This window comes from Coptis chinensis, chromosome 2 (genome assembly GCF_015680905.1).
Source record: "Coptis chinensis isolate HL-2020 chromosome 2, ASM1568090v1, whole genome shotgun sequence".
Classification (NCBI taxonomy): Eukaryota; Viridiplantae; Streptophyta; class Magnoliopsida; order Ranunculales; family Ranunculaceae; genus Coptis; species Coptis chinensis.
Window position 1 is genome coordinate 95,868,426 of NC_141457.1, and position 65,926 is coordinate 95,934,351.

Here is a 65,926-nt window from a genome sequence, read left to right on the forward strand (position 1 = left end):
TCCGGTTCGTCGTAGTCTGGAGAACGCTTGCTCGAGGTGAGTGAGGTGGTCGGCTGCTTTTTTGCTTTTGACAACCATATCGTCAATGTAGATCTCCATGGTATCGCCTAACATGTCCTGGAACATGTTAGTTACTAGCCGCTGATAGGTCGCTCCTGCGTTCTTTAGTCCGAACGGGAGAACGTTGTAACAATAAATTCCTTGCTTTCGATAAATGATGTCTTCTCGATCTTCTTCACTAGTGGTATCTGATTGTACCCACTTATGCGGCGTCCATGAATGATAGCAGCTCGTGCCCACAAGTCTGGTCGACTAGTTGGTCGATTCTTGGTAGGGGGAAGCTGTCTTTTGGAGTTTCTTGATTGACGTTGGTGAAGTCGACGCACAAACGGACTGTGCCATTCTTTTTCGGGACTGCCACTATGTTGGCGACCCACTCTGGGTAGTCGACCTTTCGGATGAAACCTACTTGTTTGAGCTTATCCACCTCGTCGTTGATCGCTTTTTGAAAGCGTAAGGACAATCTTCGAGGACGCTGTCGAACTGGTTTGGCACCATGGTTGATGTTTAAACGATGGCATGCAACACTAGGGTCTATACCAGGTACATCGATATACGACCAAGCGAACACATCTTTATTCATGGATAGAAAGTTTACAAGTTGAGCCTTAAGTGTGGGGTCGAGGTTGGCTCCCACATAGACGAGTTTAGGGTCGTCTTCGGTTCCGAGGTTCACTTGCTGTTTGTCTTGAGTCGGTTAGCTTGGCGTGGCGCTAAAAAAGCTCTCTCAGGGTTGTTCTTTGTCGACTCTGTCTTTGGTGTCTTTGGCTGGCCGGATTAGTCGATTGAACTGGGGCGCCCTCGTGGTTATGACAACGGTCGGACATGACGACATTGTTAGGCGTGACCACGTAAACTGGTAGTTCCCCCATCATCCCTCCGGAGGGAGGGGAGGTGGTGGTATCACGAGACTCTGCTTGTTCGTGATGCTTTTCCATGGGGCGACCTCCATTATTTGAACTGTTGGTTCGCCCGGTGCTTTAGTAGTGGCTGAGATCGGGGCTGGTGAGTGGAAACTCTTCTTTGGAGCCCCCAAATGTTACTTTTTCTTTAGCTAGCTCTCACCTCAGCCACTAAATCTTTGGCCATTGTATAGTTGGTAGGTTCGTTGCTGACGGAGATGGGAGGTTGCGTGGTCTTGGCTGCAGCAATGATCTGGTTACAATGATGGGCCTCGAGCTGGTTGCTTCGAAGTTCCATCATTCCCCTTGGGCCGGGAAAACGGATGACCTGATGCAGTGTGGATGGTACGGCCTGCATCTGATGTATCCAACGTCGTCCTAGAATGGCGTTGTAGGACGACTTGGTCTCGAGGACGCTGAAGCGTGTGTTGAAGCTGACTTTGTCGTCCCGGGATCCTACTGAGACTGGGAGGATGATGTCACCTATTGGGTCGGCTCTGGAGCCGTTGAATCCGAAGAGGGGTGCAATGGGATCTATGAAGACCGATTTTGGTAAATTCATCTCTTGGATCGTGTGGTAGAACAAAATATCGCAAGAGCTGCCAGGGTCGATCAAAACTCGCTTGACGGTCCAGTCGCTGATTTTGACGTGGACCACGAAGCGATCGTTATCATGGGGAGGCGGACCTTTGGCGAGGTCGGCCTCTCCGAAGGTGATATATCTCCGTTCGGCATACGAATCTGCGTGGCATGGCTGCAGCTTGTGAAGAGAAATTGTATACTTCATGGAGGGCACCTACCCGCCTTCGTTTTTCCCGAACTTGAGACGGAATCATCTTGGAGGGTGATCATGTGGATGGTTCTGTCGTGCTCGCGACCTCCTGACGGCTGACGGCGGTCTTGGTGGACGGCGTTCGAGAGCGTCCCTACCGAGGGCGACTTTGAGATCGCAAATTGCTCCGTCTGGGAGGGGACTTGCTTCGTATCCTGCGGGCCATGAGTTTGTGGCGCAGGTCGCCGTCAGGTATACTAGTGTACTGCTTGATGTGCCCAGCTTCGACCAGGTCTTGCAAGTAATGTTTGAGCCCCCAAATGACGCGTCGGTCAAATCGGCAATTAAAAGATGAAAAGCGCGATAAGGTTAGTCCAGGCGACTGTCTGGCGGGCTGCCTTATCTGCAGTCGGTAGAATGCAAAGACGCTTTGATCCTTTCTAGTATGTAACTAGGAGATCTGGTGAGTACGGCGAATTCCCGATCGTTTCTTAGTTTGGGTCTGGAGGTTTGCCCTTGTTGTCGGGGTCGCTTTCTAGAGGACGATGCTACTTCGTAAACCTCTCCCTCTTCTGTTGCTTCTTCTGCTTCTCGTTTCTGCTTTATCAAAGCCTCTTGCAGCTTGATGTATTTATCCACTCGAGCATACAGCTCGGCCAACGTTTCGGGTTGATCTTTCAAGAGCGACCTGGTTAGGTCGGTGTTGCGAGAGCGGCAAGCGGTTGTGAAAGCCACCGCGGCAAATGATTCTTTGAGGCCGCTTTCCATGTCCAAGAGCTCTGTTTTGAACCGGCTTAAGAAAGAACTGTAGGTTTCCTCCCTGCCCAGAGTGAGCTGGAAGAGTGAATTGAGATCACCCTTTTGCGCCTCATTTATTATGCGTCTTGGTTTTTGCGAAACGTCGGTGAGTCGCTCAAAGCTTCGTATGGAGTCCGCTCGAGGGAGAAAAACCAACGAGTGGGCCGCCCTTTAGGCTTCTTTGGAAAGAGTCTCCGCGGGAGATGGTCGAACTCTGGCGCTATTTGTAAGAAGCGAGGCTTTGAGCATATCGTGCTATATCTTTGGCTTTGCATGCATGTATCGACCGTCATCTGATGGAAACCGTGGTTGGACAAAGTCCGGAGGGAGATCTTATGAAGAACTTCAGCAGAAGAAATGGAGATCGCGATAGGTTTTCAACATTTTCTGCACTATCTGGGTAGAATCTTTCTTGACCGCATTCTTGTCGAGCCTTTGGTTTAGCTCGGTGATCTGTTGACTGACGTTGATGACGTCGTCGTCTGCGGTGCCAGCTAGTGGGCTTTGTGTATCTACTTGTGCACGTAATGTGACGTTTTCTTGCCTGAGTTGGGCAATTTGTTCGTTCATTGTTCCTAGCTGGCCGGCCAAAGTGTTGAATTGAGCTTCGAGGCTTACCATGCTTCGTGGGCTTGAGAATCTTTTGGTTTGGTTTTTTGTTACTGATTAGTGTGAAAGTGGTTTGGTTTCTCAAGTAATCGAGACCACAGACGGCGCCAATGTAAAGGTGTGATGTGATATTCCCTTACAAACAGTCTCTGGGGGACTGATATGGATGGATGGGTGAGACCGAGTTCGGCTTTTGGAGCGAACTGCCTACGTATCTTTCTCTGGGGGCTGGGCTCAGAGTCGAATCAGGTCTGGCGTAGTTCATAGGAGTGGTATTTATAGAGATTGAAAGTGTATCCTCACCCTCCACGTGTAAAGGATGTCACCAACGTGGGGTGTGGATCATGGAGCACGGAGAAATATCTACATAGGTCTACTGTGTGATGATGAGGAGTGGCGATGGCGAAAGTAGCTTCATGGGCGTGACCAGGATCGACGATTAGGATGAGTGCAAGTACACCTTCAGTCATGATTGCTTATGGATAGGGGGTCTGTGTCACTGCCTGGCGTAGTTCGCATGATGTTGCGATCCGTCCCGTGGGCGCGATGTTGGCTCATGGATGCGACCTGGGACCATAGGTCGGTGCATTAGTTCCACCATGTTAAGCGCGTGCTGGATAGAGAATATCACTCCCCTACACAGTTGTTGGTGATATTACAATCTTGGCAAATCGACTCAACTGCGTGGAATTTACTCAGCCTTATGCAGAATCCGCGCTAACAATGGTGGTCCCTGTGAAAGCCAAAGAGAAAGCATGGTTGTTTACAAAGCCATTCAACTCGACAATGTGGCTTGCTGTCAGCTTTGTGTTTGTGTACACAATGTTCGTGGTATGGTTTTTGGAACGCAGGTCAAATCCAAACTTTACAGGTCCTTGGAAGAATCAACTACTACAACAGAAGGGATCTGTTGCAACGCAACCTTTTGCAACGCCTACTTTTCGTTGGTAAAGCATAGCATTTGCAACGCCTAATGGCGCTGCTCAAACGTTTCCGTCTTATTAGTACCACCGATGGGGATATAACTAGTGTGACGCTTAGTCGGGGCGTTGCAAAAGCATTTGTTTAAATTTTTGTTTAACCGAAATTTTATTTTTAATGAAAAATTGAGTACCCCGCCTTTCTGGTAGCGCAGTTGGTCGCAAAAAGTATTTTACCTTTTGCAATGCCCTTGGCGTCATTAAAAAATTTAATATTACAATTTCCTTTTTTCACCCAATTTCTATTTTTCTACACAATTGAAATTGGCAACGCCATTGGTGTCGTAACAGTATTGGGCGGGATGATTTTAGGTAGGAATTATTTTGGCGGTCACCTCGCTAACAATTTGGGAAACCAAAATAAACCCTACCCGATAAAAGAAAGTTAAGAATTGAAACTACCGCGCTACTCATAAAAAAAAGGAAAAGCAAAACCGAAAAACCATTCTTCATCGACTGAGGAGGCCGAGTGTACCACAGAAATTGTTTCTTCAAATTGCTAAAAGCCATTTCTTTGGTTACTGATTCTCGACAGGTACGTCATTTAAATTTAGAAATTATATACTTCAAGTTCTGATTTTTGGTTTTGTATTTTTCGGAATTAAAGTTTGAAGCTTTGGTTATTACTTCAAACTCGAATCTTTGGTAATGTAGTATACTAGAATCGCTACTTCTAAAGAACTAGAAATTCAGAAAACAGAATGTTGTGATAGAGTGAAAGAAGTTGTAGAAGAGTCTGAAAGTGAAGAAGTTGAAGGAATGGTATGTTTTTCTTCTTTTTGTTCATGGGCTGCTGGAATGAAGGAAAGGAGGTGACGAGTGTTGTGAATAGAGTCAGAGACATTGAGAAGTGATGTCTGGGTGTGCGAAACTTGAGTTATATCGAAAATGAGTTAAAGAACAGAGCAGAGTTAATCTTCGAGAATGAGTTAATCTTGAGCTCATCGATGTTTATTTCTAATACTCATGAATTTATTATACATAAATGAATTAGTTTATACTGTTTTGTTATTAAAATATATATATTAATATTATTTAATTTCCGCGTCCAAACTGCCACCGCGTCCTATTTTTTGAGATATAGTCGAGTCAAGTCGCCGCGTCCGCGTCCGCGTCTCTGTCCGCGTCCGCGTCCGTGCAACATTGAGTAAAACTAATAGTAACGAAATTAGGCCACTCGGATAGAGATAACCCAGGAAGCATCCTTTTGTGTTTGAACATTGACATATGCTCTAAAACAAGACCAGCCAGAAACCAAACAAGACTTACGAGCGCGGGATATCAAATTATCGTACTAAGCTCTCTTGAAGTAGTAGAATTCATCTTATGGAAATAGATTTGACCAAACAAACCAGAACCGTGGGAATCCCAATTTTCTAAGTCAATTCATCAATTGAATTGGACTATTTGATTGGGATTTCTTTAACATATACTAGCATACATCCTTCCATGATCAGCAAGATCCTTGACTTTAGATATATTCCATTCTCTCTTATCCCCTAGTCGTAATTTATTTACCTTTTTTTAGTGTTTATCTACAGGAATTGAGGTTCTCTCCACTGTTTCTATACACAATTCCCGCAGTGTTTCAGGTTCTAATAAATTTCTTTGTAATATTTTCGTTAATTTATTAGTATGATTGATTTTTTATCATTGTTTTGTTGTATGATTATTTTGTTGGGTGTTTGGTTTTTCATTATTGAATTCTTTGTTTGATTATCCTTACTTTATATCCGTTAAATTTATTTTACTACAAGTATTTTTTTTTTTTTTTCACGCAAATAAGGAGTTTTATTAGAAAGAAAAGAAAATGAGGTACATCACTTTACAACCGAATTTACTCAAACCTATAATAAGTCCTAAAAGGACTCTCAATACTTGTTACAAAGTCAGGCCTACTCAAACCCCATGAGATGTCTCCTAGCGGCATTGAAGAGCCGCTTCCCCGGTCTTTGAGTCACTCGAAATTGCCCTCTCTCGAGATATGTGAGACTTTCAGCTCTTGTAAGTTCTTGGTTGCATGCTTCCAACGGGCTCTAAGTGGCCATGGTATGTCATTCCCTGAGAATGTCGTGACCGCCGCCTGTGAATCTGCCTCTATCCATATTCTGTTCCAGTTCATGTCTTTAGCTTTCTCTGCGTGGTAGACAATAGCTGCGCACTCAGCTTGAAAAAGAGGTAACATCACCGAGCCCAACTGCTAGAACCCCCATGATTGCCAAGTCCTTGTTTCTGAAAATTACGCCAGCACCCCCTCTAGATGGTACGCCAAGAACTGACCCGTCAGTGTTGCATTTAATGACCGAGCCCAGTGGTGGATACCAATGCACTTCTTTGATACCTTGGAGTGGGGTGCCTTTGCTTTTCACTTGGAGTCTGCTGAGAATTACAACCTCTGGGGAGTTATACATCGCGAGTGTTGTGACCTCTCCTTCCTGAATTGGGCTAGACTGTCCCTCACTCAGTGGGTCGGGTACTTTGTCCCTCTCCGCATTCTCCTGAACCACCCGATTGGCCTCATCTGTAGCAGCTGCTGCCTTCAATGAAGAAGTATCATTATAGGCCCTGTCATTGTTATCCACTAACTCCGAGCTTGTGTCATGAAAGACCTCACTGTTGTCAGGATTATTGTTGTGCATGCCTTGAGGATCCTTTGTGCCGCTGGGACCAGCGAGGGTATCCTTGTTCCTGTTTCTCCTTTTGTTTCTATTTTTTCCTTTCCTCGGAAGTTCTTCGCTTTGGTCCGAGTTTGCAGTTTCCTTGCCCGTTAGCTTCGGTGTGGTTGTGACTTCCTTCTTTCTCCTCGCTGCGTCGATGACCGAAAGCATTCGCCATGATGTGCCCTACCACTTTGCAATGGGGCAGAATTTGGGCGTTTTCCTACATCCACATCTTGCAAGAAGGTCTTTCCTTCCTCCTCCTCTACTTCAAACTGTTGTGGGATTGGTTTGGCGGATCAATCTCAATCAAAACCGACGATAGAAGCCAAAGTCCCCGCTCGTGTATGCTTATCCACCCCACTCGGGGACCCTGTGGCTCTGCCCATGGACATGAGGATCTCGTAGTCCCAATATTGCCGGCCGAGCTTTGGGAACTTTACCCAAACAAATGCCGTGGAGGTTCGGCTAGCTTTGGATCAAAGTCCGAGTCCATCTAGTGAGTCGCAGAATTTGCTCTCCAAATCGCCATGGTCCTCCTCCCGCATGCTCCGTAAATCTTCTTCACATACCAACCTTATCATAAAGTATCCCTTCCCCGGTGGCACTAGTTTCCAATCCCCTTGTGGCTTCCAGCGTGTCAAGTGCAATTTTTAACTTCTTCAAGCTTGATTTTGTTAAAATCTAGTCTACCAATGAGGCTGAATTGGCGCATCTCCCTCTTTCAACCGCTTGCTTAGCTAAAGCGGATTGACGACATGTTGCCTTTCATTTCTGGTCTTGGGAGGTCGGTAACATTTATTTGGTGTGGCTGGTCTCCGCGCACCTTTGTCCGCAAAGGAGAGAAAGAGCGAACAGCGTTTCATTCCTGCTTCGGATGTCTTTGCGGTGGTAGTGCTAATCAATGGTAGTCTTTGCGTCTTTTCCTGTGTTCACTTCTTGCCGAGCTTGGATATTATCTTGTGAAGCCTTACAAGGGTTTTCCAGCTCATAGAGATCCATGATATAGTGTTTCTTTTCTCAGCGCAGTGAGAGTGGGAGAATCAACTGACCAGACCTTTCAGAACTCACACTGTTAAACAATGGAGGATTTTACCTGAAAAGGAAGGAAGTATGAGTTTTGAGGAGATAAGACACGCTCACCAAACTTTTTTAACTAAAAGCGGCAAATTTGTAGTGCACTGGATCATAAAAGACAGAGTTAGAGTACTCTTAAGTTACTCCTTTTCTCAAACTTAAGATCCCCATTTTCTCAAACTTAAGGTTATCTTACAAACTCAAGTATGCCAAATTATTGGTGTAGAAAATTGTTTGTTGGTTTTCACTGTCACATACCATGTAACCGAATCATCTTGCTAGCATTTTTTAGTATTTGTAATTCTGTTATTCTGTATCATATTAATTTGATGGATTTTTTTTTTCTTTTGAGCTGATGGGATCATCAGCTACAAGCATTTGCTGCTTGTAGGATCATCTGTCCTCTCAGTTTTGTTCTTATAAGAACCTAAGGAGTGAAATTTGAACATGACGTCACTAAATCCCCTTTTGCACTTGCACTTGCATCTCCACCATAACAGACTCTTATTAGGCACTTGGTTTAGTTATATACAATGAGATTTCCTCTACTGTAGTGTATTTAATTTCACTATTTCTATTTTGATTGAAAAAGTTGTAAATCTAATAAACTGCCATAACTATTGGAAAAAAACTGGTTTCTGTAAACTGCCATAGTTATATACAATATGTGCTTGCTGGTTTCCGTAACGTGTGTGCATGCTGGTTTCCGTAACGTGTGTGCATGCTTGCTAAGATGACTTATGTATTAGAACCGAGTTACAGTGATAATTGCTGGCCCTTTTTCTCTAATTTTGGTTGCTTTTCAATCTTTCTATCATGTGTATGCATTTTAAGGACAGTAGAAGTTTGATTGAATGCAATCTTGAATACAAGACCACTTTGTGAAGTTAAATTACACATTGTTTCTGGTAATTGTTCGTATATTCTTATATGCATGCCTAAATTAATTTCTATCAATAGTGGTGTAGGAAGTTGATTGTTAATGGACTGTCCTTGGTTAGTTTAAATGTTTGGGTTTTCTTATTTTGTGATGTACAATTATTATCTCGTAGTAGGGAACACGGAAATGGATAAGAGTTGGATGCAATTGCCAAATAGGTTTTGGCCAGCGTATCAAAAAGGAATTAGGGATTAGCTTGAGAAGTAGTCATGAAGAGCTACTATATAAATAAGATATATACATTTCTTACCTTTTATGATTAAATTTGGATGCAACAACTCAAATATAAGTTATATTGTAGATTGCAGCAAGTCAAATTGTCCTTATACAGTAGTTTCAATTATTCATACCAACTTAAGTATGATAATAGATCGAGTGACTGCGATATTTTTTCCTCATTTTAATCTAGTAGTGTTGTTTTGTTCCACCATGTGACGTGTACAAGTATTTTTTTTTCCTTTGGTGAGATATGTTTCCTTTGCCATATTTATTAAAGGTGCAACATACTTGATTCATGTTTTCTTCTTTGATTACTAGAAATGGATAAGAGTTGGATGCAATCTCCGAATAGGTTTAGGCCCCTATAAAAAGGAATTATAGATTTTGTTGAGATTGCTCGTGGTCATACGATTTAACGGGCGGGACTAGATGTCCATGCAAACAATGCAAAAAATAGGAATTATAAGCACATCGACGAGGTAAAAGACGATCTAGACCTTTACGGCATGGACAAGAATTATACCCGTTGGGTTTTTCATGGAGAAGACTATGAGGAACAAAGTGACGATGATGACGATGATGTTGGTGAAGGGGTACAGTTTGATGGACTGGATGACATGTTTGAAGATTTGCAGGCTCCAATACACATTGATAATCTGGTGCCTAATGTGGAACATAGGGAATCAGGAGGTAATATAGATCCATTTGATGAACTTTTGAGTGAAGCACGTCAACCTTTGTATCCAGGCTGTAAATCTTCAAAGTTAGATTGTGTCGTGAAGCTGCTTCATTTGAAGATAATCAATCGCTGGAGTAACAAATCATTCACTATGATTCTCCAGTTGATTAAAGCAATATTGCCTGAAGGTGAGACACTCCCAAAGTCCCATTACGAGGCGAAGGCATTAATGCGTAACTTGGGACTTGGTTATATCTCAATCCATGCATGCAAGTATGATTGTGTGTTGTTTTGGAAAGAAAATGAAAATCTTCAAAATTGTCCAGAATGTAATGAGCCGAGGTATCAAGTCTTCGAAGGCAAGACTAAAAAATACCACCACGAAGGTGTTGCGTTACTTTCCACTTAAACCAAGGCTCAAGAGGCTATTCATGTTGAGGGTTAATGCTTTGCCAGATATGAGATGGCATAAAGAAAAACTTGAGCATGAGGAGAACGTACTTAGACACCCAGCAGATTCTAAAGCTTGGGGTGATTTTGACAAGGAACATGAGTGGTTTGTCAATGATCCTCTCAATGTTCGCCTTGGTCTCGCAAGCGATGGATTTAACCCGTTTGGGAATATGAGCGACCAATATAGTATGTGGCGGTCTTGGTTATGCCGTATAATTTACCACCGTGGAAGTGTATGAAAGAACCATTCACCTTCATGTGCCCTCTCGATCCTGGGCCTACATCGCTGGGAATGATATCGATGTCTATTTACGACCTTTGATTGATGAACTAAAAGAGTTATGGAATGATGGGGTGGAGACGTATGATCAAAGAGCAAAGGAAACATTTCGGTTGCATCTTTGCGGTGTTATGGACTATAAATTATTTTCCAAAGACTAGGTAATTTATCCGGTTTGGAGCACGAAAGGGAAACTGGCTTGCCCTAATTGTAACAAGGATACAGTTTCCATGTATTTAAAGAATGGCCAAAAGTTGTGTTATATGGCCAATCGTCGTTTTCTGCAGCCAAGGCATCCTTGGAGAACTCGTGGCAAACACTTATTTGATGGAAATAGGGAGAGCAGGTTGCCACCTACAGAGTTGTCTAGGGATGAATTGTTATCACAGGTGAACTATGTAGAACCTCTTCAGAAATTCGGAAAGCCGCCGCCTAACAAGAAGAGAAAGCGTACTGAGATGGAGTTGAATTGGACAAAGAAAAGCATATTTTTGAGTTACCGTATTGGGACACTCTTAAGCTACCGACACAACTTGGATGTTATGCATGTTGAGAAGAACATCTGTGACAATGTAGTGGAGACATTGTTAGATATAGATAGCAAAACAAAAGATTCAGTAAAAGCTCGATTAGATTTGGCCGCATTGGGTATAAGAAAAGAGTTGCATCTAATCCCAAGAAATGAAATGATCGATTTGAAAACGCTGTAAGAAATGAAATGTCACAATATTTTTTTTATACATGCCGCAGTGATGGAAAACAAAGAATATCTTTTACATACCCACCTAGTTTGTCAACGTTTTTGAAATGATACAACGAAGATGTTTTTCTGCCGTGCACAAAAACTATCCTCGAAGAGCTGTATAATCATTGGGTTTATACCAATGAACAAAAAAAAAAAAAAAAAAAAAGCAACGAACTTATCAACCGAATTGAAGCTCTTCCTATGAATGTACTAGAAAAAGAACTAGATTGTGCAATGATGAAACCCGAACAAGAATGCTTACCTAAAATGTATGATCCTCTTTTGAACGGATCCCTTCGTGGAACAATAAAAAAATTGGATTCACACCCAAGCATAAATGATTCTTTAATAAGCTCAATAAAAGATTCCATAAAAACTCTTTGTATAAATAAACTTTATGATATCCTTCCTACTGATTATCGAGAATTTGAAAAAAAAATTGATACATTTGATGTAGAGTCATTATTACCAAGCATTGAACATTTATTGAACTCAATAAGTGAATTTGATGAGGAATCAACTCCTAATTCTAATTTAAATTTAAAAGGGCTTTTTTATTTTCAGAACAAGGAAGATTTTATTCAAAAAAAAATTTTAAATATTTATTCGATGCAATTACAAACTATTCCAATGGTCAACCAATTAGAAAAAAATATATTGGAATAAATAAAAGGGTCCCCCGATGGTCATACAAATTGGTTGATTTTTTTGAAGAACTGGAAACTGAAGAAGAGTCAACCGAGGATCATGGTATTCGTTCACGAAAAGCCAAACTTTTAATCATTTTTAATGATAACAAGATGAAGAAAAATACAAATGTGGATACTACTATTAATCATGATCCAAGAGACGAGGTGGCTTTGATCGCTATTCACAACAATCGGATTTTCGCCGAGATCTAATCAAGGGATCGATCGTGCTCAAAAGACGTAAAACAGTTATTTGGGAACTGTTTCAAACAACTCAAGATTCTCCACTTTTTTGGACCGAGAATATACAAAACTTTTTTCTTTTTTTTTTTTTATATTTCCGAATGTTTATTTTTTAGGAATTGGGTGGGGGGAAGGTGTGGAATTCAAAATTTTGAATTCAAGAGGCGAAAAGCAAAGAATAATAAAAATGAGGAGAAAAAAAAAAGAATGAACGTATAACAATAGCGAAACTTGGGATACTATTCTATTTGCTCAAGCAATAAGGGGTTCTTTGTTAGTAATTCAATCGTTTTTAGAAAAAATATAATATTGCCCTCGTTGATAATAGCCAAAAATATTGTGCGTATACTATTATTTCAATTACCCGAAAGTGGTAATGCGAGGATTGGGAAGAGTGGAGTAGAGAAATCCATGTTAAATGCACCTATAATGGTGTTCAATTATCGAAAACGAATTTCCGCAAAATTGGTTAACCGAGGGTATTCAGGATAAAGATCCTATTTCCTTTACATGCGAAACCGTGGGCACGAGATCTAAGCTACAATCCTATCACGGAGATCCGATAAAAAACGAAAGGTAAAAAGGGTCATTTTATTTTTAACAGTTTGGGGAATGGAAGCAGAACTGCCCTTTGGTTCCCCCCGAAAAAAACCTTCCTTTTTTAAACCTATTTATAGAGAACTTGAAAAACAACTGATAAAAGTAAAAAATAAATCTTTTCTAGATCTAGAAATATTAAAAGTAAAAGAAATATTAAAAGTAAAAGAAATAGCAAAATGGTTTTTAACGGTATCAAAAAAAAAAAAAAAAAAAAAGATGGGTTATAAAAATAGTTCTATTTATAAAATATATAATGAAAGATTTTGCAAAAGTAAGTCCAATTCCATTATTTGGATTGAGGGGGGTATATGAATCGAATATTAAAAATAATAATTTAATAATAAGTAATCATATGATTCATGAATCATCCATTCAAATTAGAGCCATCGATTGGACAAACTATTCACTGACAGAAAAAAAGATGAAGGATTTGACGGATAGGACAAGTACAATCAGAAATCAACTAGAAAAAATAACAAAATACAAGAAAAACATATTTTTAACTCCAGATATAAAAATTAGTCCTAATGAAACAAGTTGTGATAATAACAGATTAGAATCTCCGAAAGAAATTTGGCAGATATTAATATTAAAAAGAAAAAATGCCCGACTAATGCGTAAATGTCACTATTTTTTTAAATTTTTTATTGAAAGGATATACATAGATATCTTTTTACATATCATTAATATTCCCAGAATCAATGTACAAATTTTACTTAAAGAAAAAAAAAAAAATGACTGATAAATACAGTTACTATGATGAAACAAATCAAAATACAATTTATTTTATTTCGACTCTACAAAAATCCATTTCTAATATTAGTAATAAGAATTCGCAGATTTTTTGTGACCTCTCTTCCTTGTCACAGGCATATATATTTTACAAATTATCACAAAACCAAGTTATCAACAAGTATCACTTGAAATCAATATTTCAATATCACGGAACAACCCCTTTTATTAAGAATATAATAAAAGATTTTTGTGAAACACAAGGAATATTTCATTCCAAATCAAGGCATAAGAAACTTCGCAAATTAGGAATGAATGAATGGAAAAATTGGTTAATGGGTAATGATCACTATCAATACGATTTATCTCAGACTAGATGGTCTAGATTAGTACCGCAAAAATGGCGAAAAAAAATAAATCAAAGTTTTTTGGTTCAAAATACAAACTCAAAATTTTTTTATTCATGTGAAAAAGACCAATTAATTCATTACAATAAAAAAAACAATTATGCAATGAATTCATTACCGAGTCAAAAAGATAAATTAAAAACCTACAAATATGATCTTTTATCAAATAAATATATTCATTATGAAGATAAAAAGGGTTCATATATTTCTAAAGGCCAAGCACAAGTAAATAAGTCCCGGGGATTCCCTATAATTACAACACATATAATTCTGAATTTTTTTTTTGCGGGAGATATAGATCTTAGTAATTATCTACGAAAAGATTATATTATTGATAGGGATAAAAATACGGATAGAAAATATTTTCATTGGAGAATTATTAATTTTTGTCTTATAAAAATATCAATATTGAGGAATGGGCAAATATAGATATCGAGCCGAATTTTAACATTAATAAAAATACTAAGACTTCGGATTAATAAAAATACTAAGACTTAATAACTAATTATTATCAAACAATTGAAAAAATCGATACAAAAAAAATGGATAATAAGGATATTTTTAATCTCGATATTTATAAACAAATCAACTCATCCAATCAAAAAAATATATGTTTTGATTGGATGGAACTGAATGAAGAAATACTAAATTGGCCCATATTGAATTTGGAACTTTGGTTTTTGCCAGAATTTGTGTTACTTTATCATGCATATAAGATTCAACCACGGATCATACCAATAAATTTACTTCTTTTAAAATTAAATATAAATCAAAATTTTAGTAAAAATATCAACGAAAAAAAAATGTTCATGTATCATCTAATAAAAAAAAATTGCTTAAATTTGGATTAGAGAATAGAAATCAAGAAGAAAAAACAACAACCGAGGAAAATCTTGGATCAACTGCAAAAAACCAAAATAATATTGTATTGGATCCATATTCATCAAGAAAAAAAAAAAAAATTAAAGAAGATTTTGGGGTATCGGACATTCAAAAACGTAGAAACAAAAAGCAATCTAAGAACGAATATAGCAAATGAGCTAGATTTATTCCTCGAAAGGATATTTTATTTTTCAACCGAGATGGGAACATTCTTTTAACCAAAAAATAATCCAAAATATCAAGGTATATTGTCTAATTGCTTAGATTGATAAATCCAAAGGAAGTTGCTATATCCTCTATTCAAAGAGACGATATGAGTATCGATGTAATGCTTTGATTCCAAAGACTACAACTCTTACAAAATTGATAAAAAGGGAATATTTATTATTGAAAGGGTTCGCTATCCATAAAATGGGATGGACAATTTCTCATGTACCAAACCATAGCTATTTCGCAAGTGCATAAGAGTAAGCACCAAACTAATCAAGATATCAAGCAAAAAAAAATATTAATAATAATGGTATTAGTGAATCCATTGCACAACATGAAAAGTTGTTTGGGAATAGAGACGAAAATCATAATGATTTTATTGTTCCTGAAAATATTTTATCTCCCAGGCGTCGAGAGAGCTTAGAATTCAAATTTGTTTAAATTCGAGAAATTTCAATGTTGGGGAAAGAACCAAAGTTTTTTTTGCAATGGGAATAATGCAAAGAACTGTGGTAAATTTTGTATGAGGATAAGCATCTTGATGTAGATACAAATAAATTTTTAAATTAAAATTATTTTTTTGGCCCAATTATCGATTAGAAGATTTAGCTTGTATGAATCGATATTGGTTTGATAACAATAATGGTAGCCGTTTCAAGATGTCAAGGATACATATGTATCCACGATTAAGAATTAGTTGATAATAAATTTTCTATGGATCAAGTGGCATATCCGGTATGGTATATGAAGGCAAACAAATATACGCACACCTTGTGTTATATTACATTACGGTACATGATAATGATTCGATGACTTTATCTTAACTTAGGCTTAGCAATTATATCTAGGAATGAATCATCATAATCTTCTTAATCTTAGGTCCAAAGTATTCTCTTTTTTGTGGGTGGAGAAATGTACTACCCTTTATATATCCATTGTATTCATAATCCTAATAAAATTGATAATTAGATTTGATAAAAAAAAGACGATATGAATAAATCCAGATTATTGTGTATACCAAATAAAAACCAAATTAAAATTACTAGTATTATTATTACTTGATCAAGAAAATCCATATCTGTAAAAATAAAAAAAAAAAAAATTTTTATGGTAAAAATTTATTCATTTCAGTTATTTCAAGAAGAAAAAATAAGGGGTCGGTTGAATTTCAAGTATTCAGTTTCACCAATAAGATCGTAGACTTACTTCCCATTTGGAATTGCAATGAAAAAGACTATTTATCTCAAATGAGGTCTACGGAAAATTTCAGGGAAAACGCCAACGGCTATTGGCTTATTTGTCAAAGAAAAACAGAGTACATTATAAAGAATTAATTAGTCAATTGGATATTCGGGAGCCAAAAACCTGTTAAGTTTATTTGAAGATTTATATTATACTATATTAGATTAGTTATTAGATTTTTAATTTTGATGAACTTCATTTCGTTTTCAGCAATTCATAGAATAATTAATCGGGAAAAAAAATATATGACTATACCAACTACAAGAAAAGACCTCATGATAGTCAATATGGGTCCTCACCACCCATCAATGCATGGTGTTCTTCGACTCATCGTTACTCTAGATGGGGAAGATGTTATTGACTGTGAGCCCATATTGGGTTATTTACACAGAGGAATGGAAAAAGAGTTGTCTAGGGATGAATTGTTATCACAGGTGAACTATGTAGAACCTCTTCAGAAATTCGGAAAGCCGCCGCCTAACAAGAAGAGAAAGCGTACTGAGATGGAGTTGAATTGGACAAAGAAAAGCATATTTTTTGAGTTACCGTATTGGGACACTCTTAAGCTACGACACAACTTGGATGTTATGCATGTTGAGAAGAACATCTGTGACAATGTAGTGGGGACATTGTTAGATATAGATAGCAAAACAAAAGATTCAGTAAAAGCTCGATTAGATTTGGCCGCATTGGGTATAAGAAAAGAGTTGCATCTAATCCCAAGAGGTGATAAGTTTGTAATGCCGCCAAAGATGCTACACATTGTCATCTTGAGAAAAAAATCTTTTTGAGTGGTTGAAGTCGGTGAAGTTTCCCGATGGCTATGCATCTAACATTTCTAGATGTGCAAATGCTAAAGATGGTAAGATAACAGAATGAAAAGTCATGATCGCATGTGCTCTTGCAACAACTTCTCCCAATTGCAATACGTGGTTTTGTGCCCAATGATGTAGCCATTGCATTGGTTGAGTTGGGAATGTTCTTTAAAGAGTTATGTTGCAAGACTTTAAAATTGGAAGTATTAGAGAAAATGGAAAAGGACATTGCGGTGATACTTTGTAAGCTCGAACAAATATTTCCTCCTGCATTCTTTGATGTAATGGTCCATTTGGCTATCCACTTGCCACGTGAGGGCGATACTTGGAGGACCAAAGGTCAAATAGGTGGATGTATCCTATTGAAAGGTGAGGTTTTCACGGTCTGTAATTTATTTTAATTTGAAATTAGCATGTTCAAGTTTTTATTTACTATATATATATTACATGTGTGTGTTATATGTAAACAGGTATCTACACACGCTAAAACAATATGTTCAAATAAAGCTCACCCGAAGGTTCAATTCTTTGAAGCGTATGTAGACACCGAATGTCTCACGCTTTTGCTCCATGTATCTTCAAGGAGTTGAAACTTCGGTTCAATCGTGAAGAACGAAACTATGATGGTGGTAATGAGAATCAACAGGTTGGATTTCCTGTTTTCACACGTAATGTTCGGCCTTTGGGAGCCTACACAAGTTCCATTCTTGATCCAAAGGACTATGCCAAGGCTCATTACTATGTGTTGAATAATTCAAGAAATTTCAACATATTTAGAGTAAGTTTTATTGCATTTAGCTTACCGAAGTCTTTTTTATCATCATCAACTACTCGAAGTTATTAAGTTTATATATATTTGATATGCATGCAAATAACACATGACAGAGCTTGAAATGCAAAGCTCACACAACTTACATGAGAAACAAGAAATGTTGTTTCCTAGTTGGTTTCAAAAATGTGTAAGAGCTCGTGTATTGCTACTTTTTATACAATGGTTATGAACTTGGATAATATGCTAATTATGTTTTCCTAATTTGGTGTACTAATTTTATGAATAGATGCAAGTATTGGCGCAGTGAGAACTCCTCCGGGGCGGCGGATGAATTATATTCATTGGCATGTGGGCCTCGATAAACGCGTGTGAAACGGTATAAGCGGATGCATTGTTAATGGGATTAGGTTTCACACCAAGGATCGAGAAAAAAATCTCCGAACCCAAAATAGTGGTGTTGAAGTAAAAGGGGAACACCAAGGAGAAGAGATTGACTTTTATGGTGTGTTAACTGATGTTTTTGAGGTTAGTTATCTATTTGGGAATCGAGTTTATCTTTTCAAATGTGATTGGTATGATGTTGGTAATAGAAGGACGGGGATTCAAACGGATGGTCACTTTACTAGTATTAATGGCTCCAAGACGTGGTATAAAGAAGACCAGTTTGTCTTAGCCACGCAAGCATGTCAAGTCTTTTACGTCGATGATACCAAATTAGGTGTTGGTTGGAAAGTTGTGCAAAAGACAAAGCCTCGAAACGTGTTTGATGTTCCAGAGAAAGAAGAAGCAGGTAGTGATGTAGCATATCAACAGGAAGAGCAGGTTGGGGTGAATATCGACAATGTCCAACTTGATCAAACTCATGAAGCAAGCAGCAAAGCAAGTTTCAAAATGCACCATTCACACCCATACGCCTAGATAGGGAGGATTTGGACCCAAACGAAGTTGATGCTAATGTGGTCGTGGGCAGCTATGGAAAGTCATCAAACCGATAACAATTTCATTATTGACGAGGAAGATGATGAAATAGATGACACATTAATGGAGTATTGTTCGAAGAGGAGCATGTCGATCCAAAGGATGATGATACGAGACATTGATTGAATGTTAATGAAAAACTTCATTATCCATTTTGTATGTTGGTAATCTATATCTATCTATATATCTATCTATATATATATATATATATATATATATATTTTGTATGTCATGCATTCACATTAAGTGTTAAAGCATATTCTAGCTAGGACAGGTTGTTTGGATTGCATTACATTAAGTGATAGTTTTGTTGTTGGATCTATTTCGTGCTAAGTCAGGTACATGCTTATATATTAAGAATTGAAACTCTCAATTTTAATGCTATATTAATTTTTTTATATATGACTTTTAATGTGCTTTATTATTGTATTTAGATTATGTGCCATTTGATATCAATTGTTTTTTATCAAATTTAAGTTTTGCATGTATAGCTATGACGCTAGGTGTAACTCGACGAGTGAGAGCACAACCAATGTCAGCGGTTAGCGAAGTGAACACATCAAGTATTGGTAATAAGATTATATTTTGATTTGTTTAATGCATTGGATAGTTCAATAATAAAAGACTAGGCATCTTTTTTTCTTCTTTTTATGAATGTTTTTGTTAACAGCTCCAACTAACTAAGAAAAAAGAGGCAAGGCTATGAATAAGAAACTCATTGATTACAAAGCTGCTACTGGTCAAAAACCTAGGATAGAGATCCACAAAGATCATGCAAGACCTGTGGGAAGGTGGAGTACTCAATTAAGTGAGGGAGATTGGAGTAGTAGTGCGACAACATGGACCTCTTACAGGCAGATGATTGGGATAAAGTGGAAGAGGATGTGAGAGGACCATTACGTGATCGCATTAAGGTAATAAAGTTTTTATTCTAGTTGCATGGCATATCGAATGATTCCTTGTAACTTTGTAATGCATTTCTTGTAGGACAAGTTTGATGTGGATATGCAACTTCCACATGTGAAGTACGTCGTGGACAAGATATTAGGGGAGCTTAAGAGGATATAGGTGTCTTCTTCACTTGCACTATAAACGCGTTTTGGAAATGATGCAAAGTGTACGGCCAAATGAAATCCTTATAGTGGCGTGGGCAAGATAAATGGGATGCTTGTTGTGATTGGTTTGAAGGAAGATTTCAAGGTATGATAGTTTACTTATTAGTCTTCTTTAAATGGTTATTGTTGGCTGGTTATTGTTGTGATTGGTTTCATGTGTTTTGAGGAAATTAAGGAAATCTAGAAGAGGATATAATTATATTTTTGAGGTTGAAGTGGTAGTCTGGCTATGTTCCAAGGAAAGGATTGTTCTAATTTTTTTTATTAAGGCTGAGACCCTTTGTTTTCCTCTTAACTTGAGATTAGGCAATAATGCAGCTCTTTACATTTATCCCATCTTAGTTCAAAGTTGAGTCCAATGAGCCACTGATTATATGATTATATTATTCAAATACAACTTGTAATACAATATTCATTTTACTTCAGAAAATTAGCGAAAGCGAAATCAAAATGTCGGCAAAAGCTCTCAACAAACCATTGTGCTGGTTCAAAGTCATTTCTACATTTCTTCGAGGAATCGGTATATTTTTTATTTACATAATTTATGTTGCTTTGGAGTTGTGTACTATTATTTAAAATAAATTATGCGTTTTCAAATATTTTTCAGCGCGACTCTGAAACCCAACAAACTGTGGGAAAGATTGAATTCTACCGTCGAACCCACTTTAGTAGTAAGGGATGGACTAGTCCTGTAGCTCAGGAAAATTATGTAAGTTAAATGACTCTTACTTGCTTTTACCATTGCACTTTAATTTCATATATTTATCCCTAGTTTAAACTTACAGAACCGGATGCGACAACTTAAAGTTGAGTCTGAAGCAGAAGGTGGTGAGCCAAAGACTGAGGATGAAATTTTTAGTACAGTATTGGGTGTAAGATCTGGATATTATAAAGGCCTTGGGCATGGTGTCATGCCACCATCAGCTAGAAGGATGAGATCCATTCACTTAGAGGAGGAAGTGCAAAGGAGCAGTGCTGAAGAGGAAGTACAAAGGACGAGGGCTGAGGAAGCTGAAAAACGTAATGACGAGCTCACTGCTGAAATGGTATCCCAAAGAACTAAATTGGAAGAGGTTTTGGCCGTTCAAGCTAGGATGGAGGCTTGGATGCTACAGTTCAGTGGAGGTTCTCAATGGTACGTAGTTTGAGAACTTTAAGCAAGTAAGAAATATTGGTATCTTATCTTCTGTTAATGATGTATTGGTTTTTTTTTTTTTTTTTTTTCACACAATTAGGGATATATGATTGACAATTAGGTGTACACATCGAGGCATTGATAATTCCTTGAAAGCTTGTTGTGTCTGAACCTTTAAGACGTCAGATAACCAGTGCCATAGTTCCTTAGATATTGTATGACATTTTTTTATTTTTATTTTAATGAAATTGTGTTGCCTCTGCATCAGCTTCTGCCCCCTATGCTTCCTTTGCAGCCTCTATATAGGTAGTTAGCCCATTCTCGATTGGCATGTGAAAACAGCCAGATTCTCCCCAGAGCCGAATTACTTCGATCTGACGTAGGAGAAAGTAGACACGCCTTATATATCCCACGCGGGATAACCAGTCCCAAAGCGCTAGTTATAAAACCGAAAAGGAGAACAACCATATTCTGTTCTCCTTATAATGGAAACAGGCTTCTATCCTTAGTGCTATATCCATAGTAGTAGAGATGCTATCAATACGTAAAGAACTAAATTTGACATTTTCATGCATATAATTGCAATATTTGGGTCTTATTTTACCTTTTGTGATCATTCTTTAACGGGGTACTAAATTGTCCAAAAAAAAAAAAGGGTACTAAATTGTTATTTTGCGGCATTTGGATAATGCAATAAAACATTGCCCTCCCTCTCTGTATTGGCGTCAGTATAGGAGTAGCATATTTGAACATCTTTTGTAACTTTTAGAACCAATGCAAATCAGGAACATAGTGAGCTTGTATTCTGGTAGAATTTCAGTCAACCTATCCTGCCTTGATTTCCATATCAAGTTTCTAATGCCTTCTTTCATCTTTTCGAGATACATCACAATATATTGATTCTACTTCAGTAGGCCCTTGTTGATTAGTTTGTTTCTGTACTGCTTAAAAGCCACAATTTGCATGATGTTTGCAATGGGTAGACTTTGGACATTATTTTGGTGTTAGCTCCAGTTTGCACTTCTCACAACACGTTTTGTTTTTAACTTTTGATATGTTGAAACACGATTCGACTCTAGGGGTAATCTCTCAATGAACTCACATTTTACTCGGGAGAGCTTTTTCATACATCTTTGATCAATTCAGAGGAAATGGAAAGGAAAACTTTAGTTTCAATCTTCTTCAGTGAGTTTTGGTGCCTAGTTATTTAGGGGCTGGATTTTTTAATGCACTTAATTCTGGACGTCTATGCATGTGTTTCCTTTTCTATTTTATTATAATTATTAACTTGTTGTTGTGTGAAATCTCGTGTGCTCTCACAAGCCATTTTTCCCCATTTGTGTGAGTCGTCACCTGAAATGAGCAACGGCTGTGGTGCTTAATTCCTAGGATATAGCCATTGACAGAAGATGCCCTCTCGGATTTAATTTCTTCATTGAGATTTTTACTTCTTGTTCATAGTGGTTCAAAAAATCTAAATCTTTACTGATCTGCTTAGTAGTTATATATCATTGCCTATTACAAGTAATGTCAGAATCGTCTGATGTATTGTCATAAGAAGGGCTTCCAACTGCTTGGAAAGGGCCTTGGGACATCAGGCAATAGTCCCACCCACTAGCTTAGAGGCGGTAATGAGGTGTGTAACATGCCTTTTATACACTGGTGTATCTGTTCGCTGATACTTGTGTTGTTTTCTTGGTGCATACTGGATATGCAAGAATGTGTCAGAAATCCCACGCCCGATACCTTTACATCTGACTGCCATCTGTTGGAACTGCCTTATCCCACACGGGATAACCAGTCCCAAAGCGCTAGTTATAAAACTGAAAAGGAGACATTGGGAGGGTCTATTTAGAGCATCAAATGGCTTTATGCTAGTAATAGGATCAAATGAATGGTGGTGAACAGCTGGTTATTCAAGTCTTACTCACTTAAAGTTTGCTTGTGATCTTCCTTATCACCAATGCTAGCAAAAGAATCCTGGAGAATGTGTCTGGCTTCTTGGAGAGAGACCTAACAATCTATTGGAAAAATCATCGATAATGAGAAATGTAATACCTTCATGAATGACATCTCTAATGCCAAGAAGGTGGAAGTTCATAATACATTTGGAATTAAATGGGGAACTCTACTTGAGAGGTATTTGGGTGAGCCCTAGCTCTGCTAGTTGAGACTTACTTTCGAGAAAAAATCATTAAAATTTGGGCTGTTAGAGCCTTGTTTCCAAGGGGAGATCCGATTAGCTAAACACATGCTTACTAGTGTAACAATCCATAATATGGCGACTACTAGTGACCGACCTCGGTTTAAAAAGAATATGTAACCATGCTTAGGAATTTTCTTTTGTCGGGTAATCCGTCTGAAAAAGTTGATTGTTTGTTAAGTGGGATAATCTTGCGGATGCCAAAAAGATGAAGGGGCATAGGAATGAAGAATTCACAGGCATCAACATGGATATGCTAATAAAGCAAGCATGGGCATTGCAGAATGAAAATGCCCACTCGTGCGGATGTTAAGAAAGGGGGATCCAAAACATCAAATGTTTGAATTGAAGTTGAGTTAGCGCTGAAAGAACTGCCCAACCACTAGTCATGGGTCTCTGGAAATGGAGATGATGTTCATGTTAGTTTATTTTACTGGCTGGAAAGATGGAATAGAAAGTGACAACAGATTTGGGAAGGCAATCAAATTGTCTCTTAGTAAGTACATATGCAGAGAGGGGAGGGGGGAGGGAAGGGATACTTAAACAAAGCAAGGATCTGAAACACAAAACATCAACTGTTTGAAGTGAAGAGAAGTGAAGTTAAGATGAAGAACTGCCCAACCACTACTCATGATCAAATGGAGATGATATTCACGTCTTAGAATTTTATTGGGGGCTGGAAGGCAAGTCGTCCTTCTCTTAGAAAGTACGTCAATATGAATGGATGGAACTTCTTTTGCATCATGAATCAGGTGTACCTGAATCAAGTCAGGGTATTTATATTTAGAACTTCGGCTCCGATTACTGAACAAAAATGAAACAAGTGTTACGGATGAATTCAACCAATGGCCTCTTCTCTGTTAAAACGACTTAAGGTTGTCATAAAAAGGCCAAAACCTCGTTTATACAAACTTAATATACACCGGGCGAGGTGGAGCATCCTTTTCCGGTTAAGCCTCTAGAGTTGGGTCGTACTTTCGACTTCGATCCCGGGTCCGGTCGACCTAACCTTGATGAAGGAGTGGATAACACGACCCCGAGAGTTTGAAGTGAGGAGCCAAAGGAGTGACAACTGATTCGAATTTTCAGCCCAGCATAGCGGTTTATCATCGAAACGCGCGGCGGCAAGCAGCAGCCTCTGTCGGCGGTCATGTTTCTCAACTTTGCAATCTCTCGCATCGACTTGGGATTACAGCATTGCTTTTCAAAGAAAAGCTTGTCTTTGCCTGCATCGCCGCTCCCCCTCTGCTTCCTCCTTTGCGCCTCTTTCAAAACGGCCATATAGCGGTTTCTCGCATCCGAACCGCGCATCGCGGAAATACCGTTCAAAGACAAAGAAGGGGCTTTGGCCCCGCCTCCGAGAACGATAAAAGCTCGCTGCCGTAGAGTCTCGGTCGGTCGCCCTGTAGCAAGTGCCTAGCTCAGCTCCGATCAAGCTATGTCACTGTAGACAACTCTGGAATTTGGAGAAAGAGAAAGACGTTATGGGTTAATGGGGTTTCTGCCTTAGCTGCTTGTTAAGATGCGGGGTAAGCTGCCGGTAGATCTGGTTAATCAACGGGCTTTGGCCCTGCCTCTCAATCTGCTCGAACTCAAAAAGTAACAGCACCTGGATTTGCCCCTGCACCTGGAGCTGGAGCAAAAACCGCTACACGGCCGGTAGAGCGCGTAGCAAGTAAGAAAGCCATAACAGTTCAGAGGTAGTAAGGGCGAGTGCCTTGTGCTCTGCTTCGGCACTAGACCTGGAAAGAGTCGGTTGCTTTTTGGAAACCAAGTTGAGGTCCCATCTGGTCTACAAAAATAGAACTAGAATGCGAACTACTGCCTTTAGCTACAGGGACAGTTTCACCGACCTAACGACCAATAAACTACGGTGGAATCATCCTATTTATTTTCACTTCCTTATAGGCACCTCTAGAAAGCTTTGGTACGGACTCTAAGGATGACTCCCATAGCCCCAAAAGGCGAAGGGAGTAATCCATCGAGAGTCGATGAACGAAAAAAAGAATGTATGTAGCTCGGATTGTTCTTGTTCTCTCCGGATCGTCATCTGTCGGACAAATAGGTTTACTTTGAGTACGGTTCCACACAAGCCTAGGTTAGGGCAAGAAAAGGATAAGTCAACCCCTAAGGGATATTCTATCTTAACTTGCCAGTCTAGGGGTATGGGTTTAACGTCACAGTACACAGCAGTGATATCTTGGCTTCGATGCTCGTTGACTACAAGAAAACTGGTTTTTGCCCACGGTCTAAAACCGTGGGAAAAGGGTTTTGGACCGTCGCAGGACCGTGGGGTTTTTGTGCGTCGGCAATGGTATGCCCACAGTCATGACCGTCGGTAAAGCCTACCAATAGCTACGGTCGTTGCGTCAGTTATTGCCGTCGGTATGGCCACGGCAGAAACCGTGGGATAGTCCGTGGCAAAAAGTCAGTTTTTCCTACGGTCGTAATGCGTGGGATAAGATCAGTTTTTCCTTCAGCCAGAGGCCGTGGGTTATACTATATTAGCCACGGCTTTGGACCGTGGCAAAACTCTTTTTTCTATTAAAAAAAAATTAGTTGGCTGTTTTCACATATCAACCTGTTTCTACACATTCTTTCCAATTACACAACCTCCAATCATATCAACAAAACTTTCTACAAATTCTTCATTGCACAATTATCAAAAGATAGAATTCCAAGTGCAAAAACAAAACAAACATAACAAATGAAAAAGTAAACACGGAACAACTTAATAAGGGGAAATACAAGCCATTACAAGGAAAGCATAAGTTATGTTCCGACTCTAAAATAAGAACATGGACTTGAACACGCCCATCTTCATCATCCAGCCTTCACGATACCATTAATCCAAGTCTAACCTTTTACATACTTTGCGCACTTCATGCTTGCCAAGACGTGCTGCAAATCCTGCAATATGGCTACCCGAGATTTCATACTAATCAACGTCAAAACTTGCTTTATACTCATCAAACTAGTTGCCAACCCTAGTAACTGGTTTAAAGTTTGTTAACTCGTTATTCGTTAAGATGATGCCATGCATAATCAGATTAGTGGAACTAAATTAAAGTCTAAGAAAACTCAATCATTAACAAGGAACGGCTTATAATGGTAGGAATGTAAAATACTTACCACTAAAATCAAACAAAATATAATTAAAGTTTGTTAACTCGTTATTCGTTAAGATGATGCCATGCATAATCATATTAGTGCAACTAAATTAAAGTCTAAGAAAACTCAATCATTAACAAGGAACGGCTTATAATGGTAGGAATGTAAAATACTTACCACTAAAATCAAACAAAATATAAAGTCAAAATTGCATACATGAAGCAAAGCTTCATTGGAGCAGATGTTACTTCTATACAACTTGACACTTTCGTAGTAGAAGTAGGTGAAACAGATGTTAACTATATTTCTATACAACATTTAAGTAGGTGAAACAAATGCTTTCTATGTTAAGTCTTACCCCGAGGGCACCATGTAATGATATCAACCACTTATCTTGGACATAATTTTTATGCTAACTATGTTTCAAGTCAAACTTGCATTGGGATTTAAAACAAAGCAAATTTACAAGGTTCTAAGAGCAAGAACAAATAGCACCATGTGTGTAGTAATTCACTTAAATATGAGATAAACACTCATGGGTCCTCCACTACATATAGTACATGGTGCTATATATAGTAATGCATGATGAAACTCTGTCTCGAAATGAAATTGTTAAACTAGATAAAATCATGTTATACATAAGGAAAATGAAAAATTTCCCATTTCAACATTCAAACATAAGACTAGAAAATTAACACACCAAACTTACAAAAAAAAAGAGTGAAGCTTGTGTACACAGGCAAGTTACAATCTTTGGGTTGCCAACGCCACTTAGTATAGAAACATCAGGTCTACCATTCTCATAACACCTAAAACCTTCATCCAAACACAAACAATCTCTTTCCGATACAATGCATTTGTTTCCGAGAGTAGTATTACTAGTATAGCAATACTAATTACTAAAGCAGAGTACCCCTGACCATGCACATCTCCTCAAGATACTGATGAAGTGATTTCCATCAGGAACATTAACATCAACCAAAGAAGGCAAAGCTCGAAGTATCTCTCTTGTTTGCAATACTATCTGACTGTTTTCTTGAAACCAAAACAAAAAACTTAAATAAGGACTATTGAATTTCACACTCGAATAAAATTCATACTTTGTACAAATACACGGTGGTTTGAGCCATGAGACACCAAAATTTATTAAATGGATTTAACTCGCCCACATGAAATCATGTTTAAGCTTTTGTTAATGAAAAATAAGAGAGAAAGTGATGGGGTTTTTGGCATAGAAAGGAGAGAAGAGAGAAAATGGATTTTTTTTCTCATGTAAATTCAGTTATTCTTGATTTAATTTTCTTTAGATACAAACAACCAATAGGGGCTGACTTCGTTATTTTTTGTGTCATGGGCCATGTGGGGTAGTCGCACCCTTATTTCATTCATATATCACATTAGAGCTGCTTAGGTGGCAACTCAAAAGTACCAGTATTGTTGAGCATGCTCAATCAAAGATATGAATTTACTTTTTCAAGCTCCCTATATATTGTAGCTTTTGCAAATCTACTAAAACCATAACTCTTGATACTAAAACCTACTATATTATAAAGGAACGCCGTAAACCTTTTAGAACTCTATGTAACATGGACACGCCAAATTTGGAAAATAATCCGCGTTGGATATGTATCTACTGTCCGTGTCGGACACATTGTATGTGATATACCTAAAATTTTCAGAATTTGCCGTGTCGGATACGGACACACCTATCCGTGTCAATTTAACTTCGGAACTCAATTTAAAAACTTCAAAACTCTTGTAAATACTGCCTAAATAATAAAATGAAAATAAAAAAAGTGATTATCAATTTCTTTCTAGTTATGATATCCTACATCACATCCATACCAGGAAAGGCAATCTCTGACAAGGGACACGTATTCAAGAGTTTCGAAGGCACGAAATCCCAGTATTGTATGATCAGAGACAAGGGCGCGAGGCACTAAGTTTCCTATGTGGCAGCTTGGATTCAATAGTGCTATCATGCTATTTTCACCCAAAATTACTACCACAGTGACGCATTTGACACAGGATATATAGGTAGTTCAATCATGGGTAGTCAAGCAGGATATACGGGTATCAGGTTTGTAGTTTGTACTTCATTTTTGTATTTGCAGGTAATTGAAGCCAAATTGTGTTTAATTCCGATAAATGAATTTTACCTAGCTACTTTGTTCCACTTTCCCTAGCTAAAAGAAAAATATGGGAGAATGCTTGTGGGCGACAAGTGCAGGAAGTGAGGATTTATACAAAAGTTACATCTCCTAAAAATCACCACAACAATGAGATATATTGACATTAACCATTGGGGATGCTCTAACACAATCGGAAATGCCCCAACTTTACTGTATTTTCCCCATAATGATATATACTAGAAAAGATTTAGCATAAAGTTATGAAACAAAAGAACTAAATGAGTTAAACTAAAGTTCATGTCAAAACTGTACCTGACAGAGAATTCTCCACAGGAATTGTTGGCATCTGATTGGGCATACAACTTTGTTGTTTCAACTGCCGCATAAGCTTTAAAGATAAGGAGCGGCCAGTGCCTTCATAGCGTTGAAAAGAATATACAATCAACAGTTAGTGTGAGCGAAGATCAATGAAGACATTGTATAAAATAACTTGAATAAGATAACTGACGCATGTTGTACCCATTAATAGTAGATGAGAGAAAGATGAGATAAGGACCAAACAAAGACTTCACAACTGGCAATGGAATCGCAGCTGCTTCATCAACAACCAAGAGATCAACTTAGGATAGCTGTTCACTCTCAAATGGCTGAATATACTGTAAATCAGTTCAACTATAACCCATATTATACATAATCATACCTATCTCATATACAAAAGTCAGGCATTGACCCCTTTTCTGGGGGTTCACCCACGCACTAATTTCCGACTTTATTCTAAAACAATCTATAAGGAATAAGAGTAGGCTTTGAACAAGTAAATTATGCTTTTTCATAAGAGTAGGCATTGAACAAGTAAAGAATGTGTTGCAAGTACTTAGCAGCTCCTGGAGAACAGAACAAAGATATACATTGACCAACTTATAAGAAAACTTGATGCAAGCCCAGACAACTAAAAGCTAAACACCCCAATTCATAAATTCAGTCCAACAATACCAAGTAAGACATAAGAACGGTAATAAAAAAAAAAAAAAAAAATAAAACCAAAAACAGTTAAACCATCAATACAATGAGATAAATATTAAATTCTTTACCTTGAATAAAGGTTGCACGTTGAGGACAGTCGAATAATCTGAGATGTTTGGTCGAAAGATAAATTAGGTCTTGATGATTACATACTCACAAGTGCAACATCGATTAAAAAAAAAAAAAAAAAAAAAAAAAATAGTATAATAAAAGATTATACGTCACCTTCAACTTGTAATGGGGGAGTTCGGAGTAGGGGTGATAAAAGGGCCGGGCCGGGCTAGCCCGGCCCTCAAACCATAAAAGCCCTCATGATTGAGGGCCGGGTCAGCCCGCCCCTATTTGATATTGAGGGCCGGGTCGAGTAGGGTCAAGCATGAAAACTCAAGCCCTTAACTCCCCCCCCCTCATTTTGAGGGCCAAATGAGGGCCGGGTCGGGCCCGGTCTAATTATACTTCACTAGTTTACTATTTTTTTTGTAATTTTTTTTTTTTTTTTGTAATTGATTTAATGATATGTATATAAGTATACAAAACTAATTCTTATATCTTTAGAAAAAAAATAGATAGAGATGGTGGAAGAGATGATATTCTTAAAATATCTACATTTTTAATACTTAACTATGTTGTTAGGTTGGATTTGATTTATGTATGACTTATATACATATCATTAAATCAATTACAAAAGTGCATATATTATATTATGTTATAATTTATCCCCTATTGAAAACTAATTTAATAATTTTTTTATACAATTTAGATAATTATAGTATAATACATAAATATAATGTAAAATAACAAGAAAATATGGTTTTCTTTTAGGGTTTACACAAATATATAGTATAATACATAAATTATCACATTTATTTTGGGTTTACACAAAATAATCATAATTCACTTTTCTTTTTATATTTGAACTCTTTTACTCAAATTACAAAATACCTCATATGATATGTGGTAAACTACTATTATTAAACATCATTTGTAGTGAAAATATTTAGTTCAAATAGGGATAATTGTGGTACCTTACATATATAATGTAAAAAAATAAAATATATCTTATCGAAAAAAAAAAATACTGAGGGCCAAGTGAGGGCTTGGAAGGGGCCAAATCTTGGTAGGCCTATGCTCCAGAACCTAGACCCTAGCCCGCCCCTAACAAGCATGAGGGCCGGGCCAGCCCGCCCCTCAAATCTGTGAGGGCCAACTTTTGAGGGTTTTGACGCGCATTTTTGAGGGCCGGGTTGAGGGCCTGAGGGCCAAATTATCACCCCTAGTTCGGAGAAGAGAAACAAAGCTTGTAATCCCCTTCCCGTTCTATAAATCATATGAAAATAAAAATTGAAAAATTAGTTCTCCTAATTTTGTCAAATAAAACCCTAAAAGGAAAAAAAATCGGTGCTTGAAACAGATTTTTTGCTTTACTTACCTTGTCGAGATGAGAGAAGTAGAAAGAGAGAGAGAAAGAGAGAGAAAAAGTGGGGGGGGGGCGGCTAAATTGGTGGTGGTGAGGAAGAAGAAAATAGAATAACTGATCGATTTAGTATTCGAGTGTATGTTTTAGCAACAGTTTCGGGCCCTAACCCCACGGTCAAAACGCGTGGATGTGAATCTACAGCAAAAAAAAGTCTTACCCGACGGTTTCTCTCTGGGTGACACCCACCCCCAAGTAATGTAAACCGTGGGTAATGGTATTTAAGTATGCTTACGAGCTTAAAACTATTTGCTACGGTCAATAATCGTAGGAAAAATAGCAAGGGTTCATGACCGTGGCAAAAAATATCGGGTATCCGTGGGCAAAAGTCCATTTTCTTGTAGTCCGAAGTGCCACCGTATCCGCAGGCTATAGCCAAGAGTTAACGGAGCCAGGTTATTGCATGTCTACGGGCCCTAAACGAGACTTCGAATAGAAGGTAATAGAGTGAAGGACAACTGAAGCCCTAAACGAGCTAGAAGCCCATTTCTACAACGAGAAATATCTCGTTTTCAGACTCTAATGATAGATGGGACCGATAAGGTAAAAAACGTGTTCTAACGATAAGAAAGCAGTTATTGAGTCAAACCAATGAATGTAGCAACGTGTTGACAAATATACCACACCTCCCTCTTATGTTGTGCCTGGAGTTGGGAATGAGCTGCTATGCCCACAACTCTTATTTGAGTCCTTTTATTTTGAGTATACAGGAAGCATCCCACGCCCGATACCTTTACATCTGACTCTGCCATCTGTTGGAACTGCTTTTTGTAGTTGAGCTTGTTTGCTTGATTTACTTGATGTTTAGCCTTGCTTATTTTATTGTTTCATTGGTGATAACTTTATGACACGAGGTTTTTTAATGGTTTGGCATTTACATGTACAATTTAGTTCAAAATTTATTAGCTTTTGGCTATTTTTGTCTTCTTATTTGATCTGTACCTTCATGAATGTGATCGAGTTATAACTTTGATAAGTTCTTTCTAAGCTTTTGGCTATGGGCACCAATTTACGCACGCTTATAGGAGGTGCATAGTTTCACATGCATTGCCAACTTGTGTATATTAGGTTTATTAATATTTCTAATAAATTTACTAAAGTGATTTTTTTTTTTTTTTTTGTTGTGCCAGATTGGTCGATTGGTTGCCAGAAGTAGTAGAATCAAGAAGAAGCTCCGAGTGGATGCTGCTCAAATTAGCATGCTATAGACATTATTTGTGGAATTTTAGTTTTGAATAATTCGTCTAAATTTAGTTGAACATTGTTAAGATTATGTGAGACGATATTTTTTCACAAAAAATAGTTATGTGAATTCTTTAAGATCTTTTGTATTGAATGATTTGGTAATGAAATTCATTTTGTTATGATTTGTGGTGAATTGTTATAGGGTTACTGTGTTCTATAAAAATTGTTTTGGGCAGGATTATGTAAATGAAAATGTACAGGTATATATATGAATTGCACCATTTGTAATGCTAAATCGTCCCAAATAAAGCGTGTGTTTTTAAGAATTTATATCATTCGCAACAATTTTGGTGTAGCTAAAAGATTTGATTCTACCGTAACGTAGACACTTTTGCCACACTTAGTGTGTCGCTAAATTTATGGACGCGCCTGTTGCCACGCCAAATGTACGACTAAAAATTCAAACTTTGTGCAACGGAAATAGTGTAGCAAAAGGTTGCCTTTTATGATGCCTAGTTGTGCACTAAAGGTATCACTTTTGCAACGCCATCCTAGTTGTTACAAGCTCTCTTTTCGCGGCGTAAGCCGCAAATAGTTTGAAATAAATTTGCAATTAACTTAATTTTCATAAATGAATTAGCAACGGAATTAGTGTATTAGCAGCGCCCATAAGCGTCGCAACAAACTAGGAACATTTGCCACGCCACTTTTGGCGTTGCATTTGAGTATTTGAGACGCACTTTTTAGCCACGCCTTTGCAACGCCATCTGGTGCGTTGTGACAGATCTTTTGCCACGCTCAAAGGCACCTTTAGCGATGGGGTATGGCGCTGCTAAAACCATGCTCTGTTGTAGTAGCACTGCAATGTGGTTTACATTCTCCACTTTATTCTTTGCACACAGTAAGTTCATCTACAAACACAAACATAATCAAAGTAGCTAACTGCTCGGATATCGTAATTGGCATGGTTATGATTTGTGCTTGTCAGGACTAAGGACTAGGAGGCATCAGAGACATCCAGAAATTTTCTTTTATGCTAATGAACTTGATATCATGTTTTTCTAATGTTAAATAAACTTGGCGTCAAAATTTTGATAGCTGTTTCTTTCTTTGCCAAATGGATCTGGCAGCGGAAACTAGTGAATATGTGAAATCCTTAATTAAAATATACACTAATTTTCAACATGTAACTTACAACTTTTGCAAAGCATGGAAGTATGGAACCGCCTGATAGAATTTTGCTTAGTGTGACCGTCACCCACCCTTTGGTCATCCATATAGATGTATTTTATCATAAAATGTTTCCATGTCCTCCTGGTGCTTTGAGCACTTGAGCGCCTCCCCAAGGTTATATGTTTAATGTAAATTTGGCATACGCTCCCTAATATAACTTTTGGTTTATTGATTTATTTTACAGGAGAGGATTTGCGTAACAACTTCACTCGAGTTGTGATGGTAGTCTGGCTTTTCGTTGTCTTTGTGGTGACAGCTAGTTATACAGCCAGTCTCACATCCATGCTCACAGTGCAACGTCTTGAACCAACGATAACAGACATTGAAACATTAAAGCGGAGTAACTCACCAGTTGGCTGTGAGCTTAATTCATTCGTAGGAAAATATGTAGAACATGTTCTTGGTTTTTATCCAAACAACATCATAGATGTCAGGAGCGAATTTGAATATCTAGATAAGTTCAAAAGTGAAAAAATCAAAGCTGCCTTACTTGAGCTTCCATATGAAAGAGTCTTCATTTCAAGGTACGGCAAGGCATATCAGGTTACGGATGGCGCACACAGATTTGGAGGCTTGGGCTTTGTAAGTAATCTCTAATGCTATCACATTATAAATTATACTCAGCTAGACCTCAAGAAGACTAAATAGTGCCACCTCTAGCTAGAATTCCCATATTTAGGGACGTTTAGTTCTAATTAATCAAAAGCTAATTTGAACTCCATCAATAAGGCTTTTTGTCCGAAAGATTATTTTTGTCTGAAAAATTATTACAGTAAGAAAAACACTTAAAACCTGTTTCTAAACATGCAGTCTTAATGTCTTATGATTGATACTATTGTTATTAGTCTTGACTAGTTTTCAAACCCGTTCTATGAACGGGTGCCGTTATATTAAATTATTATGAAAATTATAGTAACTATGTAGGGTTGTGGAGCTATGAGATATGAATATTATATTAGTTTTTACTTAATTTTTGATGTGGATAGCTATGACATATGAATATATGAATATTATATTGGGTTACACTAAATTTTTGATGTGATTCTTATGAATATCATTAATCAGTATATCTCTCACATTGAAGAAAGAGATGCTGAAGTAACTTTAAGTTGAAATAGCTGTCACGTAATATTGCTTCAATCTAGTTATTCGAGAATGATACTGGGCTACATTATGAATAAATTAAGATCGAGCATTTAGTAATGGTTTCTTGCTGTTTAGCAAAAAAGTGTTAATCTTTTAAAGTTTACATCCATTATCAGCTATATTTGGTGGTTTTATGTAAAGGAATTGGGAAATAAGTGATTGTGGACAAAGTATAGGTGTAAATTGAAGGTTGCCGGAAACTGTAGGATTTGAGGAGAAAGGTTATCCTGGGTTGCATTATCCCACAACTCTTTCATTGTACATAGAACTTGTTGTTGATTGGACATGATGTCTTTTTCAGTCTTTTAATGTAAATGGTGTAAATTCATAAAATTTTGTAATGGCAAAAAGTAAGAGCAACAAAAAACAAGAAATTTTGCCTTGAAGAAATGTTATCACCGCATCTCTGTTGTTATTTCCGATTATGTATTAATCTTATGGGATAACGCTTGCAAAGAGAAGAGACAATAATAACCATTTTCATATTTCACCTTTCAAGTGAATTGAAGCTTTCATTTCCTCTTTCTATGCATTTTCATTGTTCTTTTCTAGGATAAAATAGAAGATGTTGTAAGGAAACCAACATGAATATTTTGTGCCATGGCACTTACCTTATCACCATGCTAAAATCACTGGCCTCACTGTGTTGATGAACTTGGCTTGAGGTTTTATAAGGAATGGTGAATTTATAAGGAAGAGCAAGAATAATCTGATGCATTCTAGGCAAGGGTTACCTCCTTGTGCATTCTAAACACAATTTTTGGTAGTTCGATATACTTTACGTCTATCTCTCTGCTTGCTTATGTTTGCCTATGGAGCAAAGAATTACGATTACTCGTTGTCATTTGCCAACAGGGGCATAATTTTGCACTTGGGAGCAAAGATTACTATTTTCCTTTCTATATTGGTACTTTCGAGTACAATCTTGCAAGCATTGGGCCTAAGCAGATATAGCCGATCAAACCTGGATGTTTATTTGCATGATGCTCCCTCAACTCTATGCTTTTGCTCTGAATTTGGCAATGCAGAGGTTTCTTCAAGCACAGAACATTGTGAACCCCTTAGCTTACTGGTTACATAGCTACTGGGATTTTTTTCTTGCATTTGCTTCTCACTTGTCTATGAGCTTTCAAATGGGCTTTGAAATGGGTTATGATATATTGATTTGGTATCTGCTTACTTTTAATTTTGTTATGTTATACGAAACAGAAAAATGAGTTGTAACAACGCACAAAGAAATCATATAGAAAATTGCTTGATTTAAAAATTACTAAAGATATAATTCCATATATGTAAAAATGTCTAATAAGTCATCTCATCTCCAAGACTGAACAGATAATTATGTAGAGAGAATCATAATTCTACCATTCCCTCTTTATAATTGCCTTTAGATAATTAATATCTTCTTTCAGACTCTGAATTTCTTCTTCCTGAATTTGTATGCACTGATTTCTAAGCATGTCGTTTTTTTCTACAATCTCAAGTTTGCTGCAAATTTCTTCTATTTCTTCGTAGTTATAGTCTACTACTTCAAAGCCTATCTCACTGCACAGAAAATCAATTGCTTTCATTGATGCTTTATTTTCTGAATCTTCTCGAGTTGTTGAGTTTCCTTCGAATTGGTGATTGTCTTTGATGTTAATTAAAGATTGGAACGTCAATTGATATTTGACATCTGTATTGATTTTCTCCCAATATTTCGTTGCAAAATTCTGGGTCGTCTATCTTTAATATTTTGGTGTAGTGCATTAACATATCTTTGAATTTTAGAAGGATAAGTTTTCGAAATTGGATTTGCTGCATCAATTTATAGATCAATTTATTATTAGTAAAACACTTGAAAATTACAATTAACCAAAAAAAATATGAATTGTTTTGTAAACATGATTGGCTTTGCTCAAATTTTTGGAGCCAGTTTTTACTGAGGAACCATGTAGGTTTTCTAGATTAAGGTTGATACTATCAACTGTATGAGTACGTGTTGTATCCTTAGAGATATTTCTAGAGCGTGAATTGGGTCATATTGGAGTGCTGAAATTATATTGCAACAGGTACTACTTGTAGTTGTGATTGCTACACTATTACTCTATTACATTCTCCCTGTTTATACTTATTTATATGATTCATTGTCATGCAGCTAGATGTGGGCTGAATTTTTGCTATGTTGTTAACTCCAGAGACTTGATTTTCAAGACATGGTGCTTTCATTACACTTTTTAGTAGTCAGAGCTCGAGATGCTGCTTTCAAGGTGTGGTAGTAATTCTAAGGGTTCAACACAAACCACAGTAATCAACACAGATCACAGGAGTATATATCAACATAGAGCATTCAGAGCTCGAGATGCTGCTTTCAAGGTGGGGTAGTCCGAGAGAGAAATCAATAATACCAACACTAATACTAATGGTTCAGACTACAAATAGTTGACCGTTTGAATATTGAAGCATTAGAAAATACCTTACAGAGTTACAGAAAACAGTGGTATGATCTCTTTGTAAGCATATAAGTGTCTGATTCTTTGTCCGGTCGCTATTCATGTGGGTTTTTCCGTTTCCAAAAAGAGTTTATTTCCTAAAAGATACGTATAGATTTCTCCGTTTCCAAAAAGAGTTTAATTCCTAAAAGATAGGTAAGTACTAAGATGTACAAAAACTTCTTATTTAGTTATCCCGATTTTTCAAACTTCTTATTTAACCACAAAATAGTGACATTACGCGGAAAACCAATTGTGTATCCTCGAGCACCACTGAATGTTGAAATACCACCATCAAAAAAGTTGAAATACTGTTTGTGCAAATCTACAATAGTTGTAATAGTATTAACCTGTCATATGAAGTGGTGAACTGCAAATGCTCAGATTTAATTTGGATACAAATCCAATGGTTATAGTACAACCTCATCCTCCATTGCATCTCAGCCAGATTTTTGTTACGTTTCACATCTTGCGAGTCCTGTGGTTCAATGAGTGGAAGGCATGCAAGTAAGAACTATCAAATTCAGAACTAATTAGATATTAAAGCTAGTGTCGGCATGATCAGACACTCATCAGCAGAAGCAAAAGGGTTTGGACAGCTTGAGTTATTTGGATTAATTATGACATAAGAACAATTGTCTTTAAAGATAAATTGAAACTTTTAGAGTTTACTTGTAAAAGCTCAAAGGAACTTTCAAACATATAAAAGAAAGCACCTCAATCCATTGATGGGATTCTGGACATTGTAAATTATGTAGCACGGATACTATTACAACCTCCACCTACACAAAAGTTCTAATGGTGAACAGAAAACAAAGCATGCTAAATAGTGATCCTGCTCATAAGGGAAAGCATCTGCATACATGCATCAAGACCCAAGATACTCAAGGGAACACCTGGTCATAATAAAAAACAAAGCCAACCATCAAACTGAGGGATATGCAATGAAACTCATAACAAATAAGAAAACAAAAGTTACCAAGTAGGTAAAAACTCAAAATATATATACTGCTTTGAAAACAATCCTCAAGGAGATAACTAACATGCTTCATAAAGTCGGAGGCTCACATGCATATCAATAAGGATTGTAATCTAGAATGGGAACAGGAGAAACGTTTGCGACCTATTCAGAGATTAACATAGGTTGGAGACAAATCGTCCCACAAATATTTTTAAAAATTCATAGCTTCTCGAATCTGCAACATTTTAGGCTTAAACTAAGTTAAATAAGGATTAGTATAGTACTGAATCAATGCTGACACATATATGATAAAGTTTGGTTATCAAAATGGATATCTAATCAGGACTTCAATATAAGTATAATAATATTTTCCTAATCCAAGTTCATGTCTATGTTTTTTATTGTCATTATCTTTGAAATACTCAAAGACAAATACATATATGGGTTTCAAAAAAACCATACCTAATTTATTGTAAACGGAGCAGCAGAACTAGTGTGTCGAGAGACCGAAAGGTAGAAGAGAAAACTGCGAAAAATGTAGAAAGCATAGTTTGATATGGTTTAATAAATATTCCAAACTTTCTAGTCAAAACATCTTGGACCTTGTAAGCAAATGTAAATGAACCCTTAGCTTTTCAATAGATTACCTGATAAATTGATTATCGGAGAGTGAGAGCGATTAAGGTTTTAATGGTGATAACAGAGGGCTTACTCTTCAATCTTCTGCGAACAATTGAAAGAAAAGTTTTAGATTAAGATAGTTGTCTTCAAGCAAGAGGCTAAAACATAGCTAACACAATTTGTTGCTGGCTTAAAGACTATCAAAGCTTATCTCTAATTTTCCATGCCCGTATGTTGAGTGGAACCTAAACTTTGATAGAGAACCATATCCATTAGAGAAGTATATAGCACAAAAGTAAGAACCTAGTATTAGCCTATATATCAGCCTATCAGTGTATACTTATCCAATTACGCTCTAAAGAAAAAAAAAAAAAATTAGTGTATACTTATCCAATTACGCTCTGAAGAAAAAAAAACTGAACAGCTCAAACTATTAGGGTGTGAGGCAACCTTGCCTAGTCTAAAGTGACTTGAATAACAACACATACGTCTAGATGAGATAAGATAAGATGAGATAAGACATGCAGTGTATTAAAGAGTTATTATTAAAAGAGACGAATTGAAAATGCTTCCATTTATGTTGGAGATACGTCAAACATATCTATATTGGTCAGAAATTCAGCTCTTAGTCCCTCACCATCAAGTTTGCTTAGTAAGGGAAAACACATTGTGTTACACAGACCAATGAGAAGCAACCCAGAGGCCTTGTGTAATCTACACTTAGTGAGTGAAACCAAAGATAAATTACTGTGTATATACCTTTTACATTTTGTGTTTCTCATGCATCATGGGTTCACCGTTCACGAATCAAAAAACATTGTACATTCCACTTCATTATGTTCAAGCTATACCTTGTGCTAATGGTTAATTTTCTACACGTCCCAGTTTTTTTGTAGTTGATACTATTTTTGACAATGGCATAAAAACATATCAAGAAATAAAAGATGTTTACCTTTGAAGAAGAAGAACCCGATTAGTTAGCCTTTGCCGAAAGAAACCTGAATCTAAGAAGCGACGGTGAGTTGCTCAAGAAATTGCTTCATTCTTCGTGTACGTACTTGAACAGCTTGACTTGTACTTGAAGTGGATAGAGCAAGCAACCTGAAACCAACGCCAAAATAAGTTATCATCTTTTTCCAAAACTATTTGTAAAAGAGAATATAAATAAGACATTCCACTCGTTAAGCAAAACTAAAAGAGATGCAAAAAAAATTGTATTATAAGGCAAACCCACAGTTTATTCAAAACATCTTAATCCAGTATCCCATTCTTAAAAGAAAAAGAGTGAGATGGTAACTCACATAAAAAAATAGAGGTTTCTCTGTGTTAGCAGTAATTAATCATATACCGAAAAGCTTTATAGATAAAAGATGAGAGTACCTCTCCCCAAATATGTTGTCAAAGGCGTTATCAAGGTGAGGCGGCGGACTATCCACAAACACCTCGGCTTTGCCTAAGTGGAGATTCTTATCGATTTTTTTAATTATTACTATCATTTCTATTGAATATAATAAGTTTTAGCAAGTCTCACTTCTCATTGTTTTAGGTTTAAACAAAACCTTAGAAATAATAATGTATAAGCCTATGAAAGAATCCGACAAAGTAAACTCTCATTATCAGATTTTTCAAGAATACCATAAGTTTAAACTCTAGTTATGGGGACAGATCGATTACAGAGACATTAGAGTAAGATGGAATGACATTGGAGATTATATATAACTAAATGAAAAACGGGTATTTCAAATAACTGAAACTACATTAATTAAAATATTTGAAAAATGGGCATTGAAGATTACCTTTAATTGAGAAATGGGTTTGGTAGTTGTTAATTTTTGTTCAACATAAGATGGTGATTATGATGGCGGTTGAAGAGATAGAGCCATGGAGGAGTGCTACCTTCATTTGAAACACCATCAATTCAAAACATCAAATTCAATTCAAAAGTCAAGCAAGGAGACATGAAGATATAGAGAAGGGAGATTCAATGCCTTTCAACGGAGTAACATAAGAAACAAAGAACTAACATATAATTTTTTACTTCATTTACCGTAGGAGAATATGGGACAATATAAGCTTACCAAAGGTGATAGACATAATAGCATACTTTTTTCAAGAATGTTTGACTTCAGATAACTCATTTAGAGGGTTTAATATACTGTACTCTTCGAATGAGATGGAAAGGATTTAATTTAATTAAATTATAAGTGAAGTGATTACCATTCAACCACATCCTAAAAATCAGTTTTCCTAAATTGTCATGTAAGATAAAGAATGTTATCAACTCTTCTAAAAATTTGACCCTCAGATTGATAGACGCACTTGTGATTGCATACCTGGACGGTGACAACCAAATTAAAGAAAGCAAATTCATAATTCACACAAATGTCTCAAGTTGTCCTTCGCTAACATTACAGAACTTGTCCTTACCATAAGTTGCACTCTACACCTCAGCACCCTAATAATTAACTAAAAGTAAACTTATTGAGAGTAAACTAACGTGACTTCCTACTATTACAGAATAAGCTCCTCTACATGAATCACAAAATAAAAAGTTTTAAAGAACAAACAATGTCACCAAATTACAATATTATACAAAACAAATACCTAATGGTCGTTGCTCTATGGTTGCTTTGATCCATTTCTCTCATATTTGGTCCTTGCAACTCTTAGATATTTGTACAAAGTAAGCATACTGCATATATACTTAAATCTGAACAACATACCTTGATAACTACTGTCAAAGAACTACAAAAGGAAACTAAACACCTTTGCCTCTTGAGAAATACATTGAGAGATCACCACAACTTAACTTGTCCTACACAAAAAGAGAATGAAACCGAGCATCTAGTGTTTTGTTAGGAGTTCATTTCAACCGACCATTATTCTTCTTCTTTTTTTAGGTGAGGGGTTCCCGCTTGCTTAGTTAGGGCACTTATCTGCTGTATATGTTTTCGGTGTATTTGCAATTGCACACTTGGCCCATCCCATCCCACTATATTATATTGTCCAATATATAATCTACATTACCAACCAAACTACCAAATAGACAAAAAAAAAGAGAGGACAAACCTGTTCAAACCTTTCTCTTCTTCTCTTTGATTCTCGGCAAGAACTTAACTCTTTTTCCGAATTTAAATTCCAGAATTGCGTAATCCAATAAATTGCTCAAGTTTATGAAGACTGCTTACATTTAGAATTAGTAAAAGAGAAAATAATTAAAATGTCTATGGCATAAAGTGATCGAATAGCCTTGTCATCTGAAGAATCAGACCAGGTAAACACCAAAAAAGATAGGAAAATTTAATACCTGATAATTAAGTTTATTGTACTTTCAGAAGCAATGAAGAGACGAACAACAGATGGCCCCAATAGGATTTGAGGTGGGGAATCAATTAGCATAGGGTTTGGATTTGAGATAACAAAGTTTTTCATTATGATGATGTGGTCAAATCCTATTTAACCCAAATGAAAAACACTGTTTTCTATAATCATTATCAAGTGTACCAATCCAATCGAGTTATAAGTGTGTGCTCAATAACTGTTTAAAACAGATGGATGAAGCAAAAGTGAAGAGGACCAATAGAAGTAAAACTAACAAAGAAACTTCATTAGAACAAAACCTTAAAACAAAATTCTACTTATCGTAAGGATTTTTTGAGCCTGAAAGATATCAAAGAAAACTCAAATTATAGGCTACCTAAAATAAATGGCGGGACAAACATGAAACCACCTTGAGGAATCAAAGACAATTATCATGTTCATAACTTCCCGTAATAATCCCTTCATCGACTTGAGCTGCAATAACATTGACTATTAAAATCTGATGCAATAAGTCTTAAAACTATGCAAATGATTCCCAACACATTAGTCACTTTCGGTAGCCACCGCTTTTCATACAATCATGAATCACATACATACTTCCTAAAAGTCATTCAACAACAGATAAATAATATTTATATTAAGCCCCGGGATACGATAAATAATTCGATGGAGCTTATGATGCCAAATTGACAGTTTAATATAGCACGTAAAGCTCAATGCAAAACGGTATATAAAGCATATCGATCATCAAAGTACAATGGTGCGGAGAGCAACAAATCATTAAATCCTTAGCAAGGTTCAAATTAATTGTCCCAAACAGGAGAGGTTCTCCTATACTTTATTAGGTTCTTAAACTAACCAATTCCAAGTCCATGCAAAAGAACCAAATCTTAGTTTATAAGAAACGACTAACTTTTATGTAGTAAACAAAAAGGTCTGCACTGATCAAATGATTAAGTCGTAAAAGGAAGCTTACTATTATTCATGGAATAGAAACACGGTAACCTCATTATCTAAAAAACTCGGTCGGGGTATTAATTTGGCCTGAACTAAGGAAACCTGTATAATAGCACCTCCTAAAGGAACCGGTTCTAAATCATTTAAGCTCCTCTTGAAATCAACATTTGAAATTGTTGCGCCATATCTCATTGACACCACCCTATGTAAATTTAATGAAGGTCCACTATCATTAAATAACCTATAGAGAAAATTAATTTCTAATGCAAACAAACTTGTATAAAGGCAGGGTACGATGCAAGTCCTATTGTCCTAAACATTCAACTTTGTAAATCAGATTTCAGACCAGCAATTCAACGTAGTAAAACTTCAAGGTTATAAGCCTGTTTTATTTTGGCTACGATCATAAATTAGACACCACAATGTCAAAGAAGTGTTTTTACAGCTTCAACATTATTATTGTATTGGTTATGTGCTGGTCCTGAGTTTTTGGAGGAAGAGATTTTCCTGTAACTTATTGCTTATCTCTGTATATCTTCTTTCCCACCCTTTTTTAACCTTTCCCATTATTGTTTTGACCTTTCTTACTATACAATATAATGTAATACGTTCATATAGATGTTATTGATAACAATATAGTGTAATGCATTTATATATGTACATACAATATAGACATTCTTTGTTTATTCAAGGTTTGACATCAAAGTGAATCGTGAATAGTGTGAGATCCTGGAGAAGACTACTCACCCATATTGAGGGTATGCAAACCCTTGTTGATAGTTGTAAGTGATTGGTTGGTGGTAACTGGGGCTTCCAATGTAAGGCCTCGAGTTTTGCCCACTTGCAAAGTAAGGGGTCATTGCCCTCAAATGCCCTAGGGGAAATAGCAGAAACATAAAATTATACGTGCCACACGGAATGCATAAAAAGCTATTGTACCTATACATTTTACACATACTGTAAGGGTAGCAATTAAATGATAGAAAAAGAGAATTAGTTCTGAGATGACTCTCAAACACCTATCGTATACATTTTACACATAAATGACATTTTTGAGCCTTCCATTTAGTAATCACGAAATAATAAGGAGGAAATAAAATTACCATAAGGCAATGGAGGGCGAGGTCGTCCAAGTGAAGCCAAATTGCAATTCGCTCGTCTCCCATCAATAACAAGACTTGGGTCAAGACAGGCTCTCTTGGCAACTTCGGGATCACGAAAAGTCACCTAAATAAATAATTTTTTTTAGCAAAATGAAAAATAATAAATCAATCAATTGTTTAAAATAAAAACAAAGGAATACTGACAAAACCATAGCCTTTGGATCTTCTAGTGATCCTATTAGTAATGACAACAGCCTCGAGGATGTCTTCGAACCGGTCAAAATAACAACACATGGTCTTGCTCCCCAAGTCCCCCAAAAGCCAATACCCCAACAAAGACCTTTGAAGTATAAAGCCAGTTGTGGATCTCCAAAGGGCCATGAATTGAAGAGATGAAAAAACTTACCATATTAATAACAGGAAGAGGAGACTGATTTTTCTTCTTCAGAGAGTTTTTTTTTGTGAGAGACTTTGGAGTGTTTGATGAAGGTTGGGTTTTGTTTTATTGTTGATTGCTATTCTTCTATGAGATCGATTAAAACAAAAAGTGAAAGCTAAGATACATACCTGAGATATTTGAAACGAAGGTTTAGTGGGTTTTGCTAATACACTTTCTTATTTAGTTGTCTAGATTTTTCGTAACAACCCTGGGTACTTAATCCCCCTGGCTACTTAAGATTTGCTGATGTGGACAGCCTCATAGAGCTTGAAAAGGGACTACTATTATATAATGTAGACTGAATGTGAGAGGAACTCAAAGTGACTAAGCAACCACTAAAAACTCAACTCAGGAGGGGGGAAAAAAATGAAATTTCAGTGTTTTCTTTTTTATATTATGAAGAACTCAAAAACTTGTAGCAAGATTTTGTACCTTTCTCAAAAATTGGTAGGCTTGGGCCATTGATTCTATATCACCTCTTTGAACCTTCTATGCTTAGGAGAGTTTATGAAGATTATGTTGGCTGCGTGAAAAAAAAAATTCATCACTGTCATCGAATGGGGAGAGAATCTAAAACGCCAAACCCTTCGTTTTTTTTTCCTTTGAATAAATAGGGGTGGGTAATTGGAGTTAAACATAGGGGTTCAGAGAAGACGAAAGGGAAGAGATGGAGTAAACCCAAAAGATAGTTTCGGTGGGGTTTACTGTTTTGTTCGCCCCATGAAACTATGAAAGTTTTATTTCCGCTTTAGTCATATAAAGAAGGGTCTTGTACCCGTTCTTTCTCTTTTCAAGTATTATAGGCTTATCCTTTCAATTATAAGAAAATTTAATAGGCTCAATTATAAGAAAATATAATAGGCTACGTTTTTCATTTCCAACTTCAAAAGCTGACTTACATAAAAAAAAATTCTTTCTCTATATTGGATGTTAATAAGCACAGGAAAAAGTCAGGTACTAAGTCTATGATCAATTTCCTTTGAGGCATTAATATATATATATTAATAAAACAGGGAATATAGAGGATGAGATCATATACCTGTTTGTGATCAATGGAGATAAAAGCAACAAAGAGGTCAAACCCATCATTTTTTGACACACCAATTTCACTTAGCTTCTTGCAAAGCATGTATACATTCTCCTCACTGTATAACAAACCAAACCCAGCATTCAAAAATACAACAACAACAACGACAACAAACGCACATGCAAAAAGAAAGAAGGCTTACCAGTAAGAAGGGGTGTGATCGAAGTCTGAGATGTTTAAAGGAGACGAAGTGGTGACTGGTGGAAACTCAAGCTTTGAAGTAGCCATGTTTACTTCTTGGCATTATGTAGTTATAAATTGTGCTTCTTGTTATATTGGAAGAAAATGGTCAAGGTGTTAAGGTGAAAAATAGTGTATTACAAGACTGAAAACTTTGATGGATTCGTACCTAATGGAGCTCATTCTCGACCTTTTCAGAACCAATCTTGACAAGGTAGATTAAGAATTTAGAGAAGGTCTCTGAAAATAATGATAGTCATTGATTAGATGATTAGATGGGAGACTTGAAAAATGGAGTGATCGCTGCAGAGGGAGGGAGAATAACGTTTTTAGGGTTCTAAAAATCCTTCCTGGCTCGAGACGTTTATAGAATGTTATTGGGGATTTGATGTTTTGGTGTTTCAGGAGCAAGCGTTTGCAGATATGGGATAAATAAGGTATGTGAATTACGGTCAATCTATTTGATCAGTTCGGTCCTTTTGATGTCATTCTTTCGGTGTTTTAAAACGAAACAAAGATTCGGTGGGTTTTGCAGACTTTTTAAGTTGTTCGCTAGTTTTTTCTCCATTTTTTTCTTAATCCATCCTGATTTCTCGTGAGTAAATAGGGTACTTAAAATTTGCCTACGTGGACACCCTCATATGCCAGGAAAAGAGACTGCTATTATATATATACTAGTTTTCAAACCCATTCTATGAACGGGTGCCGTTATATTAAATTATTATGAAAATTATAGTAACTTTATGGGGTTGTGGAGCTATGAGATATGAATATTATATTAGCTTTTACTTAATTTTTTATGTGGATAGCTATGAGATACGAATATATGAATATCATATTGGGTTACACTAAACTTTTTATGTGATTCCTATGAATATCATTAATCAGTATATCTCTCACGTTGAAGAAAAAGATGCTGAAGTAACCTTAAGTTGAAATAGCTGTCACGTAATATTGCTTCAATCTAGTTATTAGAGAATTATACTGGGCTACATTATGAATAAATTAAGATCGAGCATTTAGTAATGGTTTCTTGCTGTTTAGCAAAAAAGTGTTAATCTTTTAAAGTTTACATCCATTATCAGCTATATTTGGTGGTTTTATGTAAAGGAATTGGGAAATAAGTGATTGTGGACAAAGTACAGGTGTAAATTGAAGGTTGCCGGAAACTGTAGGATTTGAGGAGAAAGGTTATCCTAGGTTGCATTATCCCACAACTCTTTCATTGTACATAGAACTTGTTGTTGATTGGACATGATGTCTTTTTCAGTCTTTTAATGTAAATGGTGTAAATTCATAAAATTTTGTAATGGCAAAAAGTAAGAGCAACAAACAAAGAAATTGAAGAAATGTTATCACTGCATCTCTGTTGTTATTTCTGATTATGTATTAATCTTGTGGGATAACGCGCAGTAGAAGAGACAATAACTGGTTTTCATATTTCACTTTTCAAGTGAATTGAAGCTTTCATTTCCTCTTTCTATGCATGTTTCATTGTTCTTTTCTAGGATAAAATAGAAGATGCTGTAAGGAAACCAACATGAATATTTTGTGCCATGACACTTATCTTATCACCATGCTGAAATCACTGGCCTCACTGTGTTAATGAACTTGGCTTGAGGTTTTATAAGGAATGGTGAATTTATAAGGAAGAGCAGGAATAATTTGATGCATTCTAGGCAAGGGTTACCTCCTTGTCCATTCTAAACACAATTTTTGGTAGTTCGATATACTTTACGTCTATCTCTCTGCTTGCTTATGTTTGCCTATGGAGCAAAGAATTACGCATTACTCGTTGTCATTTGCCAACAGGGCATAATTTTACACTTGGGAGCAGCATTACTATTATCCTTTCTATATTGGTACTCGAGTACAATCTTGCAAGCATTGGGCCTAAGCAGATATAGCTTATCAAACCCAGATATTTGCGCGCTGCATGCTCCCTCAACTCTATGCTTCTACTCTGAATTTGGCAATGCAGAGGTTTCTTCAAGCACAGAACATTGTGAACCCCTTAGCTTACTGGTTACATAGCTACTGGGATTTTTTTCTTGCATTTGCTTCTCACTTGTCTATGAACTTTGAAATGGGTTATGATATATTGATTTGGTATCTGCTTACTTTCAATTTCGTTATGTTATACGAAACAGAAAAATGAGTTGTAACAATGCACAAAGAAATCATATAGAAAATTGTTTGATTTAAAAATTACTAAAGATATGATTCCATATATGTAAAAATGTCTGATAAGTCATCTCATTTCCAAGATTGAACAGATAATTAAGTAGAGAGAATCATAATTCTACCATTCCCTCTTTATAATTGCCTTTAGATAATCAATATCTTCTTTCAGACTCATAATTTTTTCTTTCTGAATTTGTATGCACTGATTTCTAAGCGTGTCGTTCTTTTATGCAATATCAAGTTTGTTGCAAATTTCATCTATTTCTTCGTAGTTATAGTCTACTACTTCAAAGCCTATCTCACAGCGCAGAAAATCAATTGCTTTCTTTGATGCTGAATTTTCTTAATCTTCTCGAGTTGTTGAGTTTCCTTTGAATTGGTGATTGTCTTTGATGTTAAAGATTGGAATGTCAATTGATATTTGACATCTGTATTGATTTTCTCCCAATATTTTGTTGCGAAATTCTAGGTCGTCTATCTTTAATATTTTGGTGCAGTGCATTAGCATATCTTTGAATTTTAGAGGGATAAGTTTCCGAAATTGGATTCGCTGCATCAATTTATTGTTAGTAAAACACTTGAAAATTATAATTAACCAAACAAAATATGAATGTTGAATTTGTTTACCTTTTTATTGAATTTGTTGAGACTCGAGTACCGTTCTTTATTCTATTTGATCATGAGTTTGGTATTGTCTAAAATAATATTTATAAATATCTCTTGGATATTCTCGTGGACGTGCTTCAATTCTTCCAACCTAAACTTTTAAAAGTTAGTGATATATAACATATGAAAAATCATATTAAATAAAAAAAAACTTGCCTTTGTTCGCTGTTTGATATTCATTGATTTCTTGAGGAATTCGATTCTTTCTTGTTGTTCTTTAATGAATTTTCGCTTGATTTTCAACTCCTTAAAGTTATAGTAAACAACTTCGAATTCATTAACTTTTTGTGTAAATTAAATTGCCCGTCTTGTTGCAATGTTTTCAAACTCTTCAAGGGATTTTGATGGTACTCCTTTAAAACTTATGATTTCAAACGCACCTTCCACTCCAACTACATCATTTCTCACCCTGACGCTTGCATTGTACATTCCGTTATGAAATAAACTTTCGTAAAAAGGTTGATCCAGATTTAGGTCTTTCATTATTTATTCCAGCATGGGTTTGAATGACACTTCAATCCCTCTTGAATACTACTATGGCCTCATCTCCATAGTGATCCTTTTCTGTTTTTTTATATAAGATAGCCAAGAAAAAGTGTTATGTTCACACTGTAGTAGGTAGAAGATTATTTTTTTAATTAAAATAACTAAATGTAGCACTACACATTATGAACTAAACGTAGATCCATATTGAGAACAATATATCAACCTATTAGACATGATATGGAAGAATTAAAAAAATTTGATAGGCGATATTGGAAAACTTGATTTGATTCATGCATTGGTAAGACTACTTTGCCTTATGGATGTGGCATTTGGAGTAAAAATGAATGGGTGACCATATTGTTAGTGCATTTGAAGGTAATTCTAATTTGTTTTGGGCTTTGTTGAAAGGTATTGCAAAGAAACATTGGGTATGAATGATTTACTGGTTAAACATTGTGGGATTAGTGATACTGGTAGTTTAAAGATTTGGGTATGTCTATTTTATTTTTTGCTTTTTGCGTTGTCGCTGGTATTCTTGCCATTGTGTTTTTACTTATGGACAGAATATCGATGGTGCAATTGGTTCAACCTATTGCGAATGGTGCTTTTGTTTTGAGTCTTGATAGGAGATTACGGCTGAGTTGCCTATTTATCTTGCGAATTATTTGAATTACTTGCCTGCTTCCTGTATAGACTACAATTGTCTGAAATTTGTATTCACCTTTACTCAATTTTTCCTCCATTTCTAATTTACATTGTTACTATTTTTTTTTACATTGTTATTAAGGTTTAATTTGGAACCATATTTATGTAACTCTTACTATATCTATTAAGGTTTTGGCGACGGGTGTCTGGCTTAAATGTTGTTCTTGTTGACTGCTATAATGGATATATAAGTAATTAAGCATCGTTTGATGCTTTATAAACATTTAATTATATCCTGAGAAGCTTTATGGATTTGTTGGTACAGTTGGTCCCAATTGACAGGTTTTATGGGTTGGACTTTGTAATTATTATACTTGAAACATTAATTTAATCTGATGAAACATCTAACTTTTGCCAGAGAAGGCTCAAAGCAGAGCAGGGCCTTGAGTAGGCAAAACAAAAGGGAGAAGAAGCTTTCTTGAAAAAAGATTATCTAACGGCAATAACTTGGTATACTAAGGTAACCAAGAGTATTTTTTTCAAGAATACTTTCTACTTAAGGTATTTTTTTTACTATTCATTTTTAAAAAAATCGTTCTAAATCGCTAAGTGCAGATTATGAAATAGGAATAGTGTTCCTGTATCCAATATGATAGAATACACAAACTTTTAAATAGGCACACAGTACACACAGACTTTGGAGTGAGTTATCCAAAGTAGAAAAGGGGAAAAATCTAGTACATTCTTCCCATACTTTTATTCGTGGATCACCAATGTCAATACGGGCCATGAACTTGATGCCTAAATGTCAAAGAATGACAGACAAACAAACAACAAACATGTAGTAAAACACGCCAGCTATCATAAAAATAAGACCAAAACTACCAACCAACCATATAAAAATTGTAGCTGCAGATACGAGTTGCAAATACATATTGCAAAGATATAGAGTGTGTTGACGATAAGATAGTGTTCACCATAAACAAATATCTCAACAGTTTGTACTTCACCAAATTGTTATGATAAAAGATAAGGCTACTGTCATGGACGTCAGAGGTTCCCACATTAATCTATTTTTCTAAAATATTCCAAGTAGACACTGAGAAGCAACATATAGAGAACTTTGGATTTTTAGGATTTTTCGTTCGGTCATTCCTTTCTTCATACTAAACAATGGCATCACAGTAAGGACACACCGATGTTGGTTCTCCAAAATCCAATGGTTGGAAACAACGCCCTGAATTAAAATGAATATTAAAAACTATAACTAATAATATAAAAAATAATATAATATTAAAAACTATAACTAATAATATAACTAATATAATACTAACTTTCATGCAAAACTTCACTTTGTTTCTCATGGGAAACTTCAACTTCCATATGGTCATTTGTATCGTTTTCATCTTCTACTTTTGAATCATTCCCACTGATTTGAGAATCGTAGTCATCGTCACTTTCTCCAACACCGTCCGGTTGATATAGGTGAATTTTTCGGGAATAATGGTTGGCATCGCTTGTTTCACCATCACAATTAATATAACCATGAGTTTCAATTGGTTGGATTTTTCTATTACTCAATATATGTCTTCTTTTATATCGACTATTTTTGGTTTTTTCATTATTTGACTGCGGTCCATCCACTGTATAAGAATAAAACATGTTAAGTACAACTCAAAGCCAAGTAAAACAATGAAGAATGTCTTACCAAGTTCATTAGGAAACGGCTGTGAAGGAAAAAAAAACCATCAAGTTGATGTTGAGTGGATGTAGCATCTGTTGACAAAATTAAACAACATTATAATGGAAGAAGAAAGGATTATTTGGTTACTTGTCCATTAATAATTAATCATTTTTTTTTAAAAGAAAAGACTTATACTTATGGGATATTCAATAGTGGATCTTTTTATGTCTCGAATAGAGGTATTGTCATTATGATTTGAACCGTGTTGATCTTTTCTGAATTTAATTCGACGATTCTTGAACCAATTCTTTATGTTATCTTCCGAAATTTGACCATGTACTGATAGCTGAGTTGTCAAAAGTTTGATTTCTTCCTTAGTATAATATAATCTCTTTTGATTAAATGCACTTTCAAGTATCTGAAGGTGCATCGTTGTTGGTGACCATCGCTTTCTTGTAGACATAGCTACCTAGTAAGAACTCAAAATCATGTTGGTGTGAAAGAGATAAGGCTATTCATCGTTAATGTGAAGTTGCTAAGAGAACTCGCTGAAAGAAGACTTGTAGAAATAACTCGATAATATGGGATACTTAGAAGTTCAAGAATTGCTCGCAGTTTTTTTCTCCTAATTTGTGTCTGTAATATTTATCATAATAAATTAGGAAACTAAATTAGGACTCTTCAAATTGTGTATAGATTAGGAAACTAAATTAAAACTCTTCAAAGAAACATAATTAATTGGGACCCTGGAGGCTGGAGCTCTAGTAGTTAATATTGGAGACCTTCTGCAGGCAAGACCATAGCACATTGAACTTCTATAGGTGCGTGCATTTCCACAAAATTAATTTACTTGTCTTCTAAACTTGTTTCTCTGAATCTTGCAGCTTATATCCAATGATAAGTTCGTTAGTGTTGAGCACAGAGTGTTGGCGAATCATATAGGTCCAAGGGTATCTGCAGCTTGTTTCTTCACAAATCTTGGTCCATTAACAAAAACGTATGGGCCAATCAAAGAGTTATTATCGCAAGAGAATCCTGCAATCTATAAAGAAACTACATTGAAAGACTTTGTTGCATACTACGATACAAAAGGACTTGATGGGAACTCTGCTCTTATACATTTCAAGGTTTAAATTTTGGAAGGGAAACTTCTCATTTGGATCAAAGGTTGTTCCTCATTTACCTGGTAGGAGAGGATTTTTCCCAAGAGAAGAGCTTGAATTGGAAAGACTGTCTGGGCTAGTTGTTACAACCACTTTACCGCGAATCTCACCAATCTCTAACTTTACTCACATTCACTCTATATTTTGGATCGGCTGCACCAATTCGGTTGCCTACGTACCCATCTCGGGATCAAGCCGCCGTAGTTCACCTCTCTCTCCTCACCCTTCTATGCCTCTATTCCTTGCCTCCTCTTCTTCCTCCCTCTTTTTCTTTTTATATCCCTCTCTTAGGTTTTACTCATAGGACATAGTATGGTCCTGGGCCTATTCTCTGGGCCCAATACATACTATGGTATGGGCCTTATCTCTTGGGCCAGTACTTATGTGATGCATTCCTGAATATGGCTACTACATTTGCCCCCTCTCGGGTTCGGCGACGATGACGACGGCGGACCCGAGAAGTCTTCAAACTTTCTTGTCTCTCTCTTTGAACTCTAGATATCCACAGTATCCTGTGACTGTATGTAGTATTCTCCTCCTCAGGACATTTCATATCCATGTACTCTGCTACTAGACCGTATGTCTGTGAAGTACTCAATCCATCAGTTCTTGTTCATATACCCCATTAACGTATCCCCAAAGGATCTCATCCCTTCGCTCTCCCCCTCAACTCGATACAATGCCCACAATGTGTCTCAACCCAGCCATAAGCTCTCCTTCATAGAACTCACTACTATGTCCACGGAGTGTCTCACCTCAGCCAACATCTCTCTTTCCGAAAACTTGCCACTATGTCCGCGAAGTGTCTCCATTACTGTCATAATCTCTCCTTCACATAACTCACTTCTATATCTGCAGAGTGTCTCACCTTTTCATTTCCCTTTCGTAGGACTCAACTATCTCATCCCCTTCACTCTCTCTTTTCAACTCAATACAATGCCCACAATGTGTCTCAACCCAACCATCACCTCTCACATAGAACTCCCTACCATATCGGTGGTATGCCTCCCCGACCACCCTCTCTCTTTCGGAACTCACCTCATGCATGGGGTGTATCACCCTAGCCACCATCTCTCCTTTAGAGAACTCACACCTGTCTCTGCATGGGTGTATCACCTCAGCCACCATCTCTCCTTCGAGAACTCACCACTATGTCCTGGAGTGTCTCAAATACTGTCATAAGCTCTCTTTCACATAACTCACTACTATATCTGCAGAGTGTCTCACCCTTTCATTTCCCTTTCGTAGAACTCCACTGTCTCATCCCCTTCGCTCTCTCTCTTCAACTCAATACCATGCCCACAATGTGTCTCAACCCAGCCAACACCTCTCACATAGAACTCACTACCATATCAGCGGTATGCCTCCCCCAGCCACCTGCTCTCCTTCTTCTAACTCACATCACTGCCTCATGGGAGTGTATCACCTCAGCCACCATCTCTCCTTCAGAGAACTCACCACTATGTCCGCGGATTGTCTCGTCCCCTGCATTTCTCCTTCTCATAACTCACTACAATGTCCGCGGAGGGTCTCCGCCCAGCCATAAGCTCTCCTTCATAGAAATCTCTATCATGTCCGCGGAGTGTCTCACCCTTTCATTTCCCTTTCGTAGGACTCAACATTGTATCCGCCAAGGGTCTCATCCCCCTTGCACTTACTCATGGAATTCGATATACCGTCTGCAAAGGGCCTCCTCCCCTCTATTTCTCTTTTGTAGAATTCAATAGTATTGTTCCTTCGAACTCCCTCCGCGCGCTGAGGGGCATCCCCCCCCCCCATTGTCTCTACTCACTTCTGGAGAGTCTATTGAGGGCCACTCTGTTGCCCCCAAGTCTGATTGGGATCTCATGTCCATGAGATGGCTCATCCCCCCCGCTATCTCGCCTTCTCGGAGTGGAATCTGATGAGGGGCAACTCTCTACTACCCCCTGTGGTTTGACTCGGGATCTCATGTCCATGAGGGCTCACCCCCCGTTGCCTCTGCTTTCCTGGAGAGTCGGATGAGGGGCAACTCAACTTGCTCCCAGGTTTGACTCGGATCTCATGTCCGCGAAGGCTCATCCCCCGCTATCTACGCTTTCCCGGAGTGGAGTCTGATGAGGGGTAACTCTGCTTGCCCCCAGGTTTGACTCGGATCTCATGTCCGCGGAGGGCTCATCCCCCCCGTTGTTCAGATCTCATGTCCGCATATCTCTTGCATCTCCGACCTGCGGCTCAACCAGGCTCTGGGGCTACTCTCTTTGACCTGCCTGTCTCTTGCCTTTCTGTCCCGCGAAGGGCTCATCCCACTCCGCGGGCTCGCTCGAGCTCTCGCCTGTTGGGGCTCTCTCATTGCCTCATGTATCTCTAGCATCTCGGTCCGGAGGGCTCATCCCACTCTTCGCGGGCTCCACCGGGTTGTCGCCCGGTTGGGGCTCTCTCATTGCCCCATGTATCTCTAGCATCTCTGATCCATCCGGGGGCTCATCCCACCGGGCTGGCTCGGGGCTCTCGCTGTTGGGGCTCTCTCATTGCCCCATGTATCTCTAGCATCTCGATCCGGAGGGGCTCATCCCACAGCGGGCTCGCTCGGGCTCTCGCCTGTTGGGGCTCTCTCATTGCCCCATGTATCTCTAGCATCTCTGATCTGCGGAGGACTCATCCCACTCCGCGGGCTCGCTCGGGCTCTCGCCGATTGGGGCTCTCTCATTGCCCAATGTATCTCTAGCATCTCTGATCCGCGGAGGGCTCATCCCACTCCGCGGGCTTGCTCGGGCTCTCGCCGGTTGGGGCTCTTTCATTGCCCCCAGGCTTGACTCGGATCTCATGTCCGCATATCCTATCTCGCTCGAGGCTTCGGACACGCCGGACCGTGACAGCTCTGCCTGCCCCACACGCGCTGTTTGGACACGAGGGTCCGCGGAGGGCTCATCCCCCCCGCACTCATTCGGATAGTCCCACGACATATCCGCGAAGAGTCTTCTCGAACCCCTCCGCTCTCCTTCGGAATGCTTATCCGGGAACAACTCAGCCTGCCCCATGTTTGATTCGGACAAGAGAGTCCATTACAGCTCTGCCTGCCCCACACGCACTATTTGGACACGAGGTTCTGTATCCTATCCCGCTCGAGGCTTCAGACACGCCGGTCCGGGACAGCTCTGCCTGCCCCACACGCGCTGTTCGGACATGAGGGTCTACGGATCCTATCCCGCTCGAGGCTTCGGACCTGATGGTCCCGGACAGCTCAGCCTGCCCCATGTTTGATTCGGACACGAGGGTCCACAGAGGGCTCGTCCCCCCGTACTCATCCGCTTAATTGGGCTTCATTGTTCCTCATGGGATATAATATCTCCTTTGCATGTGGGTCTTTCTTAGCTTTCTGAGTTCCTCAAATCTGGCGAGCAACTACATATGTGTATTTCCTAAGAGCAGTTCCGTACTCAAGGCCTCTGAAGGCTACACTTGCCTTTCTATTCATTCTGCTCATACTTCGTGAAGAACGTGACACATCTGAGCCTGATGCCTGAGGCTTCATTTCAGTGCCTTGTCTCTTTGAACTAACAGGAGCAAGGTCTTCGATCTCTCCCTCGATGTCCATCTCTAAGCGAATCGATGAACAAATTATCTCCAATGAGATCAATCAAGTAATAGTCGTGATGTCCGGTGTGCACTTTCGGTTGCCACGACTTACTACTGAAAACCATTCCGTTGTCTTTTCCCCGATATGATATCCAAGAATGAGTCTACCAGTTGACCCGACCAAGCTAACCGGGTCGCCAATCAAAGTTTGAATATAGGTGATAACAACCATACGCTCCCTCGCTCTGTTGATCTCAAGCTAAACCAAGTCAAAAACTTCATTCGAATTCTTGTTCTATGTGCCCTCACATTCCAGCCCACCTAATTATCTTCACACAAGACTACTCATAGCTTCCATCCAAACGACCGGATCCACTGGACCGATTCAATGGTGATGCATCCATCGTAACACCGGCACAATCATAGGTATCTTCATTAGTGCTTGACATCCGTTTCCTACACAACCCCGTCCGAGACTCTACAAAGAGTAGTTCTCTCGATTGGTCTAACCAACCACGTCTGCGAAGTCATTGCTCCCAGCTTGATCTCACCCGACCATTGTTCTCATTTCCATGAGAAACTACATCATCGTCGGCCTCAACAAACCGCTTTCGAACGCACTCAATGTCATCTCTAGAGTATTCCATGGGAATTACTTCTGCATTCAGATCGACCGCACGATGCAACATTCAAATCAAAGTTGTTTGCGGCATCCGGGCGTTTATCTTCAAAGCCCGCCTCAGTTCAACAGAGTTGTTCCTACCACAACATTCTTCTTCCCCCATCAACCTTTGCAAAACCTATCAAAACATCCTTCTTCTTATGCCCAAGCAATACGTAGGATCTTTCCGAGATCCCGGACCTTAAAACCGAAGATCCAAATGCCTTCTCAGAAACTTGGGCTCTCTTTCATACTAGAACTTCCAACAAGGGATGGTTTCTCCATCTTACAATCCAACGGTTCTGTTAAATCAGAAATTTTGTGGATTATCTCCACACTCTTGGTGAAACACTTCACCTCGGAATGACCCAAGTCTCCGTGATTCTCGTATAGGATACTATTCTAAAGGTGTACTTTCGGTTGCAAGGTTGCAGATTTGAAATCGAGAATTAAGCCTCGAGCACTTGGAAAGACACAAATAGGTTCTTTTCCGGTCGGGCTCATCCCTCGCTCTTGCGGTACCAAAGCTTGTAACCCTTGATAACTTCGGAGGATGCAGATAAAATATCCCTTAACACAATTACAAGAGACGAAGATGTCAATTCTTCAAATTGGAACCGCAAGCGGCCGGAAGTGAATCCAATGGCGGCTTGACTCCGATGAATTAATGGACGTTGACCCTAGAGTCCCTGGATGTTAGACTTATACGCACATGATGAACCTGGCGGTAGAAGGTAGCATTTTCAATGTCGGGCAACTTGATGGAATTCTCAAAAAGCCAACTGGAGTTAGTAGCTAGACTCAGAGGTGCTAAACCATCTTCTTTTAGTTGTTATGACGTCCTCTTCACCTTGGGAAATCTTTGAATCAAAACCTCGTACAAGGCCTACAGTGTGTTCACCAACTTGTTGAGATATTTCTTAGGCTTATCCAGGAAATCCACAAGGGATATTAACTTCGCATGAATCTATTGCACTACAATCGTTTTGTAGATTTCCGTGAACTTCTGAATCCGAATTGAGTCATCTATCTCCGCAAAAAGGTTGCAAAAAACTGAAACCTTAGCTTCAACTGTTGGATGTTCCGAATCTCACCCAAATGGTCAAATAACCCACCAACGATCCAACCAACGAAGAGAATATTGAGTACCATCTCTGTATATCCACAAGGCAAATCAAAAGCACTGGAAGCCATAACAGCCCGACCGCCAATCTGTTAGTGATACCAAATAACTCAAGCCAATCATAATCTATTCTTTTAAGCTTCCATATAGCCTTCGTCGGTTCACCCCTGGGCCTAATCTGGAAGTAGAAACTGAAACTAAACTTCGCGGGAAGAATGAGAATCCAGAAAACTGAGTGCTCCATGCTGTCAACAATCCCTTCACTGAGGCCACGACCAACAAAATTCGCGTCTCCGTTACGGCATTAAAGATTCTCCAATTAGTTTCCTCGAGAAAGTTCTCGCACCCAAGGTAGAACCAATAGAACCATCGCTAGTACCTCCTCGGGAGGAGATATCACAGCGCCGCAATAAGGAAAACCTTCGCATTACTTACGCTTTGCTAAACCCTCTCCAAACCAGTCCATATATAACAACAAAGGCAGCTGTCCATACCGCAAAGAATAACACTCTTTAGCACCATCCTCAGATCAAAGCCTAATCCATAACCATAAATGCCTAATCCATAGTCGATCAAAGCTCCTAAACACATTCAAAAATGACCTCTGCTCAACAAAACTTGTCTTACCAACACCCTTTCGCTTCCCTTTAGTCACCTAAGAACTAGCATATACATAGTCACCCGAAAGGCCCAAGCTCGAGACCAGGCCCAGTTTGCCAAGATCTGAAATGGGTCCAACCGACCCATTTCCCCATCTTCTCCACCCATCTCTCCACTCACCACCAGATCTGACCGATTCACCACCACCAACAACGCACAGAATCCTTCTGCCACCGTTCACATCGACTATTTAACTTGTGAATGACATGATACAACAATGGGATGTAACATACTTGCACCAGTATGATCTCTCGGACTAGTGAACCCAACATAGTCATCCAAGCTTCACTCTTGATTCCCCACCACCGTCTTCTTTAATTACTCGAACTACCCTCTCCTCTTCTCCGGCCATTAAGTGGTCCAGATGTGAGACTCGGTTATTCCTGCTCACTGTGCTCTTGAGGAAAGTAGTACAAAAGGTGCCGACTTGAGGCAAGGAAACAAGCGGACCAAGAGACGGCATGCCACAACTTCGAGTTTATACTCTTCTTAGTTCTTGACTGATCTTGAAGCTCTTTCACAATCTTCATTTCTTCAGCAAGAATAGGTGCCCCTCCATTCATCACCACCCCACCTACTGCTTTGCTCTTCTCCTCCAAAGTAGACATGTTTCCTTTCTCTATTACCCCAAACTATATTATATCAAAACAGAGAAACCATCTTCCTAAGTCTTAAAGCACTCAAACTCAACACCCCATATTAAAACCCGCTATACTCAACTTCAAACACAACAGCCCCACATCTCAAAATCTAATCTTTCTTCAAAACTCAACCGCCCCACTTCCAAAAACCTTATCTTTTAGCTCGAAACATCACCACCCTCTCTCTCAGAGTAACATTTAAGAAACCAAAATAGATGAACGAAATAACAAAAAATGGTCAAAAGCTCGAGTGTTTTTTGTAAGAATGGAGAGAAAACTTATCTGTTTAAAACTTTTCTGTCCCCACAGACGGCGCCATTTGTTACAACCACTTTACCGCGAATCTCGCCAATCTCTAACTTTACTCACATTCACTCTATATTTTGGATCGGATGCACCAATTCGGTTGCCTACGTACCCATCTCGGGATCAAGCCGCCGTAGTTCACCTCTTTCTCCTCACCCTTCTATGCCTCTATTCCTTGCCTCCTCTTCTTCCTCCCTCTTTTTCTTTTTATATCCCTCTCTTAGGTTTTACTCATGGGACAGAGTATGGTCCTGGGCCTATTCTCTGGGCCCAATACATACTATGGTATGGGCCTTATCTCTTGGGCCAGTACTTATGTGATGCATTCCTGAATATGGCTACTACACTAGTAATGCATTCTGATCAGGAGAACTCCCATCTTAAATTGGAGTTGTGTAGATATGTTCTAGCTACCTCCTGTTGTTTGAAATTATATGAATGGTTGCTTCTATATATGATTTATAGTTTTGGTTGATATCATCTTCTACATGTTTATTTCGCGATGATACGGTTGTCCTTCACTGTATGGTTCTTCTATAATTTCGGATATTTTTTCTTTGTATCTTAATATTATGGAATATGGATGCTAAAGTGGGAAGAATACTTCCAGATGATCAATCATGTCAAATTTTGAGTGGACATAAAAATTTTAAATGCTAATTTACACATTAACCATGAGTTATGTACTCAGCCAATGGCTTTATTATGCTATCTATATTTGTTGATCCCAGTTCTACTTATTTAATAATGCTTCATTCAATCTTAGTGTTCTTGATCTCGCATTTACTCTACTTCCTTGCCTAATGAATAAGATTTGATACAGCCCGATCCGCGAGATAAATATGCGCTCTAGGTTATCAAAAAAATGCTAAGAATTTCCGGCAACATCTACCTAAAAGTAACAAAACCTATAAAGAAGAATAATGAGTCAGGAGAATAGGTGAGAGGTGAACATAGCATGCGCTATCTCCACAAACCCTGCATCACCATTGTTCAAAAACTTGAACTCATTCTCCAACTCCTTTCCAAAACGCCTATCAATTTTTCAGGAACTCTGAAAACTTGACTGCAATGTGTGAAGTATGTCGTACTGCAAAGTAAAATAAATAAAATGCAAATACCTGTGAGTGGAATAGGAGGATGAAGGCCATTACCTTTTTAATTAATGAAATAGCGTGGAAAATGTTTGTACGTATTATCTATGATGGTCCAATATCGCTAATTTTCAAAATCGAATTTACATAATAAGTAGAATGACTCAGAACCTTAAGACTTTGAATCTGTATACACAATAAACAAAATTGATAAGAAGCATTACAATATGATCACCATTAGATAGACAATTCTTTGTTCAACTGGCAAAAAAAAATATGCAATCCTGAAGACTTGCAACAAAAGTTTCTAAAGTCATATTACATTTTCAACCAAAAAAAAAAAACATCTTGACATATTTCGATTCTTTGCTTTGCTTAATATTTGCTACACACTACTGCTGCCAGAGGAACAACACCTTTCTATAAGATCCCATAGGATTCTACGTCGAATGAGTTTAAGCTTCTTATGATATTTGAGCATGCTTCAGTCCTCCTTGTATAAGATCCCATAGGATTCCATGATTTGTAAGAATATTGCCTGAAATAAATTTCCATCCGTGTTCATCAACTATTCTCGCCAGTGGTAAAACGGTAAATTAAACAACGTAGCAGTATAACCAAATTTCAAATGATAAACATCGATAGTATTGGAGAAGAACATTAGGCCTGTTACAGATCAAACAAACTATGACTCTCAACAATAATGACAATATCCTAACAACCATTTTCTAAAATCCATCAAAATAAATAGTGTTGTCGAGATATTCTCAAACACCGAGCAATGCAAAGATGGGAGGCAAGAAAGCCCCAAATACACCCGAATGTAATAAAAAAATGAATTCAGAAGTGTACTTTCATATAAAGAAAACCCATACAAACAAAATTTTAGAATGGCGATTTTCATATAAAGAAAACCCGTACAAAGACCTAAAAAAATAAAAATTACTCTTTAAACGATCAGAAACGTACGTATTGTGTTGATCAACAATGAATAGAGTTTTGATTTCAGGTGGGGAATCAATTAGTGCAGGGTTTGGATTTGAGATAATAGAGTTTCGTCTGGGTTTGAATAAGTAGGGTTTTTTTAGTTTTTAAGTTTTTAGTCGTGGGTTTTGTTGGGCTTCCATTTTGAGTTGAAGCAGTTTTTCTCTCGGCAAGTTTTTCACATTTTTTCTCCTCTTTTTTTGTAATACCCCTATTGACGTGTAAGTACTATCAACAATGACACCTCCTACAACTACTACAGTCTTCTAATCTGCAGCAATTTTCCCTTCTAACAATTGTGGTTCACTGGGCAGTCTACAGATGGTTGTCTCCCTATTGAATTTGAGGATGTAAGCCTGGTCGCACCCTTCATATAGTCTCTCACCCAGTATGTCAATAAAAAAGGAAAAATCAAATGGCTTATTAGGGAGGAGTGGAGGACAAAGCAAAGTGTTACCTTGCCATCATCAGCAAAGGCAGAAAAATAGAAGATGCTTAAGAAGGAGATTAGAATAAAATAGTTAATGTTAACTCTTGATTGACTACAAATCTCTTTAATATCCATAAATAGTGGTTGAAATGACGAATGTACCTTCTGAATTTCTCAGTAGCAAGCATTATCGATGATAGCTATGAGAAGTAAAGCGGTCTGTTATAGACACAACTCTAGCCTTGAATTGCCATAGGAAAACTCTCCACTCATAAGGCAAGTTGACCTTCCAAATTCTTTAGTTGTCTCTAGCATCGTTCTTTCGAAGAGCATAATAATAATTGGTATCCACGTTCCAGACTAATGAGGGCAATCACACAAACAAACGGAAATAGGAAATCAGATATTCAATAAGTCTGATATGGGTTTTGAAAGAATGAGCATGATAATCAGGTACTCCTCTTCATGGTTTAATATTTGAAAACCATCATAGACAAATGTGGAATGTGGTCTGTGATAGAAGGCAAATAAATACTTAATTTACTAATAGTGCAATTACAAAAAAAAGTTCACTCTTAAAAACATGAGACAAAGGTTTTGGACGCAGAAGAAAGGTTCCATAATAATGAGGAGTACCTATCATGTATATGGGATTCTTATTGCATTCTCCTTAGGCAGCCCAATCTGGACACTATCTTCTTCATCAGTGCATTCGTCCCTGTCTGATTTCAATGAGATCTTCGTTCTGTCAATAGCCCTTAGGTAGAAGTATTTAGTGGCACATCGAGAAGAGCATTCCCTTTAAGCGGTTTGACGGCATAACCTGTCCTTGCACACTCAGACCATGTATCTTCCTTCAGTTGGCTGTTTTTAGACGGCCGACAGAATATACATTGTGCCATTCAGAAATTATAATTGGAATAATAGCCAATAAGTAAATAGTAGTGTTGAGGAATATCCTTCCAATCACATACCTCGGTTTACTGAAGAGAGTCTCGCCACCATGAGAGACATTTGATAGATACAACACTACTGTTGCCATCAATGACTCGTCAAATCCCAGTCTAGCTTTATCGCCATAGTAATCAAGACACTCTCTAGTATCTTCATGAACATAATGCACAATTTGCACAGCCTCACTATTCTCTGTAAAGTATACGAACATCTTTTCATATGTACATGTACACGATCAAAGGCAACAACGATATAACAAAATGAAATTGAGGCCTAGAATCTGAAGAGACTAACAAAAGCACAATACCTTTAGGAAGAAAAATCCACCCAGAAATACGGTCCTCAATCCTCGCTACAATATCATCATTGACAAATGTAATAAAATTAAACGGTCTATGAATAAAAAATGTGATAATCGAAATGCAAGTGTATAAGAACTTGATAATCCAAGAAGCAAACACTATGTTTAAAAACACAAAACCAATGGAAATATAAGTTCCAACGAATAAGATGTCAAATTGTCTTATACCGTAGTAATTGGTTGTTTGTCTTTAATTTGTTCGCTTCATTTTTTTAGTATAAGAAGACAAAGTATATTTTTAGTATTATTAAAAATGACTAAATAAAGGACCAATCGGCCTAACACATAGGAGAGAAGATACCAAAATGAAGGTCAATCAAACAATCACTAATTCACTATAGTCCAAGTGAAGTTCTTACGGATAGATATTCATTTGATTACTTCGTGCAAAGAGGTGAAAAACTAAATACAGGTAAGCAAGTTCAATTCTCTTGGAACCCAAAGTAGAATTTCAGAATCTAAGATATGAATCCACTATAACGGATACTACATCGTAATAGGCGCTAAGACATGACATACCTAGAACTTTCGAAGCGGTGAGACGTTGGGTGGGATCGATCTGAGCATTCCAGTTGATCAAGTCCTTGGCGGATGCAGATATGTGATCAGATGGAAATTGCAAATTGGCAGCCCTGATAGAATCGAAAATCCTTAACTCAGTCTTCCCCCAAAATGGTGGCATCCCACTGAGAAGAATGTAAAGAATAACCCCAGCACATCAGACATCAGCAGCTTGGTTGTAGCCCCCAGCTAATACCTCAGGGGCTATATAAAATGGACTTCCAACTGTCCCTTGTAGACTTTTCCCTGTTCATAAAAAAACCAAATTGTTTACACCCCCACTACGCCTATTATAAGTTCGGGTTGATTCGATTCCCCCGCTTGCATAGTATTGTGTTTAAACTCGATATAACGTGAGCTATGCTAAAGGGTTTTTTGCAGCTAGCTACATTAGGTGATCTATCAAAGCTTCAACCAAGTCGGTCTAACTCCAACATAGTTTTAAAGTTGGTCTAACTCCAACAGAGCTTCAACCAAGAGGAAAATACCTTTGTGTTTTGCCAAAAGGAGAGGCGTTCACGGCAATCCAGAATTGTTCTAGTTCTTGCCGAGCATGCGCTCCTACTGTACATGGCTATCCTGCTCTTACTCTAAGCATACTTTCGAAAGGCATCTTGCCACTGTACTTGTCTATCTTGCTCTTGGTTTAAGTGGAACCCAAAGTGCTGCCACTCGTACATGGCCATCTTGCTCATGTTCTAGTTGTTGTCGGTCTTATCAAAAAACAAAACCGGAGGAAAGTTCACTTGGGTAATAGATAATGAAAACTACGTGTAGTTCTTATTTGTAGTTAAAAAGACCAATATGAAGCACACAAATCAGCAAAAATGGATATGAGTTTTGATGATTTACAATCACTTAAGATAAATAAAAGATCCAAGCCTTGTAACTTATCAAATAATTGTCCAACTCCAACTCAAGGAAATCACAAAGGCATTAAATCTATTCAAAATGAATGATTTAAGTTAGAGTGCTAAGCATTTAAAGCGCCTATGCACCAATTTGCAGAAATTCCCATGTACTTATGAACAACTTTAACACCTCTTCTCAAGCCTCACTTACATAAGAACGAAATACAAAAAAAATTGTTCATAATGTCCTAAAATTGCTGATTTCTCAAAATAAATCGGGCAAGTACTCGGTAAAACTACTTGTGATGCTTAGGCATTAAAACCAACATTCAGTTAAAGAGAAGAGTCCAATGGTGCCACCTCAGGCTAACATGTAACGTGGAAACCAATTCAATAATATATAATAATGACGCGCATACTTTCCTAGACCTAGACACCATAAATCAAACGATTTGGTGTTAAAATGATATGTTTTTTGTATAAAAATATTTGGTAATGGTAGGTTTCCAACTTCTGTAATACCTAAAGAAATCATTCCAAGGCATAGTAAAAAATAACCTACTGTATAGATATACAAATACTGATAAGAAATTTAAATAAAAACTCACTTACAGGAGTGATGTGCATTCTTTACTAACTGGTTTCAATCTCGCTATCGATAAACAATTAACTAATTGCTTGAATTGTTCGTGTAAGAAGCATCCAATAGCCATTGTCACAGTAATTAATGCTTAATATTCTCCATACTTCTTACCTATTTCAACTATATCTATCCACTTGCAATGTCGGATAAACCTAAAACCATTACCAACATTGATGATGAGCATTGGAAAAGGATTTGGGATAATATAACACTGAGATATGAGATATGCATTTAAATTTTTCAGTCATATCATATGAAGGTTTGGGACCTTACCTCATAGAGTGATCTTGCATTACCAAAAATGAAATCAATTGATCCTTGAATGTAACACTGGTAGAGGTAATGTGCTCCACTCAAGTCTAACAAAGTGTTCTATGAACCTACAATGTTAACCCTATAAAACATGGATAGTGTCAACAGTCTCGTCAGCCTTGTCACCCTTCTTACCTGCCACACAAACACTTTTTGAAATTGTTATTGGGACTTGATTGATGCAAAAAATTATGAGAATTCATAGGCTGAACATGATGAAAAGCTACACAATTATCCCTTTATCCATTTCCACCAGAATTATATCCTAAATTTGGTGGAGTGGATCGAGGAAACACTGCTAGCTCTTTTGAATGCTAGAAA

At 37.6% G+C, this 65,926-nt stretch overlaps 1 protein-coding gene, 2 long non-coding RNA genes and 2 pseudogenes across 4 annotated transcripts; 2 read left to right on the plus strand and 3 right to left on the minus strand.

Annotated features, from left to right (window-relative positions):
- Positions 1 to 20,315: 20,315 nt before the first annotated feature.
- On the plus strand, positions 20,316 to 32,292 carry LOC147519293 (uncharacterized). The gene is made up of 4 exons (XM_086594848.1): positions 20,316 to 20,376; positions 20,464 to 20,565; positions 20,642 to 20,991; positions 32,065 to 32,292. Coding segments are annotated over exons 3-4 (345 nt in total). The 5' UTR covers positions 20,316 to 20,376; positions 20,464 to 20,565; positions 20,642 to 20,647; the 3' UTR covers positions 32,066 to 32,292.
- On the minus strand, positions 27,251 to 29,717 carry LOC147519294 (uncharacterized). Of its 2 annotated transcripts, none has more exons than XR_015214206.1 (5): positions 29,686 to 29,717; positions 29,529 to 29,566; positions 28,957 to 29,029; positions 28,750 to 28,851; positions 27,251 to 27,333 (listed from the first exon to the last, which is right to left on the minus strand). It is a non-coding gene; the product is annotated as an uncharacterized LOC147519294 (long non-coding RNA). The 2 variants fall into 2 exon arrangements; XR_015214207.1 differs by having other exon boundaries at positions 27,251 to 27,340.
- Positions 32,293 to 32,974: 682 nt separating the features above from the next.
- Positions 32,975 to 34,861, plus strand: LOC147519295 (uncharacterized). Its single transcript, XR_015214208.1, has 3 exons — positions 32,975 to 33,020; positions 33,537 to 33,934; positions 34,675 to 34,861. It is a non-coding gene; the product is annotated as an uncharacterized LOC147519295 (long non-coding RNA).
- Positions 34,862 to 56,135: 21,274 nt separating this feature from the next.
- On the minus strand, positions 56,136 to 59,076 carry LOC147519296 (VIN3-like protein 1; annotated as a pseudogene).
- Positions 59,077 to 62,458: 3,382 nt separating this feature from the next.
- On the minus strand, positions 62,459 to 64,485 carry LOC147519297 (putative prolyl 4-hydroxylase 6; annotated as a pseudogene).
- Between the last annotated feature and the right edge of the window lie 1,441 nt (positions 64,486 to 65,926).

Bases quoted from the DNA above. Each gene is read 5' to 3' on its own strand.
- LOC147519293 (XM_086594848.1), top strand. From the start codon at position 20,648: ATGCGACAACTTAAAGTTGAGTCTGAAGCAGAAGGTGGTGAGCCAAAG.